The sequence below is a fragment of the Pristiophorus japonicus genome, chromosome 22, assembly GCF_044704955.1.
Source record: "Pristiophorus japonicus isolate sPriJap1 chromosome 22, sPriJap1.hap1, whole genome shotgun sequence".
In the NCBI taxonomy this organism is placed as follows: Eukaryota; Metazoa; Chordata; class Chondrichthyes; family Pristiophoridae; genus Pristiophorus; species Pristiophorus japonicus.
The window spans coordinates 29,856,734-29,928,822 of NC_091998.1; the positions used below are offsets into that span (position 1 = coordinate 29,856,734).

The window sequence follows — 72,089 nt, forward strand, 5'->3', positions numbered from 1 at the left end:
TTGTGGAGTTAAGGTGGAAGGTCAGCCATGATCTTAATGACTGGCAGAGCAGCTGCGAGGGGCCTTATGGCCTGCTCCAGCTTCTGTTTATTGTGGTGAATCTGGTACACGGCCATCTACAACTGAAGGTTGTCCCAAGAGTAGATAATTTGTCACCCAATCGTCCAAACACAGAATGGCCACATGAGCAGTGCTTGCACCCGAAGCTCAGATCGGTTGTAGTTGGTTTTCAGCTCAAGGCAGCTGGTCACAATTCAAATGCACTCTTATCATCTTCTCCCACAACATTAGAGCGTGATGTAAAATGTCCAGAAGGTTGCTACTTCTTTTTCATGTATTCTCAGTTAGAACTGATAAGACTTTATTCAAATGGAAGCAGTTCAACAGAAGGTAACATTTTTAAAACTGCAGGAAAATGGCTTTCTAATCTTCAAAATAAAGTCATGTACACACGGAAATCTTTTATACACAGAACACAATATATCTCATTAGAACATCGATTTTATTCCTCAGAGAACAAAGGAGGTGCAAAGCTCCAAGTCTTTGTCATGAGTTCTTTCAGCAGAGGGTTACACTTGGTTCCTTCCGATTAGCAGGTACAACCTAATGGTGATCACACGATTTATACACTATGGAAAGCAGATTCGCAGGTAGTACTCCACATTCAGGCAGTCTCTTTTCCCATCACTTCCTCCTGTTGGTGCCACTGTTCGACAGTATAGCTACGACTCGAATGAAGATGTTTAACGTATCCATGTAAATCCCCATGCATCTACAACAAAGCAGCACAAATGTTAACACTAACAGACCAAACAAAGTAACTTCATACTGGACTAAAGTACAAATCTCAGCATCTCTCAATTGGGGTCTCAGCAGAGATTCGATCATTGGCTCAGTAAATCAGTCAGGAAGGGTGCCCACGAATAACTCTTGACCAATGACACCACCTAGAAAATGCGAGACTGTGGATGTCAGATGAGGACTGGGTCAATTATGTTATATCCATAGTTGAATAACCCAACTGTCTGGGCTTACACATGAAGGATGGCCACTTTGATAGGCTACTGAGGGTGGGCTGTACTCGTGGCACTCCTCCCACACCTACAGGTTACTTCCAGTGTGCTCCATGGTTAGATCCCCTCGGTGATATTATGTAGCAGCACAGGATCAGTTTTTACATGTATGCTGACAACACCCAACTTTATCTCTCCGGCACTTGCCTCGACTCTACAACTGTTACATATGCTATCTGGCTGCCTAGCCAACACAGGCATGGATAGGACAGAACATCCTTCAGCTAAATATTAGCAAGAACAAAGCCACGTTATTCGGTTCCGACCAGAAACCCCTGTATTATTTGGATCTTGGAGGAGCTAGAGGCATTAGTTCTGGGAAGAGAACAGACTCGAATTAAAAGCTAGAGTAGTTTGATATGGAACATCCTAAAGGAATAGCTTATAGGAGTGCACCCAAGAGCATAGGAAACAGGGAGAATCTGTGTACCAAAAGAATAATAGCTTTGAGTGTAACAGCTGTGTTCCTCGGAGACTAGACAAATCTAGAAAAGATTGGTAAGTGGAGTAATTTCCCGTTGCAGTGAACACGGATAGCACAGAAAAAGATGGTGAGGAGAACAGAGATGACTGGTGGTTGAGAAAACTCAAATCGAAAGGGATACGGAGAAGTAACTTATCCAATGCACGATTCAGATTTGGAAGCCAAGTGGAGGAGGAACTCCCAAAATAAGATAGTGTTGAGCAAGTGGAATACCAAATATCAGCCCAAACAAACCATTAGATTGACCCAGTTGCTTTGACAGCGTGACCAAGCCTGCCTTGAATGTCCCGAGACTCAACAGGCTGAAACAATGGCTTTCAGCCAGACACACTGTGACAGGGACTTTGGCATGAATTCCATCACTCACTTCTGTCTAGCACAGGACCGTGGATGGCACATGCGCTCAGTTGGCCGTGTTCAGCATCAATAGCCTTGGCTTGGCTCAAAGATCACTCCCTCCTGAAAATGCAAGGGTGCCTCTCAAGAGAAATGTGGAAAACGGATGGTATGGCATTGATTGTCACCCAAGAACCCATGATTAATAAGTAACTGAAAGGCATATTGTCTCAGGTACACAACTGGCCAAGACATGTTTTGGATCATTTGCTAGAATCTATTTGCTCAGTAAAGATACTCCTTAAAAGAATCTAGATCGTGGGTTGTGGGATCTGTGTATGTTATTATGAAGACTCATGGTGTTGAATGCAAAAGGATATTATTTCTAACTGTCCGTTGCCCTAAACGAGCAAGTGGAATATGCTAGACCGGCGTTTAAACAAACCCCTCTGGCAGCAGTGACCTCGGCTGCTTTTCTGAGCTTCCCAACCATGCGGCATTGGTACGAGTTCAAGGTGGCACGGTAACTGACAAAGTAACTATGACTCATTACATCGTTCAACTTCAGGCATGTCGTAGCTATCTTGGCCAAATATCGGGCTCCATAAGGTAAATCTGTCAAACTGGAGTGGTTGGTTGTCCCTATGTGACTCATGATTAGGTGAAGGTGTATGAAAGGTCATCGACCTGAAACGTTAACTCTGTTTCTCTCTCCAGAGGCTGCCTGACCTGCTGAGTGTTTCCAGCATTTTCTGTTTACATTTCAGATTTCCAGCATCTGTAATATTTTTCTTTTGTGAAGGAGATATTCAAAAAGGTGACTAAAAGCTTGGTCAGAGGTAGATTTTAAGGAGCACCTTAATTATGAGATCGAGGTGGAAAGGCAGAGAGGTTTCGGGAGGAAGCGCTAGAGCTTAGGGCCTAGATGGTGGACAAAGGGAGATGGGGATGCACAAGAGGCCATGGTTGGAGGAAGGTAGAGTCATTGGAGGATTGTAGGAACTTACAGAGATAGGGAGGGGCGAGGCTATGGAGGGATTTGAACATGGGAATGAGAATTTTAAAATCATGGGATTGGTGGACTGGGAGTCAATGAGCACATGGCTGAGGGGTGAATGGAACTTGGTACGAGTTAGGATACGAGCAAAGTTTTGGACGAGCCCAACTTTATGGAGGGTGGAAGACGGGAGGTCGGCCAGGAGAGCATTGGAATAGTCGATTCTGGAGGTTAAAAAAAGCACGGATGAGGTTTTCAGCAGATGAGCTAAGGCAGGAGCAAAGAAAAGCGATATAATGTCGATGAAGTAGGCGGTCTTTGCAATGGAGAGGATATGGGGTCAGAAGCTCAGCTCAGGGTCAAATAAGATGCCAAGGGTATGAATAGTCTGGTTCAGCCTGAGACAATGGCTAGTGAGGGGGATGGAGTCAGTGACGATGGAATGGAATTCACGGCGGGAGTGAAGATGATGGCCTCGGTCTTCACAATGTTTGATTGGAAGAAATTGCGTCCGCCCAGGACTAGATGTCAGTCAGCACAAAGGCAGTGGTGGGCTCAGGAGAGATGGTGGTGAGATAGACCTGAGCGTTGTCAGCGTACATGTCAAACCTGATGTCATGTCTTCGGATGATGTCACCGAAGAGCAGCACGTATATGAGAAACAGGAGGTGCATGCACGGTGCTTTGGTTATGAAATTATTGGTGTATAAGTTTCAGGAAATTTCATTAATGTAATAATGAGATAATAATGCCTCCCCTCCTATGTGGGTGTAAAAGATCCCATGGCACTACTCAAAGTTTTCCTGGTGACCTGGCCAACAGTTATCCTTAATCCAACATCACCAATACAGATGATCTTGTCATTAAACTCATTGCAGTTAGTTTCCCTATATTACAAGAGTGACTACACTTCAGCAGTATTTCATTGGCTGCAAGTGGTTCCAGTGTTTCGAGGATGTGAAAGGTGCTATAGAAATGAAAGTTCCTTCAAAGAAAAAAGGTACAATACTTACGCATTAATGGGATCAAATTTCTTAACACCATATACTGGGTAGGTCTCTGCACGTCTAATCACCTTCTGGGTATCATACAGCAGGAACATGCCAAAAAGAACCAGGCCTCCATAGATAGCTACAGAATACAGACCAGCACCGAATGCAGAGGTAGGGGGCAGGAACATGGAGCCTGAAAGAGTACATGAATTTACCAATGAGAATTGGGCCAAAAATTGATTAAATGCTCAGTTACGTGCACTCTCACCCAAGCCACTTACCTATGGAGGAAGCAAAAACCAGCCCGAGCCCTACAGCCAAAGGTCCACCCATGTTCAGGAACTTTTCACTGGGGGCACACATGGCAACGGTGGAGAGACCACCCACAATACCTGCTGTGTACCAGGCGGCTCGGATCAGTAAGGGGCCACCGAGAAGTGTCATTGGAGCAACCACAGCTCCCATCACACCTGTATAAAAACAAAAACACGGCTTGGTAAATCCCAAATACCATTGAAACTCAGCTTATGCAGAAACATCCCGCTTCCCTTTACAATTAGCTTTGGGCGCCAAAACATCCAAATAACAAAAAAGGTCCTTGAAAGTACATTGTGCAAATACTAATATAATTATGCCACAAAATTCCTTTGTCCAAAATTCTAACAGATATTAACCAGTTTGCAACAAACCAAACAGTCCAACACATTTCTCACCAGCATGTAACATCCAGGCTAGGTGCTTAGCATTCAGCCCTGTTTCGTAGGGTAGAGATCTCACCAAAATACCTGCTCCGATCATTGCTGCAAATGTTGCTCCTATGGCCTGTTAACAATGAGGGAAAAAACAATCGTTTCTAACATCATGCATAAACCAATCTGCAGAATGCTACACACCAACTATCTCTGGGAATTAATCTTTTTCATTTGATCCTTAAAAACAAACTAGTATAATGTTGTCTGTGGGCAGTTCTTTCTCAGAACGACTGACCAAAACAAAAATTTTGAATTCTTTTTCAACAATTAATAAATTAATTCAACCACAAATAAAACATTTCTCAGTGAGCTCTTGTTAAAAACAGAGATGTGCATACACGTACCTTAAGCACAAGTGCCTGGGGGAAGTTACCAACAAAGGTAACCTTCACACTTCAACAACTGAACTGTTTTAAAGCCGTTATGCTTAGTTTTAATTACTGGATTTACACTGCTCCACAGTGACAAATAGGGCATTAAAAATCAAATACAGGTCTACCAGAGGTAAGACTCGAAACTGTGCCAGCAGAGGGAGATATCCAAATGGTGATCTGCAGTGGATTTAAATTATGTCAACTGCACCCCAACCTTGGAGTGGATGCAATGCCTCAGAATTCCCTACATAGGAGGAGGTAGAGTATTGTAGCTGATATTTACCAGGCCTTGGCTCAACAAATACCCAGTAGTTATACTGGCATGCCTAGTTCTCTACAGACTCTGGTTCCCTTTAACCTCAGACGCCACCAATTTGCATCTGGCTGCACATGATGGCGAACATGTATTACATGGAAAAGTTCTCAGATTTAAAGAGAAGTCTATCTATTTGGCCAGCGCTTGTCTGAATAGTTCGGATTTGTACCAGGAGATATCTTCAAGATCAGGAAGTGTTATATAAATATTAGAAACTTGAAAAACAAAGTATGGATATGAATTTGTCTTCCTTCTGTGGGAAGAATTCACTTGGTTTCTGGGATAATTTATACAGTCAAAGTAAAGTCTGCCAATATGGCAAGAAACATAGAAAGTTACAGCACTAAACAAAATTAGTGAAGCATTTACAAACTCATCAGAATTGGCTGGCTCAATAAAGCTGTAACTTGGGATAAGGAATAATTGACAAATAGTAAATATTTAGCAAAATAAAAGGTATGCGACAATCCTTTCTTAGACGGGAGAAAATCTTCAAGACGGCTTAACAAGCGTCCTTCAAAGGTATTCACTCATCAAACATCAGCATATTATTATGGAGGATTTGCCAAGTCACTTCACGATTAACAAGTAGGAAATAAATGCTTGCGATTGCTCTCAACAACTTACCAGAAAGGAACTCCTCGTCATCAGATTCATGATGGCTGGTGATCTGCTGATGGCCACAGCAGACAGTGCAGTCAGCCCGACACTTCCTGAAAAGTACATGTATGTGGCATGGATCCTCTCCTTCACATACTGTGGCCAGATGCTGCAGGACACATCATCGAGTTAGTGGCATTTCACAAGTCCAAATACTGGATGAAAAGATTTCTCCCCAACCCCCCTCCCTCCCTCCCTCCCCACAGCCACAGTGGGTAAGGACACCAGCTACTGTCATCATCATCATAGGCAGTCCCTCGGAATCGAGGAAGACTTGCTTCCACTCCCAAAGTGATTTCTTTGGTGGCTGAACAGTCCGATACGAGAGCCACAGACCCTGTTACAGGTGGGACAGACAGTCGTCGAGGGAAGGGGTTGATGGGGCTGGTTTGCCGCGCGCTCCTTCCGCGTGTGCTTGACCTCCTCACGCTCTTTGCGTTGAGACTCGAAGAGCTAAACGCCCTCCCGGATGCACTTTCTCCACCTCGGTGGTCTGCGACCAGGGTCGCCCAGGTGTCAGTGGTGATGTCACACCAGCTACTGTAACTCTAGATCAAACAGTCCAAGGAAGTCCCAGCTTCGCCGCCATGCTGAGCTAGCTGATCTCAGTCAGAATAGAATTTGGGTGCTACAGTTGGTCTCTGATTAGTGAAGGGATAACAACCAGCCAGGGACCCTGGAACTGAGAGCTACCAAGTCACCAACAACTTGCATTTATGTAGCACCATTAACCTAGGAAAACATCCCAAGGCGCTTCACAGGAACATTATTAAACAAAATCTGACATTGAGCCACATAAGGAGATATTACGGCAGATGACCAATAGCTTGATCAAAGAGGTAGGTTTTAAGGAGGGTCTTAAAGGAGGAGGCTTTAGTGAGGGAATTCCAGAGCTTGGGGTCTCGGCAGCTGAAGGCATGGCTGTCAATGGTGGACCGATTATAATCAGGGATGCTCAAGAGGCCAGAATTGGAGGAATGCAGAGATCTCGGGGGGAGGGAGGATTGCGGGCTGGAGGAAGTTACAGAAATAGGGAGCGGCGAGGCCATGGAAGGATTTGAAAACAAGGAGGAGAATTTTTAAAAACTGAGGTGTTGTTCAACCAGGAGCCAATGTAGGTTAGTGAGCACAGGTGTGATAGGTGAATGGAACTTGGTGCAAGTTAGGGCATGGGCAGCAGAATTTTGGATGAGCTTAAGTTTAGGGCGGGCAGAAGATGGGAGGCCAGCGAAGAGCTTCAGCCTTCCCAATAGATGGTTGCAGAAAATTTCTGCTCATCCAGTACTGGATGTCGGACAAACAGTCTGACAATTTAGAGAGAGAGAGAGAGAGATTAGTTCGGGAGAGGTGGTGGTGAGGTAGAGCTGGGTGTCGTCAGCATACATGTGGAAACTGACGCTGTGTTTTCAGGTAATGCCACCAAGGGGCAGCATGTAGATGAGAAATAGGAGGGGGCCAAGGATAGAACCCTGGGGACACCAGAGGTAATGGTGCGGGAGCAGGAAGAGAAGCCATTGCAAGTGATTCACTGGCTATGATTAGATAGATAAGAATGGAACAAAACAAATGCAGTCCCACCCAGCTGGATAATGGTGGCGAGGCGTTGGAAGATGATGGTGTGATCAACCGTGTCAAAAGGCACAGACAAGTCGAGTAGGACCATGCTAAAGAAGGATTGTATAACCGTATTATTTCAATCCTAGAAGTGTAATTTCAGTTTTAGTTTTATATTTGTCACGTTTGTGGATTTTGATCATATTTTAGTCGTTTACATAGGAAATATAGTGCTAATTTTAGTCCAGTCTTTTGTTCCTGAACTTTGATTTTGATCTTGGTCTTGGGGGGAAAAAGAAACTCCAGGTTTAATTTTGCATTCCATATTTTTACTCTACTTTTATCAAGAATTCTTTTTCTAAAAATGTCGGTTGTTTCAGAGGCCATGTGAAATAATCAGGAATTTAAAAATCACTAAAACATTATTCATCAGCTTCAGTTTCCAACATCTGTTCCAAAAGTTGTAAATTACTGAGCACTTCTGCTTTTGTCATTGAAATCATTTGTCTTAACCTCATCTCGTTATTTCAAAGGTCAATCTCAGCTTAGTGATAATTGTCAATAAGGTGTTTAATCCTAACCGTCAGCTTTAATGTAAAGACAAGAATTGTCACTGGCTAATTGCATTGACAAAAGCAAAACTGTGTATAGGTTGGGCCAGAACAGGATCAAGCTTGGTTGTGACGGCCTCCACGGCTCAATATCCCACCAACACTTACTGACTGGAGTCACAAATGAAGGATGGCCATGTGTCTGGGGCACTGGCAGGCTGTTGGCACTTGTGGAACTGCAGCCCAGCAAAGGTTAACATCTTGGGGCAGAGGAGAAAAGCACAGGATTTTTCTTCTTTATTTTCACTTACCTCACACAAGAACAGAATAGAAGGATTAGACCATTTGGCCCTTCGAGCCTGCTCCGCCATTCAATAAGATCATGGCTGATCTTCTACCTCAACTCCACTTTCCTGCACTATCCCCATGTCCCTCAATTCCCTTACTATCCAAAATACTATCGATCTCTGTCTTGAATATACTCAAGGACTGAGCATCCACAGTCCTCTGGGGTAGAGAATTCCAAAGATTCACAACCCTTTGAGTAAAGAAATGTCTCCTCATCTCAGTCCTAATGGTCGACTCCTTATTGTGAGACTGTGAGCCCTGGTTCTAGATTCCCCAGCCAGGGGAAACATCCTCCCTGCATCTACCCTGTAAAAATTGTGTATGTTTCAGTGAGATCACCACTTATTCTTCTAAACTCTAGGAAATATAGGCCGAGTCTACTCGATCTCTGCTCATAGGATACTCTCTTCATCGCAGGAATCAGTCTGGTGAAACTTCATTGCACTCCCTTCAAGGCAAGTATATCCTTCCTTAGATAAGGAGACCAAATACTCCAGGTGTGTTCTCACCAGGGCCTTATATAATTGCAGTAAGACTTATTTACTCTTGCACTCCAATTCCTTTGTAATAAAGGCTAACATAACCATTTACTTTCCTAATTGCTTGTTGTACCTGAATGCTAACACCTGAACCAGTCAACCAGATACCTCAGCAGACAAGTTCCCTGCAGGCTTGAGCCACTGAAAGAAATGTTCCAAGCAGGATAGAGCAGTGACAGGAAGCAAGTTTTCCCTGCGCTTGCTCGGCATGCCTTCTGGCAGCTGATTTCACAGCACCACTTGTCTGCCCTCTGAAACTATTTACCAGGCACGGAGCAAGGGAACACAACAATGCCTGAGGAGACAGCCAGAGATAAATGAAATGGGGCCATCTGAAATAACCTATTGTCTGTTATCTTGGAACACAAGTTCTCCTCACTTCTCTTTCCAGTCCACAATAATTATGGCAAAGGAGTTGAACCTTTCTTTGCTTCCTTTATGAAGGACAACTTCTTAAAATTTACAATCTCTACAAGTAATATTAATCTCAAAGCAGCAACCTTAGCAAAAGGATCTGATGTGCTGCCTCCCACTGTACAAAGCTCTTCACACACAGTTAGTCAACTTTGCCTGCAATAATTCATGATGGTTACACAGGAATGTACACGACTGGAAGAGACCATTTTCGTCCATCTGTCTGGTACCAGACTCCATGATACCTCACATAGGCATTTCCCACCAGGGTACTTATTCCAGACCTCTGTCCCCAGCTCTCTCTCGAAAATGCTGGCACAATTCTTTGGCAGTCCATTCCGAACACTCACCAACTTTTGCACAAAGTAATTGAATCTAAACTGTCTTTTTGCCCTCTCTTGGAGCTTTAGGCTTTGTTCTCCTTGTACAATTAGTGATATGCTAAATATTGATGTTTATTTTGTCTATACCCTCTAACTAATTCCAAAGAACCCAAAGTTTGCATTGTGAAGTTGTCAAAAACTTGCCACGCAGACTAAAAGTTAAAATGTTACCACAGAGGGAGGATATTACTTTTTTTTTAAAATTCATGAGTCTGTAAGCTAAATGCCCTGCGTGCTTCTCAGCCATACACTCGAGGGTCCCAGGTTTGATTCCCATGCTGGTCACAGATAGGGTGGTAGTGCACCTCCTACAATTAGCCTCAGTGCCTCTAGCTCGAGTGAGGCAGGGCAGGACTGCAGAAGCTCGGATTCCTATGCTGATCACCACCCAGTGACCCCTACTGCAAAGTCAACACTGGGCACTGTACGAGGCACAGGGCCGGGCTCAGTTGTGACTGTACGAGGCACAGGGCCGGGCTCAGTTGTGACTGTACGAGGCACAGGGCCGGGCTCAGTTGTGACTGTACGAGGCACAGGGCCGGGCTCAGTTGTGACTGTACGAGGCACAGGGCCGGGCTCAGTTGTGACTGTACGAGGCACAGGGCCGGGCTCAGTTGTGACTGTACGAGGCACAGGGCCGGGCTCAGTTGTGACTGTACGAGGCACAGGGCCGGGCTCAGTTGTGACTGTACGAGGCACAGGGCCGGGCTCAGTTGTGACTGTACGAGGCACGGGGCCGGGCTCAGTTGTGACTGTACGAGGCACGGGGCCGGGCTCAGTTGTGACTGTACGAGGCACGGGGCCGGGCTCAGTTGTGACTGTACGAGGCACGGGGCCGGGCTCAGTTGTGACTGTACGAGGCACAGGACCGGGCTCAGTTGTGACTGTACGAGGCACAGGACCGGGCTCAGTTGAGGGCAGGGCAAGAAATCGTTACCATATGGCGAAGACTGAAATCTGAACATCTACCCTGAACATTACATGTAGCTAAACAACCCAATCGTTTAAAATCAACAATATTCTGGAGAAGCTAAATGTCTGGCAAATTGTTCTGTTATTCCACAATATACTTACACAGCTTTCTCAATGGCTCCAATCTCGTTGGACATTCCCAATCCATAGTAACAAAGTGCTCCAAGACCAATAGCCGCTCCTCCAGCTACAAACAATCTTCCAGTGTTGTCAACTGAAACACAACAGTTCAGATTTGTCAGAACACACTGTGTTACAAGCTAACTGAATATCAGTAGAATCAAAAGGTCTAATGAGCACATCAGGCAACACAGTGTGTCAGTTCAGAGTCATTACATTAAATGTAGATTTGAGACAATCTAGCCTGCTTGGCTCTTATGGATACTAGTCCACAGTACACAATGGGCCATAATACAGATTTAGTGGACTCAAGGGTCACCAAGATAGTAAATACTGAAATCAGACAAGTTTAAAGCTTATTATAGGAATGGCATAGAGAAAACGTTACCTCGCATCTAACTTGGGAGTGCCCCATACAGTGGACAGAACTTGGATGTTATTTAACCCATGCTATACCTGACCTGGACGTTCTCAATATTAACACATCTCTTTAAAAAAAAAAACCTTGAGTAGCCTAGACAAAGAGCCAAGCGCCCGAGTTTCAAGACATCATGAAAGCTGTCAAGATTAGGTGGAAATCAGGAAGCAGTGATTAGTAATCAGTTAAGTTCTGGTTTTATAAGACTAGATTGTAAGAGGTGCTTTGAGCAAAGCAAGGATTCCATAATTTTGACATCTGGGAAAAGAATGAGTTAGGATTTGGAGCTGATGCGGTGAGCTTTGTTTTAAGTGAGGATACAGAGAAGAGGACGCGTGCGTAGGGCTGAATTTGTAACTTAGGAAGGAGAGAGGAAAACTGAAGAAGAGCGATGGTCTCAGCAGTGCAGAATAAACTCAGAGAAGCTTACAATGGAGAGAGGGATTGGAAAGGAGAGGGTCATTTAACCGCTGACAAGCTTTGATCCTATACCCTGTCCTGGAGTGTGTTGCTGGCACAGCCTGACATTATGGGAGTAGTTCGGCAAGATTCGGACTTCAGAGCTGCTGAGAGAAAATATGTTTTTTTGGCAAGAAGAAAACCACCAGTCTCCATGCAAGCAGGGCCATCATATTATAGAGGTGTTGTGAGGGCTCCATTTAAAATAAGTGGCAAGGCCAAGAATATCAAAATAAGGAGGAGGATTAAGGGTGGACCTAACTGTGAGAGGTAGGAGTTATTTGGTGAATTGCAGGAAGAGGGTTTTGATAGAAATCGGAGTTTTCATGCTCCATGGAGATCAAAGTGAAGTGATTCCACTATCTCCCTCAGAGGAATGATGGTTGTGCGCTCTGAAGAACGCTAATGAACATAGGATAGGATGATGGATTAGATCACAGATATAGAGAAGGAACAGTGCGAGAGAAATAACAGGGAGCTGGGAAAAGCTCAAACTGATGGGGTGTGGGTGGGGGAATCAGGGGATGAACCATCAAATACAACACAAATGGGTGCTGGATGGACAAAAAGTGCTTCATTTGCCAGTGCGGACATGCCTTATATTGAAGACTGGAGTTCCAAGGTGTCGCAAGTATATTTCCTCTACAATATACTAACTTCAGGTTACAAGTAACACTGCCTCACTTTTAAAACCATGAATATTTGCACAAGGACATTCTCTTGAATCTCGGACTTACATTTTGCTGCAGTCTCCAGCGAAGGGCTGAGCATTACTTCCTTCATCTTTTCACGCAGTGTTTTCGCCCGCCGCACACCAACACGGGACTTGGTGGCATAATTCTGGAACAGGAACAAAGAATGTTATTACTGGTTCAGTAGTGTGCATTGTGAAGTAAGAGAGAGACACACATAAAAATAGGGAGAGAAAGTGGAAAGTGAGAGCCCTCTCCAAACACAGCCCAACTCCATTTATACCACCAACCATTTAATTGCCTTTTCTGTTGGGCTTGCAATTATGAGCAGTTAACATAGAAAATAGGTGCAGGAGTAGGCCATTCGGCCCTTCAAGCCTGCACCACCATTCAATAAGATCACGGCTGATCATTCCCTCAGTACTCCTTTCCTGCTTTTTCTCCATACCCCTTGATCCCTTTAGCCGCAAGGGTCATATCTAACTCCCTCTTGAATACATCCAATGAACTGGCATCAACAACACTCTGTGGCAGGGAATTCCACAGGTTAACAACTCTCTAAATGAAGAAGTTTCTCCTCATCTCAGTCCTAAATGGCCTACCCCTTTATCCTAAGACTGTGTCCCTTGGTTCTGGACTTCCCCAACATCGGGAACATTCTAACCTGTCCCGTCCCGTCAGAATCTTATCAGTTTCTATGAGATCCCCTCTCATCCTTCTAAACTCCAATGTATAAAGGCCCAGTCTCTCCTCATACACTACAGTATTCACTAATGTTCACCAGTGTCTCATTGCCAGAGCTATTTGGGCTGGAGTTCTGTAGGACCACTCGATTGGTCCTCTCCCAGCGATGATTGAAACTACGGCTAGGATCAGCTTGTATCAACTGATAGTTAACGGACGGCATTGAGGAGCAGCACAATGTGTAAACTGGCATTAGTTATCCACTGCATTCATTGCTGAATGGCGGCAGATTAGGAAAAGGGGAGGTGCAACGAAACCTGGGTGTCATAGTTCATCAGCCATTGAAAGCTGGCATACAGGTACAAGGCGACAAATGGTATGCTGGCCTTCATAGCTAAGGGGATTTGAGTATAGGAGCAGGGGAGGTCTTACTGCAGTTATACAGGACCTTGGTGAGGCCTCACCTGGAATATTATGTTCAGTTTTGGTCTCCTAATCTGAGGAAGGACGTTCTTGCTATTGAAGGAGTGCAGTGAAAGTTCCCGATTGATACCCGTGATGGCAGGACTGACGTGTGGTATTTGGAATGCCAAGCGGGAGAAATGCAACCTTCTACAGTATCGGCTCATTGAAGAGCAGCAGCCATCTTTGCCCACTTGTATTCTGCATACTAGGTTGTCCTTCAATGATATTATCGATAGCGCGGGGTCAATTTTCATAGAATCATAGAAATTTACAGCATGGAAGGGGGCCATTTCGGCCCATCGTGTCTGCACCGGCTGACAAAGAGCTATCTAGCTTAATCGTACTTTCCAGCTCTTGGTCCGTAGCTTTGTATGTTACGGCACTTCAGGTGCACATCCAAGTACTTTAAAAAATGTGGTGAGGGTTTCTGCCTCTACCACACTTTCAGGAAGCGAGTTCCAGACCCCCACCACCCTTTGGGTAGAGAAATTTCCCCTCAAATCCCCTCTAACCTCCTACCAATTACTTTAAATCTATGCCCCCTGGTTGTTGACCCCTCTATTAAGGGAAAAAGGTCTGTCCTATCCACTCTATTTACGCCCCATATAATTTTATACACCTCAATATGGTCTCCCTTTGGCCTTCTCTTTTCCAAAGAAAATAAACCCAGCCTATCCAATCTTTCAATTTTGATAGGTCACTGACCATATCCAGCTTTCTCGCTCCACAACTGCCAATGAACTGTCCAATTGTATGTTCAACATCAATGGATGGGTCAGAACTATTTGCAGGTCAGCGCTGGCAAGACCAAAGCTATCCTGTTCAGCACCTGCCAGAAACTCCAAACTTTAGCCCCTGATCCAATACCTTGAGTCCCATTAGCCTGTCCAGCACTACCTCGCTAGTGATAGTGATTGTCTCAAGGTCCTCCCTTCCCACATTCCCGTGACCAGCAATTTTTGGCATGGTTTTTGTCCGAAGCAAAATAATTGTTTATGGTCTCAGCCTTTTCCACATTTCCCATTATTAAATCCCCCTTCTCATCTTCTAAGGGACCAACATTTACTTTAGTCACTCTCTTCCGTTTTATATATCGGTAAAAGCTTTTACTATCTGTTTTTATGTTTTGCGCAAGTTTACTTTCGTTATCTATCTTTCCTTTCTTTCTTTTCTTTGAGCCTGCTCCACCATTTAATAAGATCATGGTTGATCCGATCATGTACTCAGGTTCACTTCCCTGCCTGCTCCCCATATCCCCTTATCGGATAAGAAACTGTCTATCGCTGTCTTAAATTTATTCAATGACCCAGCTTCCACAGCTCTCTGAGGCAGCGAATTCCACAGATTTACAACCCTCAGAAGAAATTCCTCCTCATCTCAGTTTTAAATGGGCAGCCCATTATCCTAAGATTATGCCCCTTAGTTCTAGTCTCCCCTATCAGTGTAAACATCCTCTCTGCATCCACCTTGTCAAGCCCCCTCATAATCTTATACATTTTGATAAGATCACCTCTCATTCTTCTGAATTCCAATGAGTAGAGGCCCAACCTACTCAACCTTTCCCCATAAGTCAACCCCTCATCTCCAGAATCAACCTAGTGAACCTTCTCTAAACTGCCTCCAAAGCAAGTATATCCTTTCTTAAATATGGAAACCAAAACTGTATGCAGTATTCTAGGTGTGGCCTCACCAATAGCCTGTATAACTGTAGCAAGACTTTCCTGCTTTTATACTCCATCTCTTTTGCAATAAAGGCCTTTGGCCTTCCTGATCACTATGCTGTACCTGCATACTAACCTTTTGTGTTTCATGCACCAGGACCCCCAGGTCCCGCTGTACTGCAGCACTTTGAAAAATGCTCTCCATTTAAATAATAACTTGCTCTTCGATTTTTTTCTGCCAAAGTGCATAACCTCACACTTTCCAACATTATACTCCATCTGCCAAATTTTTGCCCACTCACTTAGCCTATCTATGTCCTTTTGCACATTTTTTGTGTCCTTCTCACACATTGCTTTTCCTCCCATTTTTGTATCGTCAGCAAACTTGGCTACATTACACTCGGTCCCTTCATCCAAGTCATTAATATAGATTGTAAATGGGGTCCCAGCACTGATCCCTGCGGCACCTGATTATCAACCCGAGAATGAACCATTTATCCCGACTCTCTGTTTTCTGTTAGCTAGCCAATCCTCTATCCATGCTAATATATTACCCCCAACCCCATGAACTTTTAACTTATGCAGTAACCTTTTACGTGACACCTTGTCAAATGCCTTCTGGAAGTCCAAATACACCACATCCACTTGTTCCCCTTTATCTACCTTGTTCGTTACATCCTCAAAGAACTCCAGCAAATTTGTCAAACATGACTTCCCCTTCATAAATCCATGCTGACTCTGCCTGACTGAATTATGCTTTTCCAAATGTCCTGCTGCTGCTTCTTTAATAATGGACTCCAACTTTTCCAACCACAGATATTAGGCTAACTGGTCTATAGTTTCCTGCTTTTTGTCTGTAGGTTACGGCACTCCAAGTGCATATCCAAGTACATTTTAAGAACATAAGATCATAAGAAATAGGAGCAGGAGTAGGCCATTTGGCCCCTCAAGCCTGCTCCACCATTCAATAAAATCTTGGCTGGTCTGGCTTAGGCTCAGCTCCACTTCCCTGCCCGCTCCCCACAACCCTTCACTTTCTTATCATTCAAAAATCTGTCTACCTCCACCTAAAATATGTTCAATGACCCAGCCTCCACAGCTCTCTGGAGCAGAGAATTCCACACATTTACAACTCTGAGGAAATTCCTCCTCATCTCAATTTTAAATGGGCGACCCCTTATTCTGAAACTATGGTCCCTAGTTCTAGATTCTCTGAGTCTACCCTTTCAAGCCCCCTCAGAATCTTACACATTTCTATAAGATCACCTCTCATTCTTCTAAACTCCATTGAGTATAGTCCCAACCTGCTCAACCTTTCATCATAAGTCAACCCCTTCATCTCAGGAATCAACCTAGTGAACCTTCTCTGAACTGCCTCCAATGCAAGTATCCCTCCTTAAATACGGAGAGCAAAACTGTACGCAGTACTCTAGATGTGGCCTCACCAATACCCTGTACAGTTGTAGCAAGACTTCTCTGTTTTTATACTCCATCCTCAATTTCGAGGGACTGCCTATGATGATGACGTTACATCTTCAAAGAACTCCCAGCAAATTTGTCAAACATGATTTCCCTTTCATAAAACATGTTAACTCTGCTTGACTATTATGCTTTTCCAAATTTCCTGCTACTGTTTCCTTAATAATGGACCCCAGCATTTTCCCAACAAATGTTAGGCTAACTGGTCTATAGTTTGCTGCTTTCTGTCTGCCTACTTTTTTAAAAATAGGAACGTTACATTTGCGGTTTTCCAATGCGCTGGGACCTCCCCAGAATCCAGGGAATTTTGGTAGATTACAACCAATGCATCCCCTATCTCTGCAGTCACTTCTATTAAGACCCTAGGATGCAAGCCATCAGGTCCAGGGGACTTGTCCACATTTAGTCCCATTATTTTACCAAGTACTACTTCTTTAGTCTTTAGTGATAGTGATTGTTTTAAGTTCCTCCCTCCCCTTAGCCCCTTAATTATCCATTATTGGGATATTTATAGTGTCTTCTACCGTGAATACCGATACAAAATATTTGTTCAAAGTCTCTGCCATTTTCCTGTTCCCCATTATTAATTCCCCAGTCTCATCCTCTAAGGGACCAACATTTACTTTAGCCAGACTCTTCCTTTTTATATACCTGTAGAAACTCTTGCTATCTGTTTTTATATTTTTAAATGTGGTGAGGGTTTCTGCTTCTACCACCCTTTCAGGCAGTGAGTTCCAGACCTCCACCACCCTCTGGGTGAAAAAAATTCCCCTCAAATGCCCTCTAAACTTCCGACTAATTAATTCAAATCTATGTCCCCTGGTTATTGACCCCCTCTGCTAAAGGAAATAGGTCCTTCCTATCCACTCTATCTAGGCCCCTCATAATCTTATGCACCTCAATAAGGTCTCCCCTCAGCCTCCCCTGTTCCAAAGAAAACAACCCCAGCCTATCTAATCTTTCCTCATAGCTAACATTCTTCAGTCCAGGCAACATCCTCATAAATCTCCTCTGCACCCTCTCTAGTGCAATCACATCCTCCCTGTAATGTGGTGACCAGAACTGCACGCAGTACTCTAGCTGTGGCCTAACTAGTGGTTTATACAAGTTCAAGCATAACCTCCCTGCTCTTATATTCTATGCCTCGGCTAATAAAGGCAAGCATTCCGTATGCCTTCTTAACCACCTTATTTACCTGACCTGCTACCTTCAGGGATCTGTGGACATGGACTCCAAGGTCCCTCTGTTCATCTACACTTCTCGGTGTCCTACCATTTATTGTGTATTCCTTTGCCTTGTTGGCCCTCCCCAAATGCATTATCTCACATTCAATTCTCTGGATTGAATTCCATTTGCCACTGTTCTGTCCACCTACCTAGTTCATTGACATCTTCCTGCAACCTACAACTTCCTTCCTCACTATCGACCACATGGCCAATCATCTACAAACATCTTAATCATACCCCCTGCATTGAAGTCTAAATCATTGACATATAACACAAATGGCAAGGGATCTAGTACTGTGCCCTGTGGAAATCCATTGGAAACAGTCTGCCATGTGGGACCATATCAAAAGCCTTGCTAAAATCCATATACATTACATCAAACACACTACCCTCATTGAATTTTTTGAGGAGGTAACAAGGAGGGTCAATCAAGTTAGTCAGACACGACCTTCCCTTAACAAATCCATTCTGACTGTCCTTGATTAATCCGTGTCTTTCTAAATGGAGATTTATCTTGTCCCTCAGAATTTTTTCCAATAATTTTCCCACCACCGAGGTTAGGCTGACTGGCCTGTAATTACTCGGTCTACCCCTTTCTTCCATTTTAAACAACGTTACAACATTAGCAGTCCTTCAGTCCTCTGGCATCACACCTGTAGGCAGAGAGGATCGGTGATGGCCAGAGCCTCTGCTATTTTTTCTCTTGTTTCTCTTAACAGCCTGGGATATATTTCATCCGGGCCTGGGGATTTATCCACTTTCAAAGCTACTAAACCCCTCAATACTTCCTCTCCGCTATGCTTATTTCATCTAATATTTCACACTCCTGCTCCCTGATTGCAATGTCTGCATCGCCCCTCTCTTTTGTGAAAACAGATGCAAAGCATTCATTAAGAACCATACCCACATCTTCCGCCTCCACACACAGGTTATGTTTATGGTCTCTAATAAGCCCTACTTTTGTTATCCTCTTGCTCTTAATGTATTAATAAAACATCTACATGTAGATGAGAAATACAAAGGGGGGACCAAGGATAGAACATTGGGATAATGTAATGTCTCGGGGGTGGGAGGTGAAGCCATTGCAGGAGATTCTCTGGCTATGACAGCACAGACAAGACTGGACAGAAGCAGCAATGTCATGGGAACTTCATCCTCTCCAATTTCCCTTTAAATCACACATTGTCCTGACCTGGACACCTATTCAACTGGGCACAGCATGTTCACCATTATGGAACCACTTTATTTCGAGTGACTGATAACTTGGACTCACCTGCTTGGGTTGAAGAAGCCACTGAGTAGCCTTCAAGTTGCGACTCTTCCATGCTGGACTCCCCTGCGTGAGAACAGGCCGCAGGTTCAGTGCCGGTAAACTCCTCAGACAAGTCAATCTTGCCACCAACATGATGTCACAGCATCTAAATCAGATCGGTAACTGCCAAGAAATGCTGTTAGGAGCCTGCAGAGATTGAAAACACCGTACAATATGGGTTTTCAGTGAGCAATATTGCTGAATAACCCCTAGAAAGCTCCATCTTTGATGAGTAGGGTGAGACTGTCTTGTGTTCCAGTACCTTTAATAATTAATGTTTTTAAAACTTTCATCTCATTGCTTCAATTCTAAAGAAATCTGCATTCCTCTAAATTTCAGTCAACTCAGTTAGAGCACAGAAGAACATCAGAAATAGGAGCAGGAGTAGTTTATCTGGCACCTTGAGCCCGCTCCACCATTCAATAACATGGCTAATCCGATCCTGGTTTCAACTCCACTTCTCTGCTCTCTCCCCATAACCCTCGACTTCCTTATCTTTCAAAAATCTATTTCAACTTAAATATATTCAATGACCCAGCCTTCACTGCTCTCTGGGGTAGAGAATTCCAAAAATTCACGACCCTCTGAAAGAAGAAATTTCTCCTCATTTCCGTTTTAAATGGGCGACCCCTTATTCGGAGACTATGCACCCTAGTTCTAGACTCCTCCATGAGCGGAAACATCCTCTCTGCATCTACCTGTCAAACCTCCTCAGAATCTTATATGTTTTAATAATTGCAAAGATTCACGACCATCTGAAAGAAGAAATTTCTCCTCATTTCTGTTTTAAATGGGCGATCCCTTATTCCAAGACTATGCTCCCTAGTTCTAGACTCCTTCTAAACTCCAATGAGTAAAGGCCCAACCTGCTCAACCTTTCTTCACATCTCAGGAATCAACCTCGTGAACCATCTCTGATCTGCCTCCAATGCAAGTATATCCCTCCTTAAATACGGAGACCAATACTGTATGCAGTACTCCAGGTGTGGTCGCACGAATATCCTGTACATTTGTAGCAGGACTTCCTTACTTTTATATTCCATCCCCTTTGCAATAAAGGCCAATATTCTATTTGCTCTCCTAATCACCTGCTGTACCTGCATGCTAACTTTGAGTTTCATGTACAAGCACCTTGTAATTGAAGATAGTGTTTGATACAGAGAAGGTGCATTGTCTCCCCCGATAGTACCAATAAATACATTCCTCATCACAGCTTGTTTAGTCATCTGGTTTGATTGTGGTCACCTCTGCTTACTTCTCCAGCAAAAATATGAACATTCAAAGTTAAACACACCCACAGTGAATTCTAAGGCAGTAAGCAACGTTCAGGTGGATGACGACATTGGTTGAACTTCACTCTTCCCATTTATTGATGTCATCTTAATCCCACGAGTTATTAATGCCTTGCATCACATCATAGTTTGTGGATCACCCTGTGTGTTAGAAAGGAGCATTGATCCTCTGTAACAAACAGTAAATATGTAATCTTTCAACATACAACGTATTATAGGAGTGTTCTATAGTTACTAACAGAGTGTATACAACACGTCATACCTCTGCAAGAGAGTGTAGTTCCAAATAGATAGGAGTTGAGAAAATAGAGGATACCAAATGAGGGGTATGGTCTATAGTGCAAGACACAACAGCCGAAGTCAGAAAGAATAGATGAGGTAAATCAGAAGGTAGTAATGTTAAACTTGGGTTTTAAAAGCCTGCAGTTGTTGCACAAAAGAAAAGACAGAGGGAAAGGAGCTGCCTGGTTTTGAGGTTCTGGGAAAGAATAAATTAAAGAAACAGAATAATTGAAATGTGTTGCAATGTATCAAGGAATGTTACACTCTGCAAATCTGCATTGCAAGATGTGCAGTATTTCCAGTAAAACTATCAGCTTAGCTCAGTTGCAACACTCTTGCCTCAGAGCTAGAGAAGGGTGTGGGTTCATAAATAAGAAATACTGTACAAGTAGTATTTATATAGCACCTTTAACGTAGTGAAACATCCCAACGCGCTTCATGGAGCATTACGAGATCAAAAAAATATGAATTTGACAACGAGCCGCATAAGTAAAAATTAGTGCAGGTGACCAAAAGCTTGGTCAAAGAGGTAGGTTTTAAGGAGCATCTTGAAGAAGGAAAGTTAGGTAGAGAGGCGGAGAGGTTTAGGCAGGGAGCTTGGGGCCTAGGCAACAGAAGGCACGGCCACCAATGGTGGAGCGATTATAATCAGGGATGCTCAGGAGGGCAGAATTAGAGGAGCGCAGACATCTCAGGGGCTGTGGGGCTGGAGGAGATTACAGAGATTGGGAGGGGCGAGGCCATGGAGGGGTTTAAAAACAAGGATGAGAATTTTGAAATCAAGGCATTGCTTAACCAGACGCCAATGTAGGTCAGTGAGCACAATAGGAGCAGGGGTAGGCCATTTGGCTCTTCGAGCCTGCTCTGCCATTCAATAAAATCATGGCTGATCTTCTACCTCAACTCCTTTCCCGTCCGATCCCCATATCCCTTGGTTCCATTAGTATCTAAAAATCTATCGATCTCTGTCGTGAATATGCTCAACGACTGAGTTCAAGTGCACTCCAGATTTGAGAACTCCAGGGCAGTATTGAGTATCACACTGTCAGAGGTGTTATCCTGTGCATGGGGCAGTGAACCGTGGCCTTTGCTACCAGTTTCAGTGGTTCAGATGGGCGATCTAAGATCCCAGGATGCTATAGAAACAACATGAATTTCTACTAGTGTCTTGGCCAACATCCTCCCAAAGCAGATTAACTGGTTATGCAATGAATCGCTGATGAATGGTTTTGAATGGAATGGCTGCAATGTCTATCGGCTTTACAAGTAAATAATAAGGTTGACAAAAGGTCACCAACCTCAAACATTAACTCTGTTTCTCTCTCCACAGATGCTACCTGACCTGTTGAGTATTTCCAGCATTTTCTGTTTTTAATTATGGTAAAGTACCAGCTGTTTGACGATACAATGATTTATTGTTGCAAAAGAAAAAAGACAGACTTGCATTTATATAGCGCCTTTCACGGCCACCGGATATCGCAAAGCACTTTACAGCCAATGAAGTACTTTGAGTATAGTCGCTGTTGTAATGTGGGAAACGTGGCAGCCAATTTGCGCACAGCAAGCTCCCACAAACAGCAATGTGATAATGACCAGATAATTTGTTTTTGTTGTGTTGATTGAGGGATAAATATTGGCCGGGACACCAGGGAGAACTCCCCAGCTCTTCGAAATAGCACCATGGGATCTTTTACATCCACCCGAGAGAAGATGGGGCCTCGGTTTAACGTCTCATCCAAAAGACAGCATATCCGACGGTGCAGCGCTCCCTCAGCACTGCACGAGAGTGTCAGCCTGGATTTTTGTGCTCAAGACTCAGAGGCAAGTGAGCTACCCACTGAGCCATGGCTGGCACTAATTCTTTTCCCAAATAAATCAATCTTACAAAACACTCCCTTCTATAAAAAGTTCAACGGCAACAATAACGGTGAGAAACTGAAGGTCATTTCAGTCAAGTGATCTCAATCTCAACGACATGTGACTCATCAGTTTTGATTATGCATCACTGCAGTAACATTGGGTACTGGAGCAGTGAACACAGGAGGACATTCATGATGCAACGCTGTGTCACCCGGCAAATCCAATCCTGTCCTCCCATTCAGCACAGAATGAGGGGCAAATATTAACACAATCACAGCATTGTAATAGCATTATATTTGCAAAAAAAAAACACACACAATGTAAAGGGGAATTCTACAGTACGTTCATCGGAGTAAAAGGAAACACACTGACAAGCGACAGGACTGAGCTACACTGATTTCAGACTGGGGAACAGACACGTTACTGGGCACTGGAGAAGGCTGAAACATCCCAGCCAAGGTGGCCTGGCCTGGCACGGCACAGCAACCTCAGCACTGCTTCCAACTCAACACCCGCGGTACTGAGGGCTCAGGCAGCTGGGGATAGCCGGGGTGAGCCGTGCCCCGCTCCCGCCCCCACCACACACACTGAGCCTGTCCCCGGGCCCCCCACACTCTCTCACACACGAAGCCCGGGCCCCTCACCTCTCGCTGCGCCACTCGCGGTCTCGCTTTTCCGGAATGTTCTCCCGCCCACTCTGCGCATGCGTCCCAACAACCCGCCTCGCGTACCCCACTTCCCACAATGCCCCAGGGCGCTCAGCCTTTGCTCTGATTGGTGCGCGTGAGGCGGCCGCCTGTGATTGGGCCTCGGCGGTAAACAAAACCTGATTCACCCGGCAACAGGCTCAGCCCCGCCCCCTCACACCGACCTCCCTTTCCTCCCCTCTCTCACTCCCCCTCCTCTCTCCTCCCTCCTCCCCCTCTTTCCTCTCCTCTTCCCCCCTCTCTCTTCCTCCTCTCTCCCCCCTCTCTCTCCTCCACCTCTCTCATAGAAACATAGAAAATAGAAGCAGTAGTAGGCCATTCGGCCCTTCGAGTTTGCACCGCTATTTAATATGATCATGGCTGATCCTCTATCTCAACACCATATTCCTGCTTTTTCCCCATACCCCTCGATGCCTTTTGTTTCTAGAAATCTATCTATCTCCCTCTTAAATATATTCAGTGACTTGGCATCCACAGCCTTCTGTGGTAGAGAATTCCACAGGTTCACCACCCTCTGAGTGAAAACATTTCTCCTCATCTTTCTCCTAAATTTCCTACCCCGTATCCTGAGACTGTGACCCCTTGTTCTAGACTTCCCAGCCAGGGGAAACATCCTCCTTGCATCCAGTCTATCCAAACCAGTCAGAATTTTATACGTTTCAATGAGATCCCCTCTCATTCTTCTAAACTCAAGTGAATACAGGCCTAGTCGACCCAATCTCTTCTCTTATGACAGTCCTGCCATCCCAGGAATCAGTCTGGTGAACCTTCGCTGCACTCCCTCTGTGGCAAGTATATCCTTTCTTAGGTAAGGAGACAAAGCTTCCCCTCTCCTCCCTCTCTCTCCTCCCCCTCTCTCCTCCCTCCTGTCTCCTCCCCCTCCCTCCTCTTCTCCCCTCCTTTCCGCTCTCATCTCTCCTCCCCTCCCCCCCCCTCGCCCCTCTTCTCCTCTCCCCATCTCTCTCTTCTCTCCCTCTCCTACACCTCCTCTCACTTCTGCTCCTCTTCTCCTCACGTCGCCTCTCCCCATTCTTTCTCCTACTCTCCCCCTCTCTTTTTCTCTCTCCCTCCCATCTCGCTTTCCTCATGGCCACCTCTCCCTCTTTCTCATCTTCAACTCTCCCTCTCGCACTCCCTCCTCTCAATTCTTCCAGCCTTCCGCATCCTCATGTCATTCCATATCCCTGTCCCTTCCCTCTACAAACCTCCCCATCCACCAACCCAGCTCAACCCTTCCACGTTTCGCCAACCACCCAGCCCACCTTTCAACCCTTCCTTATCAGCTGATCCATCGCTCCCCTTCTCATCCCCTCCTGTGCTGGCCCAGGAGTATAATTAACAAGTAGCTCGGCTGAAGTGGCAGGTAACAAGCCTCTAAGATGTGGAGCTGTTGCTGCTGGAGATCAGTCGCCAAAGGTCCTCGATTGCCTGAAAACATCCTGGGACAGGGAAGGGTTAAACACTGAAATAGAAATACCTGTCTGTCTTTGGCCGGACCCTGTGGCTTCCATGGACCTTCTGAATGGGATAGAGGCAGATTAAGTGAATGGGTAAGAACATGGCAAATGGAATATAATGTAAAGAAATGTCAAGTTATCCACTTTGGTAGAAAAAATAGAAAAGCAGAATATTTTTTAAACGGTGTGAGATTGGGAAATGTTGGTATTCAGAGGGACCTGGGTGTTCTTGTACACAAATCACTGAAAGTTAATATGCAGGTACAGCAAGCAATTAGGAAAGCAAATGGTATGTTGGTCTTTATTACAAAGGAATTGGAGTACAAGAGTAAAGAAGTCTTACTACAATTATATAAGGCCTTGGTGAGACCACACCTGGAGTACTATGTACAATTTTTGTCTCCTTACCGAAAGAGAGAGTGCAACAAAGGTTCGCTAGATTGATTCTGGGGTTGAGGGGATTGTCATTAATGGGGAGATTGAGTAGATGAGGCCTACATTTCCTAGAGTTTAGAAGAATGAGAGGTGATCTCATTGAACCCTGTAAAATTCTTATGGAGCTTGACAGGGTAGATGGTGGGAGGATGTTTCCCCTGGCTGTGGAGTCTAGATAGGGGATTGGCCATTTAGGACTGAGATGAAGAGAAATTTCTTCACTCAAAGGGTTGTGAATCTTTGGAATTCTCTACCCCAGAGAGCCGTGGATGCTCAGTCGTTGAGTATATTCAATGCAGAAATCGATAGATTTTTGGATATTAAGGGAATCAAGGTATATGGGGACAGTTTGGGAAGGTGAAGTTGTGGTAGAAGATCAGCCATGATCTTATTGAATGGCGGAGCAGGCTCGAAGGGCCGAATGGCCTACTCCTGCTCCTATTTCTTATGTTCTTCTGGTTGGTAATTCTCTGGAAGTAGGCCCTAGCACCTGATTTGATTGTGAGTTGCTGCATCAGTGAGTGGCCATGAGTGTTCTTCCTTGAAAATGAGCCATGGTGCTGGGATTGCCAAACTTATTGGTGCATCTGCGAATAGTCTGTGTCTAATGTAGATACATGCCCAGCTCTGGCTCTTAGGGGAGCTCCAGAAATCCTGGGGTGACAGAAAAGGGGCTGGTTCAACCCTTGTGCAGGACCTTTGCGCTCAGGGAAATGGGTGTTCTGAGGGCTGAGGTCAGAGAAATCTATCTTTGGGTTTATCATCAGGACAGCAATGAAACTTCCCATCATTCCCTGAAGTATCCCATAAATCTATTGTCGCTCTGCATATGCACACCCAAGTTCGATAGTCCCTGTACCAGATTGAGCAAAGAAGAAAGGAATTGCAAATGCTGGAAATCTGAAATAATGACCGGAAACTCTAGTAATGTACAGCAGGTCAGTTACCACCTGTAAAAAGAAAACAGATTCATATTTTGGGTGCAGACCCTTCATCAGAACTAAAGATAAGCAGGCATTTTAGTAAAATTTCCATATTCTTTTATTCTTTTTATATCTTTCCATCACCTCACTGAGGTGAGGCTTTATAGTATGTTGGCCCATCGAAGCGATGGCGACCTCAAAGAAGCTGCCCACAAAGATCTCGCGATCTCTGTGGCGAAAACTTGAACTTTCTCGACGTTAAATTGATTGTAGCGCTGTCCACAGGAAATCTGCAGGGTACAGCTGCAGTGATGTCATAAAGCTTGGCTAAGCAGCCAATCACATTGAAGAATTCTCAGACAGCAAACCAGGAAATAAAAAGCACTGATTGTCATTCACTTTTTAACATTTTTTACAGAGAGCGAAATAAAGATTGGGACATGCACATTTAGTTAAGGTAGAAGCTGAAATATCATTTAAAAGCTTTTTAAAAAAGATTTAAACATATTTTTTTATTATTTTAAAGATTTTGTAATATTTATCATATTGGAGAAATTTGGGATTCCAAAAATATAAAATTAGTTTTTCAGGGCCAGAATGGTTGTTCAGCAGTCAATACGTCATTAGAGCCCCAGTTACACCTATTCCAACAAAGCTTAACTTTTTATGGGGTGTTTAACAGCAATATTAGAGCGGAAAAGGGAAAGTATTTCATCATTTAAAGATTACTGGCTATGGAGAGTTCTATAGTGCAGCTTGTGGCGGAGCAGGCAATGACTGAATGCAACTTCAGGATTTCTGCGTTTAGATATGTATGTGCTAAATCCTGAAGCTACAGTCAGTTTCAGAGGGGTAATTAAGACAAACGCTGACAGTTTTGCCGTCATTATCACTGCAATATCTGGCTCAATATTGAACAGTTTTTTATTAAGCAAACTCAAGTCATTCAAACCTATTAATTCTCTTTTCTTGATTCGTGTATCTGTTGATTTTCTCCCCCTCCTTTTTCATTCTATTTTTTTCCAACATTACTGACACGCTTATTGTTGTTCTTCAGTCTGATGAAGCATACACACACAAATACCTGTCTGTTCTTTTTCTCAATGCTGACTGACCTGCTGCATATTTGCAGCATTTTCTGTTTTTCCCCCAATATCAGCAACATCACATTCACCACTTAACAGCGGAAGCAAAATAATGGTGTGTGTCTCTCTTATCTCGCTCCTTTTCTCTCTCGCTCCTGTCTCTTCCAGCTCTCTCTCTCTGTGTCTTATTCACTTTCTCTCTGTCTCTCTTGCTCTCTCTCTCTCAAAACGCAGACCATTTTGGACCCCCATTTTTGGGTGAGATAGGGGTGGTGTAGCGCATGGAAAACCAGAGTGGAGAACTTAACTGCCAAAATTAGATCTGTTGCCATCTTGGTAGAGTCTTTAAAATGGGCCGCCCAGGCGCTCACTGAGAACAGGTGGGTGCCTCAATAGCCCATGAAAACCAGGGACCTATGATGAAAATAGGACTCCAATGCAATTTTCACAATCTAACCATTGGTATCTGCTTTGAAAGGGTAGGTTTAAGGTTTAAAATTAATTGCTGTGGGGCAGGAGGAGTACAGTAACTCCCAGGACTCATTAGGGGTTAAATTGGATAAGACACAAAAATGGGTGCAGGGATCGTGATGCGTGATTAACCCACGCCTGTTGTAGGGTGTTTTTCACTCTGCTCTGATTCCTAGACCTCAGAACTTATAGTGGGAAAGGACAACAAGTGGCACAAAATTTAGGCTTAACCCAGTGTCCGTTTTATTATGCACAAAAATCGACTAAAACTACAGGGCTAGACTTCTAAGAGAAATAGACTGAAAACATACAATCGCCCTTCCTGGCTGTAGCTATTGTTCATGGTCATTGGTTCCATGACCGGTTGGTCCTTCTTCTGGCCATTCCCTGCAGTGCTGTACGTTCCTTACTACATACAACATATCCTTCCGTCCGTTCGTCTGTTCATTCTTTCGACCTGTGTCCATCTGTACACATGTCCTTTTATTTCTTCTGTGTGCTTCTTCTTCCGTCTGCTCCTATCCTTCTGCTGAGCTGCCTCTAGTTCGCATATTTATATCCAGGTTTTGACTGATCTCCTGCCACTGCGGTTTCTGATAAAGTGTTTGCATCGATACATTGTTTTGTGGTCCCCTTGGTTGATTGACTGCTAAAATGGACTCGTCTGTTTTCCCATTGGCACACTGAGTCTGCAAGGCTCAAGTTGATTTCTCATCTTAACACCCCATCCCAAAAAATGTGCACCAGGTGTGGTTCATTTGTTGTCCGGTCTTTTTACAGACTTGGTGTCTCCAGTGGCTGTTTTCCCTATCCTGGTCAATCAAGTTCAGGGCCTCACGTAACAACTCCATTGTTGTTATGCATGAAGTCAGTTTTGGTTCCTGACCACAGAATGTCCTTAATTGTCCAGCTTAATTCCAAAAGCTTGTTTTCATCAATTTATAGTTCATGGTCTCCTCCTATGCTTTTCTGAAGATTAGTAATCTTACACCGTTGACTGTGATGCAGGTAACACGTCAAATTCGTGCAGCCTGCTCTTTTAAATGATTGACGCGTGCAGCCAGTGAAACATGCTGTTCATTGGCTGCATGCATCAGCCGAGGGCCCAATATCGTGAATGCCTAGCTCTATTTAAAGCCAGCCTGCACCTCTTAAAGGGAAGGTGCATTGTGGCTGCTGGAGGTGCTGAGAGTATTTTCAAAAGTGTGCTGTGGAAGATTCAACAATGGCTGGCTGGGAGAGCACGTGCACCAAGGTTTTCAGACACTGCACTGGAGGTCTTGGTAGAAGAGGTGGAACGGAGGAGAGATCCCCTGTATTCTCAAAGGGGCAGGAGGCCCTTCAGATACATGCTCAGGAGGCAGTGGGAAGAGATAGCGACAGAGGTCAATGCCAGGAGTATAGCTGCGAGAATCTGATACAGTGCAGGAAGAAGTTTAATGATCTCATAGAAGTTGTCAAGAACATAACATAAGAACATAAGAACATAAGAACATAGGAACATAGGAACATAGGAACATAGGAATTAGGAGCAGGAGTAGGCCATCCGTCCCTTCGAGCCTGCTCCGCCATTCGATAAGATCATGGCTGATCTTTGACCTCAACTTCACTTTCCCACCCGATCGCCATATCCCTTGATTCCCCGAGTGTCCAAACATCTCTTGCTCTCGGCCTTGAGTATACTCAATGACTGCTCATCCACAGTCTTTTGGGGTGGACAATTCCAAAGATTCACAACCCTCTGAATGAAGATAACGCCCTGAGTGAAGAAGGTCAGTGAGTTTATCCTACCAACTGCATCACTAGCGTCATCCACTATTCAATTCATTACACCCCCCATCACCCAACCATCCCTATCAATCAGGACTCAACCCTGCCATTCAAATGCTTTACCTCACCTTCACGCACTTACCACTATTGCAAGCCGCACACCCATATCTCACACTGGCAGCTATTCAACCATGACAGCCACGTCACCCAATCAAATTGCCCAACACTTTCTGACACACTTCCCTCTTTCTTGCAGGAGAAGGTGGCATATAACCACAGGCAGCAGAAATTAACTGGAGGGGGAGAGGTGCACCTGCATGTTTTAACCCCCATGGAAAAGACAATACAAACCATTATGGGAAGGGACATCCTGAGGCCATGGCCACCGGTGGGGCTGAAGTTATTGATGATGAAGGTATCTGCATACCTAATCGCCCTTCTCTCATCCCGCTTCTCCCTCATCCCTCAATCTCTTCTGACGAAGAAGCTGCAGAGGGTATAAGCACACACTTCTTACTTTCTCCTCTCTTCTCACCACAACCCAACCCTTGTCCCTGATTCATCTCAGATATCCAAGAACTGGAACCTGCCCAGTCGGTGGAGGAAGGGGAAGAATAAAAGTGAAGATGAACTGACACCGTCACTCGATCGTACAGTCATAGCCATAGCTCAAATACTGACGCTGTGCGTAATTTAGAGAATAGGATAGAGGACAGATCTGCACATGGCACCAGTGCACAGGAGCCAGGGTGGGTGGGGCGGGGGGGCAGCTCGCCGGAGGTGGAGGTCGCACACCAGCTCTGCGGCAGACGCCTCAGATGAGGACTTCAATAGGTCAAGCTATAGGAGAAGGCTAATGGGTGTACACACAAATGTTTGGTGCATCAGAAAGCCTGCGCACAATGTCAAGGAGCATGGAGCCCAGCACCAACTTGGCACAGAGCTTGGAGGCCACCCTTTCCAACATGGAACGGGTGATCACTTCCAGCAGCACACCAGTGGAACCAACCATGATGCAGCATCTGATGGCCGATGTCTCAGCTTCCATTGCAGCACAAGCAGCTTCCACCAAAAGTCATGAGTGCTGCATTGGAAGTTCAGACTGAAGTTATACAGGCTCAGCTTGCTGCCAAGAGACTCTCTAAGCAAGCGTTCTACTTGGAACTCCTACACAGCAAGTGAGCCCCAGCTGGGTAGAGGACACGTTTCAAGGACACCCTCAAAGCCTCCTTGATAAAGTGCAACATTCCCACCCGCACCTGGGAATCCCTGGCCCAAGACCGCCCGCAGTGGAGGACGAGCATCCGGGAGGGTGCTGAGCACCTCAAGTCTCGTCGCCGAGAGCATGCAGAAAACAGGCGCAGACAGCGGCTGGAGTGTGCGTCAAACCAGGCTCCCCACTCACCCTTTCCTTCAACCACTGTTTGCCCCACCTGTGACCGAGACTGTAATTCCCGTATTGGACTATACAGTCCCTGAGAATTCACTTTTAGAGTGGAAGCAAGATTTCGAGGGACTGCCTATGATGATGATGGTGATGGTCACCAGTGTTTAAAAGGGCCTTGCAGGGTGTCATAGCAGTGCCCTCCAACAGATTACTAGGATTGCTGAGATGCCGTCTCAGGGGAGTGGCAGTGGCTCCACGGATCACGAACCTGCTGTCCTCTCTCAGGGTGACAGCGTTCATGCTCCCACGCCTGCCACTCGGCCTTGCTGTTGTCAGCCAGCCAACCCAGTTTGCTGCAGTCCAGGCCGAGATGTGGCAGACTGAAGCCGGGCCTTCAAGCCCAGAGCTGTTTGAGGTTGCCATCAGCAATCTCCTCAACTGAAGGTCACCAGCCTTCCACCAGCCACTTTGGATGTACCTTGTAGAAGCACTAGGCGAGGCAAAGACACAAAGGGAATGCACAAGGGTGATTTGATTCTTGGATGCATTATAGCATGATTTAATTTAGACATTTGGATTGGAATGTGTATTTTGTGTTGGCTTTTATTTTTGCATTCTGGGAAAGAGGGCGATGTGATGGTCAGTAACACAGGGAAGGTAATGAGTGTGGGTCTGTTGGTGAATGGGGAATTGGGCTTGAGATTACCGGTATTGCTCTACTTTCCCAGACCTGGCACCTCTTGATCTGGATATCCAGCTTCTCTGCTGGGATTGCCACCTCTGGAGTACATTTCGGGAGTATGGCGCAAGTTGATCAGTCTAATTGATGGAAATTGTGGTCACTCCCTTACATGGTGTTAGTCACTCCCATACAAAAACAACAACAACAACAACTTGTATGTATATAGCGCCCTTAACATAGTAAAATGTCCCAAGGCATTTCACAGGAGTATTATAAGTCAAAAATTTGACACCGAGCCAAATACAAAATTAGAGCAGATAACCAAAAGCTTGGTCAAAGAGGTAGGTTTTAAGAAGTATCTTGAAGGAGGAAAGAGAGGTAGAGAGGTGGAGAGGTTTAGGGAGGGAGCTTGGGGCGCAGGCAACAGAAGGCACGTCCACCAATGGTTGAGCAATTATAATCAGGGATACTCAAGAGGGCAGAATTTGAGGAGCGCAGACATCTCAGGAGGTTTGTGAGTCTGAAGGAGATTACGGAGATAAAGAGGGGCGAGGCTATGGAGGGATTTGAAAACAAGGATGAGAATTTTGAAATCGAGGCGTTGCTTAAATGGGAGCCAATGTAGGTCAGCGAGCACTGTGATGATGGGTGAGCGGGACTTTGCCCAGCCAAGTTTTGGGTGACCAAATTTACATAGGGTAGAATGTGGGAGGCCTTCAGGAGTGCGTTGGAGTAGTCAAGTCTAGAGGTAACAAAGGCATGGATGAGAGCTTCAGCAGCGAATGAGCTGAGGCAAGGGGCAGAGACAAGCGATGTTATGGAGGTGTAAGTAGACCGTCTTAGTTATGCTACGGATATGTAGGGTCAGATATGACATCAAGGTTGCGAACAGTCTGGTTCAGCCTCCGACAGAAGTTGGGGAGAGGGATGGAGTCGGTGGCTAGGGAACCACGGTCTTCCCAATATTTAATAGAGGAAATATCTGCTCATCCAATACTAGAAGTCGGGCAAGCAGTCTGACAATTTAGAGACCATGGTCGAGAGAAGTGGTGGTGAAGTAGAGCTGAATGTCGGCAGCGTACATGTGAAAACTGATGCTGTATTTTCGGATGATGTCGCCAAGGGGCAGCATGTAGATGAGAAATATGAGGGGGCCAAGGATAGATCCTTGGGGGATCCCAGAGATAACGATGCGGGGGGAAGAGAAGCCAATGCAGGCGATTTTCTGGCTACGATTCGATAGATAAGAATGGAACCAGACGAGTGCAGACCCACCCAGCTGGACGACGGTGGAGAGGCGTTGGAGGATGGAGTGGTCAACCATGTCAACGGCTGCAGACAGGTCGAGAAGGACGAGGAGGGATAGTTTACTTGGTGGTGGTAGTCACTCCCAAAGTGGTGCCCACACCTTACTGCTACTACAACAACAACAATGTGCATTTATATCGTGCCTTTAATGTAATAGAATGTTCCAAGGTGCTTCACAGGAGCATTATCGGACAAAAATTGACACCGAGCCAAAGGAGATATTATGACAGGTGCCCAAAAGCTTGGTGAAAGAGATTCAGGAGGCTCATAAAGGAGGAGAGAGAAGTGGAGTGCCTGAAAAGTTTAGGGAGGGAATTTGAGAGCTTGGGGCTAGGCAGCTGAAGGCACGGCCACCAATGGTGGGACAGAGGGAGTAGCAGAGGTGGAAGAGGCCAGAGCTGGAGGATTGCAGAAATCTTGAATGGTTATAGAGCATGGAGGTTTCAGAGAAAGGGAGGGGCGAGGCCATGGAGGGATTGGGAGGGATGAGAATTTTAAAATCGACAAATTGGTGGATCGGGAGTACTGGAGTGACAGGGAAGTGGGACTCGATTTACATTTATATAGCATGGTTAATGTCTGTCAGCTGTGGCTCAGAGGGTAGCACTCTTGCCTCTTGAGTCAGAAGGTTGTCGGTTCAAGTCCCACTCCAGGGACTGCAGCACATAATCCAAGGTGACACTGCACTGTCGGAAATGCTGTATCTCAGATGAGAAGTTAAACCGAGGCCCCATCTGCCCCCTCAGGTAGGCATAAAAGGTCCCATGGCACTATTCGAAGAAGAGCAGGGGAGTTCTCCACAGTGTCCTGGCTAATATTTATATCTCAAGCAACAATTATTGCTCATTTATCTCATTGCTGTTTGTGGGATCCTGCTGTGTGAAAATTGGCTGTCGCGTTACTTACATTACAACAGTGACTACATTTCAAAAGTACTTTATGGGCTGGGAAGCGGTTTGGGATGTCCTGAGGTTATGAAATGCGCTATATAATTCCAAGTCTTAATGTAGCAGAGCATCTCAAGGTGCTTCACAGAGGCGTTAAGATGTGTGCCTGTACATCCCAATATCAGATTTTACAATTGCATAACTTGGGGTTAGTGGAGCAGTACTGCGCCCTTGCGATCCGAACTGGAGTGTCTTTCACACATGCCATCATGTGCACTTCTTCAATCGTCCAGTAGGCGGACTGAAAACTCGCCAGTGAGACAAGACCCGATACGAATCATTAAGCTGCAGAGTTAGAATTAAAGCTCACTCCGCTTAACCTCAAACCCCCTTAACTTTTCCTAGTCAGCCTTCCGGTTCTGACCAGCCCTGAGCTTCGGATGAGTGAGTTTTCCCTCACTAGGCCATGCTCCCTTCCCACATCGAACGGGACCTACAAACTGTAATTCTCCCTTTGTCCTATTTTATCGCTGTGTTCCGAGGAAGTGGGAGCGCTGCCCCCTGATGTCTTCCCCATTCAGGCATTCTCCATTAGGCCCCCATCTACCAAACTAGCTATCTCCATTCTGAGGGTCTATTCTCATCAGATGTCCCACAATAATCCCGTTCTCCAGTTTATGGCCTATACTGGCAGTCTGAAGCGAGATAAGAAATTGCTTCAGTTCAAGTTCGAGTTCAACCATTTCAGACCATAACCTCTGCCCATATTTTATTCCTTTTCCTCCTTATTTTTAACAACCGCCCCCTCCCCCTTTTTATTTTTATGTTTTTTTTTCTCTGTTTCCCAGGGCGGCTGGTGACGATTCCGCCATTCGCTCTCTATCTAGACTCATCTTTAGTTTCCTAACTTGTCCCATTACCATCTCATTTTGGCCCATCATCCCTGTTGTCTCTCAAATCTCTCCTGCCTTCCACCCTATGACAGACCTTCCCTTTTGTTCTTTCCTCCCCTCCCACTTTCACTGCCCCTGCACTGCCTTAACAACCGGTTACATCTCGAACTTTTCCAGTTCTGACGAAGGGTCACAGACCCGAGACGTTAACTCTGTTTCTCTCCACAGATGCTGCCTGACCCGCTGAGATTTCCAGCATTTTCTATTTTTATAATATTACTTATTGCTTCTAGTTCTTATTGAAACAGTAAAGATAATTAACTCATTAACATGTCAACCCCTCATTATCTCAATGCTTGTAAGGAGGATTTTAAACTTGTGAGAACTCACTTCATTTTCAAATACAACATTCAAAGATACCTTATTCCCGAACCTTTCTATGCAAAACATTTCAAAAATAATCCCCAACCATAACATCTGGTTTTATTTAAATGTGTATGTGCCAAACAGGATTTCATTCAGAATCCACAATGGGGCTTAGAAGGTTGAATTATGAGGACAGATTGCATAAATGTGGCTTGTATTCTTTTGAGTATAGGAGATTGAGGGGTGAGGTGTTTAACATGTTAAAAGGATTTGATAGAGTAGATAGAGAGAATCTATTTATGGGGAAATCAAGAACAATGGGACATTAGATCTCGGCTGTTGAGAAGCACGACCTGCAAGCAGCTTTTCACATGGAGGGTAGTAAAATAGGGAAGTCCTTCTCGAAAGGATGTGGATGCTGGTAGAATTGGATCTTTCAAGACAAATTGATAGATATCTGTTAGGTGAGGACATCAAGGGTTACGAACCAAAGGTGGGAAAATAGAATTGAGATACAGATCAGCCATGATCCCATTGAATGGCGGAGCAGGCTCGAAGGGCTGAATGGCCTCCTCCTGTTCCTAACTTCCTATCATCTTTGGGTTGATCGGAGGCTCCCAACGAGGAATGGCACTCGTATGGAGCACTGGTTGGGAAATCGTGAGCCACACTCAGCTTGTCCTAAACATTTTTCCTCTTTCACTAAATCTGGCCTCAAGGATAGAGAGAATCCTCTCTCTCATTCTTTAAAAAAAAGAAAGGACGATTTGGGTTGTATCCTCTGCAGACCCATTCATTGCTGTCATGACAGTAACATTTTTCATGTCATTTTTGTGGCTTTCCTGAGCAGTTTCATTGCTAATTAATGTACCCTGACCAGATAGCATCGATCCCTGCGTGGCCCTCTTTGATCATTTCGGTTGACTTCTCAGCTTGATGCATGATGCGAGTCTTGCAGTGATTCTGCATTGGTGCTCTCATTAGTTGCTGGAAGACATTCATCTGAGTCAAGTGGTCTTTTTGGAGAGTGGAGTTGAAATTAATGAGGTTCGGGGAGGTCCTTAACCAATGGTTTTCATGCTTTACTCCCATCCTCATTATATACTAGTTGCCATTGGGATCATGGGATCATTATGTTTGATGGAGGCCATTCAGCTCAGATCTTTCATTCATTCAGAAAGACCATGCAGTCCTCCATTATAGTGTCCAACTGGTCCCTCAATGATTGCCGAATCTTCACTTCTAGTACTCTATCCAGCAGCCCATTCCATGGGGAAGAAATTCGGTCGCGCATCATCTGGGGCGGTAACCCAGGCACAGCGGTAATTTTAACTCCTTGAAAAAGTTTGCGCCCTCCACCAGAAATTCATCAGAATCAGTCGAAGAGCTGATGGGGCGCTAAATCAGCCGTTGCACACCAGAGCTGGGGGGGCGCTAACGAAAATGTCGGCGCTAAATTTAACTCCAATTCAGATCCTGGGAAAAGCCAAGTCTTGAAGACGCAGCTGAGTAATGCACTCATTAATGTTTTCAAAATCACTTTTTCTCAGGCTGAACTTTTATTTCTGTCTGCCGCTGCAAACTCGGAGGTTCACGCACCGTGCTATGTGTAAACATTGCACTGACTGTGACCTCGGAGGCTCACGCACCGTGCTGTGTGTAAACATTGCACTGATTGTGACCTCGGAGGCTCACGCACCGTGCTGTGTGTAAACATTGCACTGATTGTGACCTCCGAGGGAAGCGCTTCCTCATCCCTTTAACGACTCTGTAAGCCTGGACCGACTGTTTTTCCAGACATTGTTCTTGGTGAGCGCTCAGTGAGGCGGCCGCACCGAATTCTCCGCCCGGGACGCAAGCCTGGGCGTCGCACCTGGACTATGTCAGGATTGGATTGATCGTCAGCAGCCAGGCGCTAATGGTTTGCGCCCCTGGTGAGCCTCTAATGAATGTTCGGTCGGGGCGCTAAACGCTGCGCTCCCGGCAGGTAACCTCTTACGCTCCCACTAACGTCCCCTCTGGCCGCTAACTGAGGCGTTAGACAACCGAAAATCAAGCCCCACGTGTTTCTCACCCTTTCTGTGAAGACGAACTTCCTGATATTAGTTCTAAATTGATCTATTACTAGTTCCAACCTGTGTCCCCGTCTTCTACTCATGCAATTTACTTAAAAATAATTTTTCAGTTGTCCTCTTTCCATAACCATAATTATTTTACACTCAACATTTCCTTTCAAGGCTGAAATGGTCAAGGTCGCCATACGTCAGAGCTCCGCCACTAGAGGTCAGTCTTGTGGCTCATCACTGCACAGCTTCCAGCTATTGAATGTTTTACTGGTGTCTCAATGATCTGAACTGGACTCAGAACTCAAAGTGTGGTCTGATCAGACCTCTGGAAGATCTGATTATGATGTCTTCTGACTTGTACTCTACTGTTTTGACAAAATTACAACAGTGACTGCACTTCAAAAGTACTTCATTGGCTGTAAAGCACTTTGAGATGTCCTGAGGTTATGAAAGGTGCTATAGAAATGTAAATTCTTATATTAGCTCAACATTCTGTTGACTTTGTTGATTTCTGCTCTGCTTTGGTTGAACTTGCTGAGTGTTGAGTTTACTAAGACTCCTAGATCTCTTATAACTTCACCGGTAGCTATTTCAACTCCATTCATGGAGTATGTGTGTGGCCTACTTTTCCTTCCTAGGCGCATCACCTTACATTTGTCTGCAATGTTTCTTCCTGCTTACAATTTTTCCCAAATCATTCTCCTCCGAGTCCATTACCTGCTTTGAATTGAGTTTCTGAATCCAAGTTACTGATGTAAATAAGTGACAGTAGTGGCCCCAACACCTGTCCCAATCTGACACAGCTCCCCTAACAAGTACCGTAAAAAGTACTCTAAAAGACATGCTAAGTGAGTGAGCAAAAATTTGGCAAATGGCTTATAATGTTGGAAAGTGTGAGGTCATGCACTTTGGCAGAAAAAAAAATCAAAGAGCAAGTTATTATTTAAATGGAGAAAAATTGCCGGTCCTGGGGGTACTTGTGCATGAAACACAAAAGGATAGTATGCAGGTGCAGCAAGTGATCAGGGAGGCCAATGGAACCTTGGCCTTTATTGCAAAGGTGTGGAGTATAAAAGCAGGGAAGTCTTGCTACAGCTATACAGGGTCTTGATGAGGCCACACCTGGAATACTGCGTACATTTTTGGTTTCCATATTTACGAAAGGATATACTTGCTTTGGAGGCAGTTCAGAGAAGGTTCACTAGGTTGATTCCAGAGATGAGGGGGTTGACTTATGAGGAAAGGTTGAGGAGGTTGGGCCTCTACTCATTGGAATTCAGAAGAATGAGAGGTGATCTTATTGAAACGTATAAGATTATGAGCGGGCTTGCCAAGGTGGATGCAGAGAGGATGCTTGCACTGATAGGGGAGACTAGAACTAGGGGGCACGATCTTAGAATAAGGGGCCGCCCATTTAAAACCGAGATGAGGAGAAAGTTCTTCTCTGAGGGTTGGAATTCTGTGGAATTCACTGCCTCAGAGAGCTGTGGAAGCAGGACATTGAGTACATTTAAGACAGAGATAGACAGTTTCTTAAACGATAAGGGGATAAAGGGTTATGGGGAGCGGGCAGGGCAGTGGACCTGAGTCCATGATCGGATCAGCCAGGATCATATTAAATGGCGGAGCAGGCTCGAGGGGCCGTATGGCCTACACCTGCTCCTATTTTTTATGATCTTATGTACCCATGGTTTTCAACCAGACAGCCAATTTCTTGCCCATTCCCAATATGTTCCCTGAATTCTGTTGGCTTTGAGCTTAACTTTAACCAAAAATATTTGGGCGAGTTAAAATATTATGAGGGATTACTCCAGCAGTCAAGGCCAATAAATGATCTATTCTGCATAAATGTAACCCACAGATGTCCCTACCATGTATCTAGAAATGCTTGAGATATTTTTATCTTCTGTTTGGGTACAAAATTAATTGTGTCAATTTCTCCTTTGTTTAAAGAAAGACTTGCATTTATATAGCGCCTTTTACAACCTCAGGACGTCCCAAAGCGCTTTAATGCCAATGAAATACTTTTGAAGTGTAGTCACTGTAATGTCGGAAACACAGCAGTCAATTTGTGAACAGCAAGATCTCACAAATGGCAATATGATGATGAGCAGATAATCTGTTTTAGTTGAGGGATAAATATTGTCCAGGACACTGGGGAGAACTCTCCATCCCTTCTTCAAAATAGCGCTTTAGGATATTTTACTTCCACCTAAAGGAACCTCAGTTTAATGTTTAATTCGAAGGATGGCACCTCCAACAGTGCAGCGCTCCCTCAGCACTGCACTGAAGTGTTAGCCTAGAGTTTGTGCTCAGGGCTCTGGTGTGAGACTTGAACCCATGACCTTCATGACTCAGAGGCAAGAGTGCTACTGAGCTAAGGTTGACAACTGTTGTCCCTGATCATTCATTACCCAGTTACTTGTCATTCCTCAGGTAGTACTGGGCACAACTCGATCATGGATTTGTTACATCATGGCTGGGGAAATCGATCTACATTTCCTGTTCCCAACCATGATAATATTCGCTTCCTCTAAAACATAAAAAAGGAGCAACAAGTAATGACCGAGAGATGCGCACAACTATCGAGCTTTATTGGCTCGGCATTTGCGGTGGGTAATAACGGCGACCTACCTGCGTTTGCTGTCATTACCCTTCTGAAACTGACTGCAACTTCAGGAAGTAGCACATGCGTATCTAAACGTGCAAATCCTGAAGTTGCAATCAGTCATTCAATACTCCGACACTGGCTATGCTGTGTCCACCCCTTCCCCACTATAGCCGGCAGTCAGGGTTAACTGATAAAAAATTGGGCTGTTCCATGATAACATCACTGTTAAACAACCCAATAAATGTTAAATCTTGTTGGATTCGGTGTAACGGGGGTTTAACAGTCTGTTGACTGCTAAACAACTATTCTGACCCTGAAAAACTAATTTTTTATTTTTAAAAAAAATTGAACATTCATGATATTTCATCTTCTACCTTATCCCCATATGAAAGTCCCAATCTTTATTTCGCTCTCTGTAACATTTTTTAAAAGTCCGGATAAAAGCAGCTTCTCGTTTCCTGTCTATGAGAACTCTGCAATGCGATTGGTAGCTTAGGCAGCTTGTTGACATCACTGCAGCTATTCGCTGGGAATCCCCAATCCACAGCGCTGAAATCAATTGAACGTCGAAAAAGGCAAATTTCTCGCTACAGAGATCGCAAGATTTCTGTGGGCTGCTTTCTTCGGAGCCAGTGGCGAGCGCCTTTGCTTTGTCACTGACCGCAAATTACGGGCCAATAAGTTTCAGATTATTGGACAATTCAACAGAATTTGCTTCCCTTTTAACACTTTGTTTTGTAAAGGGAGCTTCACCACGCATCCAACCCATGCGACACATGAGCAGTGAATGATGTAATTACGTGCAAAATTTGGGAATATGTTCTGGTCCCTAGCTCTGACATCCCTAGCATTGATGAGCACAAGAATTCACAAAAATGCTGTTAAAATGTAGAAGGGAAATACAAAAAATATGGTGAACCATTCCACAAACTCCGTTCCCTAGCCACTGACTCCATCCCGCTCCCCAACTTCTGTCTGAGGCTGAACCAGACTGTTCGCAAACTTGGTGTCATATTTGACCCTGAAATGAGCTTTCGACCACATATCCGTAGCATAACTAAGACCGCCTATTTTCACCTTCGTAACATCGCCCATCTCCGCCCCTGTCTCAGCTCATCTGCTGCTGAAGCCCTCATCTACGCCTTTGTTATCTCTATACTTGACTATTCCAATGCACTCCTGGCTGGCCTCCCACATTCCTATCCTAATTGAACTAGAGGTGATCCAAAACTTGGCTGCCCGTGTCCTAGCTCACACTAAGTCCCGCTCACCCATCACCTCTGTGCTCGCTGACCTACATTGTCACCCAGTTAAATAGTGCTTCGATTTCATAATTCTCATCTTTATTTACAAATCCCTCCATGGCCTCGTCCCTCCCTACCTCAGTAATCTCTTCCAGCCCCACAACCCCCTGTAATTCTGCCCTCTTGAGCATCCCTGATTATAATCACTCAACCATTGGTGGCCGTGCCTTCTGTTGCCTAGGCCCCAAGCTCTGGAACTCCCTGCCTAAACCTCTCTGCCTCTCCATCTCTCTTTCTGTCAAGTTTGTAACTACAATGTAACACCACTGTATTACTGTATACACTCAACTTAGATGCACACCTTGACCACAGGGGGTGAACTTGTGGGAGACACTCCTTACCTGATCACACAGGTATATAAAGGGAGGTCCCACGCAGGGTCATCACTTCTGGAGTCCTGTAATAAAGAGCTACGGTCACAGAGTGGCCTTGTCCCTGGAATGTGCCTCGTGTGGTTTCATGCTGTAGAGTAAGGACTTTACATTGGCGACGAGAAACGGGAATTCACGACCGGACGAGTATGGCCACCGGTAGCACAGAGGAACGGTACTGTGTTGGGGAAGACTGGGACGATTTTGTTGAGAGGCTTCAGCAAAGCTTCGTTACTAAAGACTGGCTGGGGGATGCAGCGGCCGACAAGCGACGGGCTCATCTCCTGACCAGCTGCGGGCCAAAGACTCATGTGCTCATGAAGGATTTACTGGCACCCGAAAAGCCGTCGGACAAAACCTTTGAAGAGCTCAGCAAATTAATCGGGGAGCACCTCAAACCGGTGTGCAGCATACACATGGCTCGACACAGATTCCACACCCACCGACTGTGGGTGTGGAATCTGTGAAGGACAGAGCATACCGGACTTTGTAGCGGACCTCCGGCGTTTGGCCAGCCTCTGTAAGTTCACAGAACCCTGCAAGGGGGAGATGCTAAGGGACTTTTTCATCGAGGGTATCGGTCCTGCGGGAATTTTTCGCAAGTTAATTGAGACCAAGGATTTGACCTTGGAAGCGGCAGCGTTGTTAGCTCAAACTTTCATGGCGGGGGAGGAAGAGACGAAAATGATTTACGAGCGCAATTCTGCCTCTGATGCGGCGATGGATCAGGGAGTCAACATCATAAATGCTACTCAGAGCCCCGCAGGCAGGCAGGGGCAGTCCGACATTTACCAGGCAGCAATAGATCCCAGAGCAGGATCTCAACAGAGATAATGGCAGGCTGAACGGACGTTTACGCCATCACAGTGGACAATGCGGCCCAGAATGGGGCCATTGACACCCACTAATAGGGTACTTAAGAGCAGTCAAAGGGACAGTCAGAGCGGAATTCCTGGCCATAGTCCCTTTGTCCCCAACAATGGAAACTTTAACTCATGCTGGAGGTGTAGGGGAAAACACTCAGCCAGATCTTGCAGATTTCAACATTTTGTCTGCAGAAACTGCAATCTCAGTGGCCATTTAGCTCGAATGTGTGGAAAACCTGCAATCAAACTGATATATGAGACAGAGGGACCAGAAGAGGGTTCTGTGAGGCAGGATGACTGTTGGGGCAAATCGATGGACGTCGAGGTTCAGCGGGTCCATGTGGCGAATATTCAGAGTTCATACACCTAAACGCCACCAATGATGATGAGGGATTTGTTGAACGGCATCCCAGTATGCATGGAGCTGGACACTGGGGCCAGCCAGTCACTCATGGGCATTCAGCAATTTGAGAAGCTATGGCCACTCAAAGCCAGTAGACCCAAATTAGAACGTATTGAGACACAATTACGGACTTATGTGAAGGAAATCATTCCGGTGCTAGGCAGTGCAATGATGGCTGTCACACACAATGGGCTAGTGAACCGGCTGCCACTCTGGGTTGTCCCGGGCAATGGTCCCGCACTGTTGGGGAGGAGCTGGTTAGCCAAGATGAACTGGAAATGGGGGGATGTTCACACAATGTCCTCGGTGGAGCGAAGTTCATGCTCACAAGTCCTACAACAATTCGAGTCACTATTTCAACTGGGCATCGGGACTTTCAAAGGCACTAAAGTAGTGATACACATCACCCCGGAAGCCAGGCCAGTGCACCACAAAGCCAGAGCGGTGCCGTATGTGATGCAGGAAAAAATCGAGAGCGAATTGGACCGGCTGTTGCGAGAGGGCATCATCTCGCCTGTTGAATTCAGCGACTGGGCAAGCTCCATCGTTCCCGTTCTAAAAGCGGATGGCTCTGTCAGGATCTGTGGCGACTACAAGGCCACCATCAATCGCGTGTCCCTACAATACCAATACCCGTTCCCAAGAGTGGAGGACCTCTTCACCACGCTGGTAGGCGGCAAGCTGTTCACCAAGTTGGACCTCACTTCAGTCTATATGACCCAGGAACTGGCCAACGAATCCAAGCTACGAACCACCATCACCACGCACAAGGGACTGTTTGCGTATAACAGGTGCCCGTTTGGCATTCGATTAGCGGCCGCGATTTTTCAACGTAACGTGGAAAGCCTGCTAAAATCCATTCCTGGAACGATCGTATTCCAGGACGACATCCTCATCACGAGTCGAGATACCGAGGAACACCTCCACAACCTGGAGGAGGTGCTACACCGACCCGACTCAAGAATTCTAAATGCGTGTTTTTAGCTCCTGAGGTTGCGTTTCTGGGCAGGAGGGTTGCTGCAGATGGGATTCGGCTCACCGAATCAAAAAACGAGGCAATTCGACGAGCACCCAGGCCCTGCAACACATCGGCGCTGCGTTCATTCCTGGGACTGTTGAACGATTTCGGGAACTTTCTGCTGAACTTGAGCACATTGTTGGAGCCGCTACACGTACTCCTGTGTAAGGGTTGCGATTGGTTTTGGGGGGACTGTTAGGAACGGGCTTTTGATCGGGTGTGAAACCTACTTTGTTCAAACAAATTGTTGACCTTGTACGACCCCTGTAAATGTTTAGTTCTGACTTGTGATGCAACGTCCTATGGGGCTGGGTGCGTGTTGCAGCAGGGTAATGCTGAGGGTCAGCTAAAACCTGTGGCTTATGCCTCCAGGTCACGCTCGCAAGCAGAACAGGGATATGGCATGGTCGAGAAGGAAGCGCTTGCATGTGTCTATGGTGTAAAAAAAAATGCATCACTACCTCTTCGGTAGGAAGTTTGAATTAGAGACGGACCACAAGCCACTCACATCTCTGTTTCAGACAGCAAGGCTGTCAATGCCAACGCATCAGCTCGCATACAGCGGTGGGCCCTCACGCTAGCTGCTTTTGACTACTCCATCCAGCACCGGCCCGGCACGGAAAACTGCGCTGACGCACTCAGCAGGCTCCCACTGGCCACCACCGAGGGGACAGCTGAGCAAAGCGTTGAGATGGTCATGGCTGTCGATGCCTTTGACAGTGCAGGCTCCCCCATCACAGCCCGCCAGATCAAAATCTGGACAAACAGAGATCCCCTCCTATCCTTGATTAAGAAATGTGTACTGACTGGGGATTGGCGCCCGCACATGGAGCATGCCTTGAGGAGGTCAGACCGTTCCACAGGCGGATGGATGAGCTCTCCATCCAAGCCGACTGCCTATTATGGGGCAGCCGGGTAGTCATGCCCGAGAAGGGCAGAGACGCATTCATCAGGGAACTCCACAGCGAGCATCCAGGCATTGTGATGATGAAGGCCATTGCCCGGTCACATGTTTGGTGGCCTGGAATTGATTCAGACCTGGAACACTGTGTTCGCAAGTGCACAACCTGTGCCGAGCTGGGTAATGCGCCCAGGGAGGCCCCGCTCAGCCCGTGGCCCTGGCCCACCAAGCCATGGTCACGCATTCATGTTGACTACGCGGGCCTGTTCATGGGGAAGATATTCCTCATTGTAGTAGATGCGTACTCGAAATGGATCGAGTGCATCATCCTGAATTCATGCACGTCATCCACCACCGTGGAAAGCCTACGTGTGATCTTTGCAACCCATGGCTTGCCGGACATCCTGGTTAGTGACAATGGTCTGTATTTCATGAGCTATGAATTCCGGGTGTTTATGTCGGCCAATGGCATCAACCACGTCAGGACTGCGCCGTTCAAGCCGGCCTCCAATGGCCAGGCGGAATGGGCAGTCCAAATCATTAAGCAAGGTATGCTCAGGATTCATGGACCCTCCCTACAGTACCCCCTATCGCGCCTCCTGCTGGCCTATAGATCCTGGCCGCAGTCGCTCACGGGGGTCCCGCCCGCAGAGCTACTCATGAAACGTGCACTCAAAACTTGGTTGTCCCTCATCCACCCTGTCCTGACCGACATAGTTTAGGGCAAGCGCAAGTCACAAAACGAATACCATGACCATAATTCAAGGGGGAGATGTATAGAAATATCCTGTATTCATCCTCAATCACGCCATGGGGCCCAAATGGCTTGAGGGTACTGTAATTTGCAAAGAGGGGAATAAGATCATCGTGGTAAAACTCAACAATGGCCAGATATACCGTAAGCATCTGGACCAAGTAAAAAAAAGGTTCAGCATGGACACGGAGGAACCTGAAGAAGACCATGAGATGGAGCTCACACTACCGCCAGCGAACATGCAACAAGAGCAATCGGAAGAATGCACAGTCCCTGAGGTCAGCCCGGACAGGCCGGAATCACCACAGGTGACCGACACTCACATCAGCGTCAAACAACCAGAGCCCCAACTGCGGCGCTCCACGAGGGAGCGTAGAGCACCTGAAAGACTGAACCTATGATCCCAGTAAGACTTTGGGGCGGAGGGGGGGCGGAAGGTGATGTCATGTTTGTAACTACAATGTAACACCACTGTATTACTGTATACACTCAACTCAGATGCACACCTTGACCACAGGGGGTGAACTTGTGGGAGACACTCCTTACCTAATCATACAGGTATATAAAGGGAGGTCCCATGCAGGGTCATCACTTCTGGAGTCCTGTACTAAAGAGCTAAGGTCACAGAGTGGCCTTGTCCCTCGAATGTGCCTGGTGTGGTTTCATGCTGTAGAGTAAGGACTTTACACTTTCCTCTTTCAAATGCTCCTTAATTAAACTTTTGGTCTTCTGCCCTAATTTCTGCTTATGTGGCTCGGTGTCAATTTTTTGGCGTCTCAATACTCTTGCGAAGTGCCTTGGGACATTTCACTACATTAAAGGTATTATATAAATACAAGTTGTTATTGAATATGGAGAGATGATGAGAGACCAGAACATTGAAATGCAGTTAACAACAGAAAACACAAGAGCGATATCAAGTAATGGATTTGAGGTATGGGGGAGCGGACTGCACATACAGGAGCGCAAATAAAATAGCGAGTGAAAGAAACTTAGAAATCATTCAGAGAAAAGTCTGAATGAACTCAGTCTAAGATGGGGAACAGCACTGTAACTGAGAAACCAGGAAGGAAAGGATGGGAAATGGAGACCGAAAGAAACTGGGACATAAACAAAAGGAGTAAAGACAATTCTGATGGCGAATGGATGATGTTGAGTAGATAAAAAGGGAGCATTTGGATGCGAGCTGTAAGATAAGAATGGAAGGCAGCTGCGGTGTAATATAGAACAAGAAAACAAAACCAGCTCAGGAAATTCTGACTGAAAAAGTGGACACGAAAGTGAAAGAGGACAAAACTCAACAGAACTTGTAAAGTTAGAGCAGGCCAACAGGGAGATCAGTACAGAGATATCTCTGTAATGAGCCTGCCTGACCCAATAAATAACCACAGATACTCCTTAGCTACTGGAATCAGGCCCCAGTACCAAGCTCTACCCACACAAAAGCCACCACACCCACTCTGTGGTTGCAAATAGGATTTCAAGACAAAAGTTCGCCCACTGATTCTCCCCGAAGGCACAGCCACACCCTCTGAAGCAGCCAACAATAACGACAACAACTGCATTTGTATAGGGCCTTTGCCATAATAAACTGTCCCAAGCAGCTTCACAGGAGCGTTACCAAACAAAATTTGGCACCGAGCCTCATGAGATATTAAGGCAGATGAAGAGGTAGGTTTAAAGAGTGTCTTAAATGAGGAAAGAGAGATTGAGAGGACTTGGGAGGGAATTCCAGTGTTTAGGCCCTCAGTAGCTGAAGGCACGGCCGCCAATGGTGGAGCGATTAAAATCAGGGAAGCACAAGAGGCCAGAATTGGAGGAGTGCAGATATCTCGGAGGGCTGTGGGGCTGGAGGAGGTTACAGATACAGGGGGGGGTGAGGATAGGGAGGGATTTGATAACAAGGATGATCCTGGCCTCCACAGATTGTAGCTGGGTTTCCACCATGCTCAGAATAAAGTGAGTTTGAGGTCTTTCCCAGTTTGCCTGCTGCCCAATCTGCGTTTGTTGGCTTGTGTTTTGTGAACTTTCAGCCCAGCTCCTTGTCATCACTTGTCAGAAGGCCGGCGCTCAGGCCTGACTTTGAATCGGCAGCATCTTTGAAGCTGTTTGGCCAGATTTTGCTTGTTTTCTAGGTTGGCATGTACACATGGGTGAAATTAAAGATGGTGAAGATGAAAGCACTAAGGAAACCCCAAGTTCTCCATGTCCAAAGATTTAGAGAGTGTTACGGTCTAACACCTCAATGAAAAGCTGTTGAAAACTAGAAATGAGGTAAGAGAGGTCAGAAGGATCCCTGTGTGACTATCTAACTCACTCTCCTGCATCCACCCACCACATGTAATGTCAAAACAATACTGCAACAGGAAACTCTACATCGTCTGGCCTACCATTTTGGAAACATTTCCAAGGAACTAAACTGGAAACTGTATACCTGCAGAGCAGACCTCTTTGGGCCTGGTAAATGTACAGGCCACAAAAACCAGAAGACCTGGTATAAAACGAGACAGAGGAGATAAAACTGGTGCAAAAGCAAAATACAGTACTGCGGATGCTGGAATCTGAAATAAAAATAGAAAATACTGGAAATCTCAGCGGGCCAAGCAGCATCTGTGAAGAGAAACAGAAATAATGTTTCAGGTCTCTGACCCTTTGTCACATCTAGCAAAAGTTCAAAATCCAACAGATTCTTAAGTGCAAGGGACCCTGAACGAGGGGGGGAGGGGGGAAGGTCTGTGATAGGGTGGAAGGCAGAAGAGATTTGAGAGACAAAAGGGATGATGGACCACATTGAGATGGTAATGGCACAAGTTAGGAAACAAAAGATGAGTCTATATAGGATGTGAATGGCGGAATCATCACCAGCTGCCATGGGAAACAGAAAAAAGACCTGGTAGATCTATTCTGTATTTTAATAGATGACGGTAAGCTGCATTTCTCTAACGACCACAAACAATTTGCCTCCAATATCTACCCAAACCACTCAGATTTTTGAAGAAGGCAACCATCTAAAGTCAATCTCTATGAAGATAAACTCAAATAAACCTCCAGCATACCAAGCCAACATTAGACCTGCACAACAACCCATGACAGCTTGCTCAGATCTATCTCAGTCACAGATTGAGCCTCTGGCTCAGCAGTAGCATCCTTGCCTCTGAGTCCAGCAGTCTCAGATGAACAGCGACTAGAGCTCTGGCTTTGAATGGTGGGTCGATATCCAGCAGCATACGTGCATCTGATGTGGGTGTGGCCTCACCTCATTATATGGATTAAGGCAGCCCATAATACCCTCCGGCCTAGCTATTTTAGTGGCTGATATAATGATGGTTACAATCATGGAAAGAGCATTCATGGCATGTCCTGTCAGACTGTTAATCAGCCTGCAAATTCTTCCTGTAATTTGAATCATAGACTTCAGCTTAGTGGCAGCATTCCTGCCTCTGAGTCAGTTCAGCCACGACTGGGGTATTGTGTCCAGTTTTGGGAAACACATTTTAGGAAGGATATGCAAAAGAAAGGAAGACTTGGATTTATATATAGCGCCTTTCATGACCACCGGACGTCTCAAAGTGCTTTACAGCCAATGAAGTACTTTTGGAGTGTAGACTGTTGTAATGTGGGAAATGCGCAGCCAATTGCACACAGCAAGATCCCAGAAACAGCAATGTGATAATGACCAGATAAACTGCTTTTGTTACGTTGATTGAGGGATAAATATTGGCCAGGCCACCGGGGATAACTCCTCTGCTCTTCTTCGAAATAGTGCCATGGGATCTTTTACGTCCACTTGAGAGAGCAGACAAGGCCTTGGTTTAACGTTTCATCCGAAAGACGGAACCACGAACAATGCAGTGTTGCTTCAGTGTTGCTCGCATGCTTCAGCCAAGCATGGGGCCGTGGAGTCGTACAACTGAGGAAGGACCAGCGAGCAAGGAATGGCGGATTGGATGCAACCTGATCCGCTGAAATTTCAGATTCCGGCATAGCCAGTATTTTGCTTTTGTCTTGTATTGATATAGCGCCTTTAATGTAGTAAAACATCCCAAGGTGCTTCACAGGGTGGCCCGGGAGCAGCATGGAGGCCCCGACCTGCGTGAGAACCCCCGCTTCAGGTCGGGGCCATAAAAGGAGCGGAGGTGCGGCGGCCCGGGAGCAGCGTGGAGGCGTACCACTTCAGGGAGTAGCGCGAGCTGGTGCAGGAGGGCGACGGCAACGAAGAGGGATGTCATCAATGTCCAGGTCAGTGATTGGAGCGTGGGCAGATACAGCAGGAGCGGCGCGAGATTGTAGAGGGACGTGATCGGGGCCTAGGAGAGGCATGAGTTCGGGGCCAGGAGCAGCACGGGCCAGCCCACACTGCGATATGTGTGCGCACTGGGTCCATGCACCAGAGCAGGTCTCCAGTCGTCTTGGATAACCCTTGCCACTGGACCAAGACTCTGTTAAGCCCATGTGGTGGCTGGTGTGCAACGGCCACCACACGTTAAAAAAATCCACACACAGGCATCTTCCATCCTTCAGGATATGGAATGTTAGGCCCTTCATTGAAACACCTGTGAACTCATCCTTTTTTGGTGTGGAAGTAGGTCATCCTTGTTTCGCGAGACTGCCTATGATGATGTGGTTCCTTTAGCACTGCACTGGAGTGTCAGCCTAAATTTTTGTGTGCTCAAGTCCCTGGAGTGGGACTTGAACCCACAACTTTCTGACTCAAGAGGCGAGAGTGTTACCCACTGAGCCACGGCTGACCCCTTGCGAGAGGGTGCCGGCTCTCTGCAAGAGAAATTCAGTTAATCCGTTTCCCCGCAGCCCTGCAATTTTTGTCCTTCCCTTTTGAAAGCCACGATTGAATCTGCCTCCACCATCCTTTCAGTCAGTGCATTCCAGATCCTAACCACTCGCTGTGTAAAAAAGAAGGACTTGTGTGTGTGTGTGTATAGCGCCTTTCACGACTATCGGACGTTTCAAAGCGCCTTATAATGAAGTACTTTTTGAAGTGTAGTCACTGTTGTAATGTGGAAAAAGTTTTTCCTCATGTCACCTTTGGATTTTCTGCCAATCTGTGTCCTCTGGTTCGTGAACCTTCTGCCAATGGGAACAGTTTCTCTCTAGCTACTCTGTCCAGACCCCTCATGATTTTGAATATCTCTATCAAACCTCCTCTCAACTTTCTCCGCTCCAAGGAGAACAATCCCAGCTTCTCCAGTCTATCCATGTAACTGAAGTCCCTCATCCCTGGAATAATTGTTGTAAATCTTTTCTGCACTCTCTCTAAAACCTTCACATCCTTCCTAAAGTGCGGTGCCCAGAATTGGACACAATACTCCAGTTGTGGCCAAACAAGTGTTTTATAAAGGTTCACCATAACTTCCTTGCTTTTGTACGCTATGGGGCGAAATTAGGTAGCACCACGTTTGGGGCGCTAAGTTTTACCTGTTTGAACATTTAGCACCCGGCGAGATGGGCTGCAAAATTGTGGTAAATTGGGCACTTTTGCCTCAGAAATGAAGAGGTGGTATCTGAGGCGCGAATGGCCTCAGTGGGGTGCTTGTACCAGAGCTGCAGCCAATTTCAGTTGACTTTCATTCAGCGCTAGCCTGCTGCTTATTCCAGTTCTTAAAGGAGATGTCATTTCAGGCAGCACCTCGTAATTTTCATCATTGCTGGAGTTAACAGAGAGCTGCAAGGAAGGTCTGCGATGGTTGCTCCAATACCTCTTAGAAGGGCCACTTGTTTCAATGACCTGGCATTGGAGACATTGGTGGGGGCAGTGGAGAAAAAGAGGGATGCACATCTGGGAGAGGGCCAAAGTCGCAGGTTTTTAGGGCCATGTGGGCAGAGGTGGCCGGGGAGGTGTCAGCCAGCACCCCGCTCGACAGAGACCCAACAAAGTGCCGCAAGAAATTCAACGATCTCAGTCAGGTGGTCAAGGGGAGTACATGCTTGCACAAATCTTACATAGAAACATAGAAAATAGGTGCAGGAGTAGGCCATTCGGCCCTTCTAGCCTGCACCGCCATTCAATGAGTTCATGGCTGAACATTCAACTTCAGTACCCCCTTCCTGCTTTCTCGCCATACCCCTTGATCCCCCTAGTAGTAAGGACCTCATCTAACTCCTTTTTGAATATATTTAGTGAATTGGCCTCAACAACTTTCTGTGGTAGAGAATTCCACAGGTTCACCACTCTCTGGGTGAAGAAGTTCCTCCGCATCTCGGTCCTAAATGGCTTACCCCTTATCCTTAGACTGTGACCTCTGGTTCTGGACTTCCCCAACATTGGGAACATTCTTCCTGCATCTAACCTGTCTAACCCCGTCAGAATTTTAAATGTTTCTATGAGGTCCCCTCTCATTCTTCTGAACTCCAGTGAATACAAGCCCAGTTGATCCAGTCTTTCTTGATAGGTCAGTCCCGCCATCCCGGGAATCAGTCTGGTGAACCTTCGCTGCACTCCCTCAATAGCAAGAATGTCCTTCCTCAGGTTAGGAGACCAAAACTGTACACAATACTCCAGGTGTGGCCTCACCAATGCCCTGTACAACTGTAGCAACACCTCCCTGCCCCTGTACTCAAATTCCCTTGCTATGAAGGCCAACATGCCATTTGCTTTCTTAACCGCCTGCTGCACCTGCATGCCAACCTTCAATGACTGATGTACCATGACACCCAGGTCTCTTTGCACCTCCCCTTTTCCTAATCTGTCACCATTCAGATAATAGTCTGTCTCTCTGTTTTTACCACCAAAGTGGATAACCTCACATTTATCCACATTATACTTCATCTGCCATGCATTTGCCCACTCTCCTAACCTATCCAAGTCGCTCTGCAGCCTCACAGCATCCTCCTCGCAGCTCACACTGCCACCCAACTTACTGTCATCCGCAAATTTGGAGATACTACATTTAATCCCCTCATCTAAATCATTAATGTACAGTGTAAACAGCTGGGGCCCCAGCACAGAACCTTGCGGTACCCCACTAGTCACTGCCTGCCATTCTGAAAAGTACCCATTTACTCCTACTCTTTGCTTCCTGTCTGACAACCAGTTCTCAATCCATGTCAGTACACTACCCCCAATCCCATGTGCTCTAACTTTGCACATCAATCTCTTGTGTGGGACCTTGTCGAACGCCTTCTGAAAGTCCAAATATACCACATCAACTGGTTCTCCCTTATCCACTCTACTGGAAACATCCTCAAAAAATTCCAGAAGATTTGTCAAGCATGATTTCCCTTTCACAAATCCATGCTGACTTGGACCTATCATGTCACCTCTTTCCAAATGCACTGCTATGACATCCTTAATAATTGATTCCATCATTTTACCCACTACCGATGTCAGGCTGACCGGTCTATAATTCCCTGTTTTCTCTCTCCCTCCTTTTTTAAAAAGTGGGGTTACATTGGCTACCCTCCACTCCATAGGAACTGATCCAGAGTCAATGGAATGTTGGAAAATGACTGTCAACGCATCCACTATTTCCAAGGCCACCTCCTTAAGTACTCTGGGATGCAGTCCATCAGGCCCTGGGGATTTATCGGCCTTCAGGCCCTGGGGATTTATCGGCCTTCAATCCCATCAATTTCCCCAACACAATTTCCCGGCTAATAAGGATTTCCCTCAGTTCCTCCTCCTTACTAGACCCCCCGACCCCTTTTATAACCGGAAGGTTGTTCGTGTCCTCCTTCGTGAATACCGAACTAAAGTACTTGTTCAATTGGTCCGCCATTTCTTTGTTCCCCGTTATGACTTCCCCTGATTCTGACTGCAGGGGACCTACGTTTGTCTTTACTAACCTTTTTCTCTTTACATATCTATAGAAACTTTTGCAATCCGTCTTAATGTTCCCTGCAAGCTTCTTCTCATACTCCATTTTCCCTGCCCTAATCAAACCCTTTGTCCTCCTCTGCTGAGTTCTAAATTTCTCCCAGTCCCCAGGTTCGCTGCTATTTCTGGCCAATTTGTATGCCACTTCCTTGGCTTTAATACTATCCCTGATTTCCCTTGATAGCCACGGTTGAGCCACCTTCCCTTTTTTATTTTTATGCCAGGCAGGAATGTACAATTGTTGTAGTTCATCCATGCGGTCTCTAAATGTCTGCCATTGCCCATTCACAGTCAACCCCTTAAGTATCATTCGCCAATCCATCCCAGCCAATTCACGCCTCATACCTTCAAAGTTAGCCTTCTTTAAGTTCTGGACCATGGTCTCTGAATTAACTGTTTCATTCTCCATCCCAATGCAGAATTCCACCATATTATGGTCACTCTTCCCCAAGGGGCCTCGCACAACGAGATTGCTAATTAATCCTCTCTCATTACATAACACCCAGTCTAAGATGGCCTCCCCCCTAGTTGGTTCCTCGACATATTGGTCTAAAAAACCATCCCTTATGCACTCCAGAAAATCCTCCTCCACTGTATTTCTTCCAGTTTGGTTAGCCCAATCTATGTGCATATTAAAGTCACCCATTATAACTGCTGCACCTTTATTGCACGCACCCCTAATTTCATGTTTGATGCCCTCCCCAACATCACTACTACTGTTTGGAGGTCTGTACACAACTCCCACTAACGTTTTTTGCCCTTTGGTGTTCTGCAGCTCTACCCATATAGATTCCACATCATCCAAGCTAATGTCCTTCCTAACTATTGCCTTAATCTCCTCCTTAACCAGCAATGCTACCCCACCTCCTTTTCCTTTTATTCTATCCTTCCTGAATGTTGAATACCCCTGGATGTTGAGTTCCCAGCCCTGATCATCCTGGAGCCACGTCTCCGTAATCCCAATCACATCATATTTGTTAACATCTATTTGCACAGTTAATTCATCCACCTTATTGCGGATACTCCTTGCATTAAGACACAAAGCCTTTAGGCTTGTTTTTTTAACACCCTCTGTCCTTTTAGAATTTTGCTGTACAATGGCCCTTTTTGTTCTTTGTTCTTTGCCTCTGAGCCTCTGCCTGTGCACACTCTGCAAACCAGCACTTAACCCAGCAGGCAGCCACCAACCGTCTGTGCCTACTAAGTCACAGCCTTATTTCACGCCTTGCCTACATTCACATCATATCTTCCACATACATAACTGGTCTCTTACTCACACAGGTTCCGTTCTTTTGCAGGCCAAGTTGGCACACAGCAGAATGGAGCAGCAGCGGACTGGAGGGGGGAAAGCTGAACTGTGCCAGCTGACCTGGAGCAGAGAGTACAGCGGCTCATTGGCCCACAGGTGGTGGGCGCCGTAGCCGGTGAAGATGTCGAGCCCGCTGGAGGCAACAATGGTATCTTTATCCCCTCTTGTTCCACTTCCCCATTAAACCAGAAGGCCTTATCACTTTGCAGCTCCTCATTTTGTCTGCCTGCCTTGCTCCATTCCTGCCCTCCTGCCTTCACCTTAACACGACTCTTGTGCCATTTATGCTTTCAGATAACCATGTTAGCAGATGAGCAGCCTGTGCCTGAACCCCTGCCCCCCAACCCACCCCCCACCAACCAAGTCACGAAGGAGAAGAAGAGGGGGACATGGATGTGGATGGGGAGGAGGAGGAGGGTCCAAATACACCACATCAACCGCATTGCCCGCATCAACCCTCTCTATTACTTCATCAAAAAATTAAATCAAGCTAGTTAAACATGATTTGCCTTTAACAAATTTGTGCTGGCTTACCTTAATTAATTCACACTTGTCCAAGTGACTGTTAATGTTGTCCCGGATTATTGTTTCTAGTAGCTTCCCCACCACTGAGCTAAAGCTGACTGGCCTGTGGTTGCTGGGTTTATCCTTACATCCTTTTTTGAACAATTCTCCAGTCCTCTAGCATCACTGCTGTATCCAAGGAGGATTGGAAGATTATGACCAGTGCCTTCACAATTTCTATCTTTACTTCTCTCAGCATCCTAGGATGCATCTCATCCGGTCCTGATGACTTAGCTACTTTAAGTACAGCCAGTCTTTCCAGTACCTCGTCTTTATCAATTTTTAGCCCATGCAGTATCTCAACTACCTCCTAATTAGCCCCACTCCTCTTCTTACTACCTGTTTACTATGTTCACAGCTCAGCTTATATAATAAATAAGCCTGGCGGCCCCGACCTGCGTGAAACCACCAGCGGCAGGTTGGGGCCATAAAAGGAGCGGTGAGCGGCAGCCATGGGCAGCATGGCGGCATACCACTTCAGGGAGCAGCGCGAGCTGGTGCAGGAGGGTGACGGCAGCGAAGAGTGACATCATCAAGGTCTAGGCCGGTGATTGGAGCGTGGGCCGATACAGCAGGAACGGCGAGAGACTGTGGAGAATTGTGATCGGGGCCCAGGATAGGCAGCACAGGCCAGCCCACATGTGTGCGCACTAGGTCTGTGCAGCAGAGCTGGTCTCCAGTCGTTTTGGTTCACCCTTGCCACTGGACCAAGACCTAGCTCTGTCAAGCCCGTGTGGTGGCTGGTGTGCAACGGCCACCACATGTTAAAAAGATCCACGCACAGGCATCTTCCACCCTTCAGGATGTAGTTTGAGACCTGGAATATTAGGTCCTTCATTGAAACATCTGTGAACTCAACTTTTTTTTGGCATGGAAGCAAGTCATCCTCGCTTCGTGGGACTGCCTATGATGATGATGATGATGATATTTACATGCCCATATGCCCATTGTATTCCCTTTAATGTTAGCTGCCATTCAATTTTCATAATCTCCCTTTGCCCCTCTTTTTTCCTTTTTCACTACCCCTCTGAACTTTCTATATTCAGCCTGGTTCTCACTTGTATTCTCAACCTGACATCTGTCATATGCCCCATTTCTCTGCTTCATCTTACTCTTACTCTGTAGCTCTTTCGTCATCCAGGGAGCTCTGGCTTTGATTGTCCAACTTTCCCCCTCGTGGGGATGTACCTCGAATGTACCCGAACCATCTCCTCTTTAAAAGCAGCCCATTGTTTGGTTACAGTTTTGCCTGCCAACCTTTGATTCCAATTTACCCGGACCATCCTCCAATTAAGTAGTTTTACTCTAGATTCCAAAGGAAGATATAAAAACAGCAACTTTTGACTCTTCTCAGCCTCCATTTCTCCAATAAAATCCAATTCTTTTGTGTGAGTCTCTTTTCATAAGTTTTGAGCCTTTGATTCTGGAACCGTTAGGCCAATGGGTACATGTCGTTGGCAGTTGAGGGGAGCCCAAAATAATTCATAGGATTGCGAATATCAATTATTGGAAGGGGCAGATCAGGGAAGGAAGGGGGAAACCACTGCTATAACAGAAGGAAAGTTGAAAAAATGAGGCATTGGGCAGTCCAGAAAAAAGAAAATGCCGTAAGACAGAACAAAACAGAAATTAAGAAAAGAATCGCAGGTGCAAGAGGGCATTGAAGTTTAAGGAATCTGGTGGAGCTGTTCAAGAGAGCAAATAGAGAATGATTATTTTCACTGGATGGTGAATTGGTAACAATGGAGCCAAAACTTGAGATTGGTACAAAGCATAAAGGCGAAGGTTTTGCATGCAAAGGTTATTAGATTGTGGAATATATTACGGCTATTGACTGTTGAAGCCAAGTCATTTACAGCATTTCAGAAGGAATTAGATCAAAACTTGAAGAAGAAAGACATTAAAGGATACAGGAAATAGAATAGAGAAATGGGTTCGAGTACATTGCTCCAATAAAGGGGCAGAGGAGCTCCCAATAGCGCTGGTATAATGGGCCGAGCGACCCCTTTCCTTACCAACATTTTCATGGGTCTTTGAAAGAGAGAACTAATTCAACAGCCTTCGAAACAGTAAATGAATAAAGTCTGAATTAAATGCACCAAATGATAAGAGCAAGACTGTAACTGAGAAACTAGGAAGGAAGACATGGAAAATAGATACGGAGAGAAAGTAGGACAAGGAACAAAAGGAATAAAGGCAACTCTGGGCTTTGTAAAATACACAGCCTTTAGCAGGAAAAAAAGGGGAACATTTTGAACAGAAGCTGTAACATAATAATGGAGAAAAGCTACTATTTAAAAGGAACAATAGTAACAGTAACTTAGAGAAGATTTGGCCCAGAGAGGAGAAGACAAATAGGGAGAAAAACAACATGACTGAGTGGGGCCTGAAATCTGAGAGCACATCTACAAGAGCTAAGAGCTCAGGAAAGAAAGAACTTCAACTACATTGAATCCAAGAGAAAGAAAAAAGATCAAAAGAGTCATCAAATTACTTTATAATGTATGTTTTTATTGCTATTGCCCTTCAGGGACAATTTTATTATGCAGTTGCTTGTTAATAACCCTAACATATTTTAGAATGAACAAGACGTGTCCTTTATGAACTTGTATTGATTGGACGCTGTCACAACAGAAACAGTCATGCAATTGAAGCAAATAGGATTAAAGTTTGTCCTTGAATGCTATAGTGTTATATATCAAATGTGTGTAGTCTCACATGGCACATGATGCTATATTTTGGATATTGAGGTCAATTCTCTGAGATAGTTGTAAGTCAGATACGTAAGTGAGATAAACGCAAGCCACAGGGCAACTGTTTCCCTTCAACTGAATCATACAAAGTTCTGCATAGGTTTTCCTAGTGCACATAGCAGGCTGCTGTGAATGGGAATCAGGACTTCGCTGCTATGATTATTCAAAGGACGCCTATTCATTTATTTATGGGATACTTTAAAAAGCAGGATGCTGGGAAGGGGACGTCAGATGGATCTGATCATGTCGTTTGCAATTCTGGGAGAGATCTAAGTTTTCTTGTTAAATCGAACCACACAAGGAGGTTAACATTTCTCCAAGTGTTTAGGAAATAAGCTTCATCTTCACAGACGGATATTGATGGAGCCAAATCATTCAGACATTGAGGGAATTGGCACAGGTATCAGACTAAATTCCTCACCCTTCGACTAGAGATTCACAGATACAGACCGCCAACAGAGAATAATTGAAGTTTTGTTCAGAAAGCTTTCTTGAATCAATAATAGCAGGTCCTTGACAATAAGATCCATATCACCCTCAGCCGAATATTCAACCAGTCATCCTGTCTCACAGTGTTGCCTGTTTCTAGCTCTGGCACTAATGACATATTGCCATTATTGACTTGACTGCCTATCTGTTTGGGTGTCAATTTTGGCTCACTGGTAGCACTCTTGACTCGGAGTCAGAAGGTTGTAGGTTCAAGCCCCACTCCAGAGACTTGAGCACAAAATCTAGGCTGAGACTCGAGTGCAGTATGATGAGAGTGCTGCACTGTCAGAGATGCTGGGATAGAAATTCAGGCCCGCCAGAAACCTGGCGCACCTACTGTTTTTGAAGTGTTTTTTCCCGCTGCGTTGGATGAGGTGGCCTCTTTCACAAAATGAAGCTCTTTGTCATTTTTTTTTGGAAGCGGGCCGGAAGTCGGTCATAATGGAGGTGGAAGTGGGGTGGTAAGCAGAAGATCGACAACAAGAGGGCAGAAGTGGAGGCGGGACAGAGTCACCACCGCTGTCAATCATCAGCGGAGTGTGTGCGTCACCGCGTTGCTCCCCTTCACTTAAAGGAGAGAGTCGCTGCAAGCTCTGCGAAGGTTTTAGTTAGGTCCACCGGGCCACCAGGGAGGGTTTTGGCTGGATATTAATGGAGCCACAGACATTCAGAGAATTGACACAGGTATTAGACTATAAATTCCTCACCCAAGAGGGGGCATATTTGGCTGGCCGATCTGGAAGTCATGGTCCACTCACAGAAAACAAGGTGCACCGACAGAAAAAGCTGGCGGGGGCACCATGCAGCAGATCAAAGATTTTTCACGTTAAATTTGGATGGAGGTGTGGGAGATTGGCGGTGCACAGTTTGATTACACACTTAGGACCGGTCAGCAGCAGCGGAGCAGAAGTAGGAACCGCTGGAAAATCCACTAAGGCTGTCATGTATGTATGCTTGGGGTTACTAGCCACCTGGTGGCACCACTGTCGGAGGTCATTAGGCTGTACGCACGTGTGTGCGGCCCAGGTATAAAAGGCAAGCCATCATGTAATGAATTGGCTAGAATAGACTGGCGAGTGATAGTTAAAAGGGTTGACGGTGGATAGGCAATGACAAACATTTAAAGATCACATGGATGAACTTCAACAATTGTACATCCCTGTCTGGAGTAAAAATAAAACGGGGAAGGTGGCTCAACTGTGGCTAACAAGGGAAATTAAGGATAGTGTTAAATCCAAGGAAGAGGCATATATAGCAAACCTGAGGACTGGGAGAATGTTGTAATACAGCAGAGGAGGACAAAGGGTTTAATTAGGAGGGGGAAAATAGAGTATGAGAGGAAGCCTGCTGGGAACATAAAAACTGACTGCAAAAGCTTCTATAAATATGTGAAGAGAAAAAGATTAGTGAAAACAAATGTAGGTGCCTTCCAGTCAGATTCAGGTGAATTTATAATGGGGAACAAAGAAATGGCGGACCAGTTAAACAAATACTTTGGTTCTGTTTTCACGAAGGAAGACACAAATAACCTTCCGGAAATACTAGGGGACCAAGGTTCTAGTGAGAAGGAGGAATTGAAGGATATCCTTATAAAATGGGAAATTGTGTTAGGGAAACTAATGGGATTGAAGGCTGATAAATCTCCAGGGCCTGATAGTCTGCATTCCAGGACTTAAGGAAGTGGCCCTAGAAATAGTGGATGCATTGGTGATCATTTTCCAACAGTCTATCGACTCTGGATCAGTTCCTATGGATTGGAGGGTAGCTAATGTAACACCACTATTTAAAAAAGGGAGAGAGAAAATGGGTAATTATAGACCGGTTAGTCTGACATCAGTAGTGGGGAAAATGTTGGAATCAATTATTAAAGATGAAATAGCAGTGCATTTGGAAAGCAGTGACAGAATCGGTCCAAGTCAGCATGGATTTATGAAAAAGAAATCATGCTTGAACAATCTTCTGGAATTTTTTGAGGATGTAACTAGGAGAGTGGATAAGGGAGAACCAGTGGATGTGGTGTATTTGGACTTTCAAAAGGCTTTTGACAAGGTCCCACACAAGGGATTGGTGTGCAAAATCAAAGCACATGGTATTGGTGGTAATGTACTGACGTGGATAGAGAACTGGTTGGCAGACAGGAAACAGAGAGTCGCGATTAATGGTACCTTTTTAGAATGGCAGGTAGTGACTAGTGGAGTGCTGCAGGGCTCAGTACTGGGACCGCAGCTCTTTACAATATACATCAATGATTTAGATGCAGGAATTGAGTGTAATATCTCCAAGTTTGCAAATTACACTAAACTGGGTGGCGGTGTGAGCTGTGAGGAGGACGCTAAAAGGCTGCAGGGTGACATGAACAGGTTAGGTGAGTGGGCAAATGCATGGCAGATGCAGTATAATGTGGATAAATGTGAGGTTATCCACTTTGGGGGCAAAAACACAAAGGCAGAATATTATCTAAATGGCGGCAGATTAGGAAAGGGGGAGGTGCAGATGAGACGTGGGTGTCATGGTTCATCAGTCGTTGAAAGTTGGCATGCAGGTACAGCAGGCGGTGAAGAAGGCAAATGATATGTTGACCTTCATAGTTAGGGATTTGAGGATAGGAGCAGGGAGGCCTCACCTGGAATATTGTGTTCAGTTTTGGTCTCCTAATCTGAGGAAGGACATTCTTTCTATTGAGGGAGTGCAACAAAGGTTCACCAGACTGATTCCCGGGATGGCGGGACTGACATATGAGGAGAGACTGAATCAACTGGGCCTTTATTCACTGGAGCTTAGAAGGATGAGAGGGGATCTCATAGAAACTTATAAGATTCTGACGAGACTGGACAGGTTAGATGCGGGAAGAATGTTCCTGATGATGGGGCAGTCCAGAACCAGGGGACACAGTCTTAGGATAAGGGGTAGGCCATTTAGGACTGAGATGAGGAGAAACTTCTTCACTCAGAGAGCTGTTAACCTGTGGAATTCCCTGCCGCAAAGAGTTGTTGAGGCCAGTTCATTGGATATATTCAAGAGGGAGTTAGATATGGCCCTTACGGCTAAAGGGATCAAGGGGTATGGAGAGAAAGCAGGAAAGGGGTACTGAGGGAATGATCAGCCATGATCTTATTGAATGGTGGTGCAGATCCGAAGGGCCGAATGGCTTACTCCTGCACCTATTTTCTATGTAATCACTTTGGGCCCTAATAAAGCAGAGCCAGGTTTGTATCCGTGTTAGTTTACAGTATTCATTCTATCGAGTAATTGCATACACAACATTTGGCGATGAGGTAAATTAAGAAGCTTCGACTGAAAAATGAGCACAATTGGAATTCTGGAGAGATTCGTGGAAGGAAAGGACTGGGCAGATTTTGTAGCTCGCCTGGACCAGTACTTCGTGGCCAACAAAATGGAGGAACCCACTGACGCAGTTATGAGCAGGGGTGTCTTCCTCACGGTTTGCGGTCCGAAAATCTATGGACTCATAAAGAATCTTCTCTCGCCTGCAAGTCCAATAGACAAGGACTATGAGGAATTGTGTGCTTTGGTGCGTGACCATCTCAAACCAGAAGAAGGCATCATCATCTCACGATATCGATTCTAGACGTATGTTCGTTCAGAGGGACAGGATGTGTCGGAATTCATTGCCGACCTAAGACGTCTAGCTGGACTGTGTAAGTTCGAAAACGCATTGGGAAACATGCTGCGGGAATTCTTTGTGATTGGCATCAACCACGAGATGATCCTGTGTAAGCTACTGGCGGCGGAGACACTAGATTTGAGCACGGCCATCACGATTGCCCAGGCATGCATGACGACGGACAAAAACTTAAAGCAGATATCATCGAAAAATCGGAACTCAGCAAGTACCGTAAACAAGATTGTATCGTTGTTTGGCAGAGCTGCATATGGCAGGGCCTACTCAACTGTGTATGCGAAACCTGTGGCTGCCCAAAGTCTGCAATGGGAATGAATCTAATTTCACCATGTGGGCATTGTGGGGCAATCATCGGCCTCATCAGTGTAGGTTTAAATAGTATATTTGTAAAGACTGTTCGAGACTGGGGCATCTCCAGCGCAGGTGTCCGCAACTGAGCAAGCGTGCTGCGACACACCATGTGGAGGATGATGACCAGTATAGCGCAGATCCAGATATGCAACTGGAGGTACCAGAGGAGGAAGTGTATGGACTGTATTAATTCCTAACAAAGAGCCAGTCGACAGTGATTAATGTGAAACTTAACGGTGTGCCGGTACTGATTGAATTGGACACGGGTGCGAGTCAATCAATAATGAGCCAGAGGACATTCAACAAGCTGTGGGATACTAAGGCTGTGAGGCCTAAGCTGAGTCCAGTCAATGCCAAGTTGCATACGTACATTAAAAACTCATAACGGTGATTAGCAGTGCAGTAGTCAAGGTATCGTATCATGGTGTGGTTCATGATTTACCGTTATGGATTATTCCAGGCAATGGTCCAAAGCTGATCGACAGGAATTGGCTAGAAAAAATCAAATGGAATTGGAACGATGTCAAAGTGTTGTCGTCGGAGGATGATACTCCATGTTCTCAAGTGCTGAGCAAGTTCCCCTCGCTGTTTGAGCCAGGCATCGTCAATTTCACGGGAGCCAAGATGCAGATCCACGTGGATTCAGATGCAAGACCCGTCCATCATAAAGCTCGGGCGGTTGCGTAGATGATGAGGGAGAAGGTCAAAATCGAACTGGGCAGACTCCAACATGAAGGGGTCATATCACCGGTCGAATTTAACAAATGATCCAGCCCCAATGTTCCTGTGTTGAAGAGTGATGGCACTGTCAGGATTTGTGGAGACTACAAGGTTACGATCAACTGAGTTTCGAAACAGGATCAATATCTGTTACTGAAGGCTGATGACCTGTTTGCAGCGCTAGCCGGGGGGAAGTCATTCACTAAACTGGATCTGACATGACACAGGAGCTGGTCAAGATATCGAAAAAACTTACGTGCATCAACACTCATAAAGGACTGTTTATCTACAACAGTTGTCCTTTCTGAATTCGCTCCACTGCAGCCATATTTCAGAGGAACATGGAGAGTCTACTGACGTCCGTCCCTAGAACCGTTGTGTTCCAAGATGACATCCTGGTCACAGGTTGTGACACCGTCGAACATCTGAACAACCTGGAAGAGGTCCTACATCGTCTGGACAAAGTGGAACTCAGACTGAAACATTCAAAGTGCGTCTTCATGGCACCGGAAGTCGAATTCCTGGGGAGGAAAATTGCTGCTGACAGCATCAGGCCTACGGACTTGAAAACTAATGCCATCAAAAATGCACCCAAGCCTCAGAATGTGACGAAGCTGCGTTTGTTCCTGGGTCTACTCAACTACTTCGGTAATTTCCTACCGAGATTGAGCACTTCATTAGAGCCACTACACATGCTGCTAAGAAAAGACAACAGTTGGGTTTGGGGTGCATCTCAAGATAGAGCTTTTGAGAAAGCTACTAATCTGCTTTGCTCTAACAAGTGGCTGGTACATTATGATCCGTGTAAGCGTCTAGTATTGGCCTGTGATGCTTCGTCATATGGAGTTGATTGCGTGCTCCAACAAGCTAATGAGTCGAGTAAACCAGAACCTGTTGCGTATGCTTCTAAAAGTTTGTCAAAGGCGGAAAGAGCCTACAGCTTGGTAGAAAAAGAAACATTAGCCTGTATGTATGAGGTTAAAAAGATGCATTAGTACCTGTTTGGTCTTTGGTTTGAACTGGAAACAGATCACAAGACACTCATTTCATTGTTTTTGGAAAACAAAGGCATCAATACCAATGCATCATGCCTCATCCAGAGGTGGGCGCTGACATTATCTGCCACGATTATGGCATTCACCATAGACCTGGCACCGAGAATTGTGCCGATGCACTGAGCCATCTGCCATTGCCCACACCAGAGGTGGAGACGCCACAACCTGCACACCTACTGTTAGTTATGGATGCTTTTGAAAGTGAAGGAACCTCTGTCACGGCTCAACAAGTTAAGACCTGAACCAGCCAGGACCCAATATTATCGGTTGTGAAACATTGTGTCCTTAGTGGTGATTGGTCTGTCATATCCAAGCAAATGGTTGATGAGACCAAACCTTACAACCGTCGCAAAGATGAATGATCCATTCAGTCAGATTGTTTACTGTGGGATAATCATGTTGTTATGCCGAGGAAAGGCAGAGAGAAATTTGTATATGATCTACATAGCACCCATCCCGGTACTGTCATGATGAAAGCCATTGCCAGGTGTCATGTATGGTGGCCTGGAATTGACTCTGATCTGGAATCATGTGTGTATCAATGCAACACTTGCATGCAGCTAAGTAAAGAACCAACGGCATAACAACACGATTATCCCACAGTAAACAATCTGACTGAATGGATAGTTCGTCTTTGCGACGGTTGTAAGATTTGGTCTCATCAACCATTTGCTTGGGTATGGCAGACCAATCACCACTAAGGACACAATGTTTCACAACCGATAATATTGGGTCCTGGCTGGTTCAGGTCTTAACTTGCTGAGTCTGTGATCGTGGCCATCTAAACCATTGTCCAGGATCCACATCGACTTTGCAGGTCCCTTCCAGGTAAAGATGTTTTTAGTTGTGATGGGTGCATATTCCAAGTGGATAGAGTGTATAATCATGTCATCCAGTACATCCACAGCTACCATTGAGAGCCTTCGTGTCATGTTTGCCACTCATGGTCTGCCCGACATCGTTGTAAGCAACAACGGATCTTGCTTCACTAATCTGGATTTTCAAGAGTTCAAGAAACTCAATGATATCAAACATGTGAGGTCAGCACCATTCAAATCCATATCTAATGGTCAAGCAGAGTGTGCTGTCCAAACTGTCAAGCAGAGTATGAAATGTGTAACTCAAGGTTCACTGCAGACTTGCTTGTCATGCATATTGTTTAGTTACAGGACAAGAACCACACACTTACCGGGTCTCCCCTGCTGAACTATTGATGAAGAGAGGTCTCAAGACCAAGCTCTCTCTTGTCCACCCTGACTTGAACGATCATAAGGACATAAGAATTAGGAACAGGAGTAGGCCATCTAGCCCCTCGAGCCTGCTCCGCCATTCAACAAGATCATGGCTGATCTGGCCGTGGCCTCAGCTCTACTTACCTGCCCGCTCCCCATAACCATTAATTCCCTTATTGGTTAAAAATCTATCTATCTGTGATTTGAATACATTCAATGAGCTAGCCTCAACTGCTTCCTTGGGCAGAGAATTCCACAGATTCACAACCCTCTGGGAGAAGAAATTCCTTCTCAACTCGGTTTTAAATTGGCTCCCCCGTATTTTGAGGCTGTGCCCCCTAGTTCTAGTCTCCCCAACCAGTGGAAACTACCTCTCTGCCTCTATCTTGTCTATCTCTTTTATTATTTTAAATGTTTCTATAAGATCACCCCTCATCCTTCTGAACTCCAACGAGTAAAGACCCAGTCTACTCAATCTATCATCATAAGGTAATCCCCTCATCTCCGGAATCAGCCTAGTGAATCGTCTCTGTACCCCCTCCAAAGCTAGTATATCCTTCCTTAAGTAAGGTGACCAAAACTGCATGCAGTACTCCAGGTGCGGCCTCACCAATACCCTGTACAATTGTAGCAGGACCTCCCTGCTTTTGTACTTCATCCCTCTCGCAATGAAGGCCAACATTCCATTCACCTTTCTGATTACCTGCTGCACCTGCAAACTATCCTTCTGTCATTCATGCACAAGGAAAAAATTTGATTTTAGCGCCCCCCCCAAAAAAAACAAAAAAAACAAAAAAAAAACAAAAAAAAAGGAAAAAAAAAAAAGGGGCCTTGAAAATGTCTGCTGTGTCACCCAGGCGGGTGGCACGGTTTAATGTTTATGTTTATTTTCAGGTAAACTCAAAAGAGTTTCATGCACAAGGACCAATTGTGGAGCAGTGGAGGCGTGTCCTGCACAGTAGGAACTGTGAGCAGTGAGGAGAGCAGCTATCAACTTTTGCTCCTGCCTGGAGAGCCCTGAGACCAGCCCAGGAAGAGAAGGAAGGAAGGGGCTTCACCACCAAATTTCACCCAGAGGGAGAGGAGGAGAAAAGAAAACTTTTTTACATCTTTACCATTTCTGCAAAGAGTTGGAGAGAGGGGGAAAAGACCAACAACAACAACATCCAGTGTGGAAGGAGGCAGACTCTACCATTCTACAGGTGGGTGTTGGTGCAGTCCCAAAAAGACTTTGTTGAATCGGTGGGGGGAGGAAAGAAGACCACTGAGGGCCGGAACATCGCGGGGGGTGTGTGTGTGTGGAAAGTGTGTGTGGGGGCCTTGCTTACAACTAGGCCCCCCCCCACAATTGAACCCCCCCCCCCCCCCAATTGCCTAGCCTGGGATAGCTGGAGCTACCAGGCTGAAGATTTCTTTTCCTTAAATACCCTATTAAACATCATTAGGAGTGTGTGCCTGGTGGCTCGAGCTGCCCCAGGTGAAGACATCTTCTCCCCTCACCTGAAGACCACCCCAAAGACTTTGTGTTTTGCCATCTGGGGATTGCACCCACCCATAGCTGCGAGGGGAGACCTGCCCTCGCAGTTCCCCCCCACTTCCCACCCCCCTCTCTCTTTCTCTGTTACTCTGTTTCTCCCCTCTCTCTCTGAGGCCCCTTTCTCCTAATTTTTTTTAAAAAACAATTAAGACACTGAGCAGAGGGAACAAGGCCCCTCCCCAATCATTAACTAGGGGAGAGGTGTGCCTCTTTCAGAGCTCCCTCTGTTCAAACACCAACGAGGCTAATAAAGACCATTAAGGCCTGTGACTTTGGGGTGGGTGTGGCCCTTAAAGGGACCCCGTGATGGCGACCCCATCCACGCCGGTGGCAGGGCCAGCGAAGACATATCCACGGCACCTCCTTCGCCACCCGCTGCCCTGCCAGCATTCAGACTAATTACAAAAAAACACGGGGTCAAGAGCTACACTCACCCCACAATGAGCATTGAGGAGTGCGTGCGGGCGATGGCTGGGGTAGTCGGCCCCTCGGCCATTGTCGCAGCCTCCAAGATGTCTGGGAAGGCCGTGTTCTTCCTGGGGTCGGAACGGGCGGTGTCCCTGGCCCTCGAAAAGGGGCTCACGGTGGGCGGGACGTTCCTGCCGGTGGATCCTCTCGAGGCCACCGCGCAGAGGGTCATCGTATCGAACGTCCCGCCCTTTGTTCCCGCTGAGCTCCTCCTCCCTCACCTACACCAACTGGGGGAGGTAAGGTCGGGGATCAACCCCATACCGCTTGGCCTCCGGGAGAACAGCCTGCGCCACGTGTTCTCCTTCAGCCGCCAGCTCTTGTCCGGCTGGCGCGGGAGGAGACGACCGGGGGGAACTTTAATGTGGTGCATGAGGGGACTGCCTACCGCGTCTTCTGGACGTCGGACGGCGTGCGGTGCCATGCCTGTAGGGAGGTGGGGCACGTTCGCAAGAACTGCCCCGCCTCCAAGGCCGCCAAACGACCGAAGGCGGCCAAGGCTGGCGCCGCCGCCACCCCTCCCCCTAGTTGCGTCCGCGTGCCGGGAGCAATGGGTGCGCGGGCATCGTCGTGGGCCTTTGTTTTCACGGCCTCTGGCGGGGGGGAGGGAGAGCGTCTGACCGGTAAGAAGGCGCGGAAGAAGGCAAAACACCCAGAGGCGGATTCCCTCAGTGCGCCAGAAAATTTGACCACCGCGCTCAGCCCAACCCCGTCACCGGCGAGCGCGGGGTGCCCTGAGCCCGTGCCTGAGCCCTTGACCAATACCGCAGAGAGGCCCGGGCGCAGGCAAGAAAAGGAAAAGGGGGGGGAGGAGCGGGAGGCTTCAGCAGACATGGAGGTCTCCCTGCCTTCGCGCGCCCCCAGGAACAAAAAGAGGCACCGCCCCAATGAGGCGGAGGGGGAACAACATCCCTCCGCGGAGGAGGCGGTGCCCGCCGCGTGTCCCGCGTCCCCCACCAGCGCTCCAAAATTGCGCTGCAGGCGCGAGGAGTCTGTCCCCGGGGAGGGTGAGGCAGTCGAGGCTGCCCAGCCGCTGCCTCCTGGGGATGGAGTGGAAGATCTGCCTGTCGTGGGGGGCGTGGGGCCAGCGGAAGAATGCATTGCCGCCGGGCCGGGCGTCCCGGGGACTGAGGCGGGCGGGGCCGAAAAGGCCGAACCTGAGCCCGCCCAGCTATTAATCAACTGCCCCCGGGAGTCGCTCGACCCGGCAGAAACACAAATTAATGTTTATTATGACACTGTAGATGCTGGGCCGGGGGGTGGCAGCGGGGAGGGGGAGGAACACCCACCCTCGCCTCTTGCTGTGGAGCTGGAGCACTTGGAGAGCCTGGGGATTTCCTATGGCCGGGTCTCTCCTTGTTCCCCGGATCCTGGGGCGGAGGGGAAACCCCTTCCGCTGTCATTTCCCGACCCAGCACCATTTTTAAAAGAGCCCAGTGGGGACTCCTCTGCCGACGATCCTGGGGGTGGGATCGGGGCAGAGCCAGGGCCGGTTGGAGCGGCCGGTTCATTTGCCGTACCTTGTGCGGTCGATGGGCCGGCTGCTGGCGGCCACCTCCCGGAGGAGGACGGGGACTCGGTGGGGGACGCGGGTGAAGACCTAGAGACCACCACAGCGAGGCGGTGGATCTGCTCGCGGCCGCCGCTGAGACCCTCCTCATTCCTGCAAAGGAATTCCGGGACTTTTTGGCCCAGAGCCGGGGTCGCTGCAACCAAGCCCGACTGGCCCTGGAAAAATGGTCCGAGCCAGAGCTGATCAAGGGGTCCGTCCGCGCCGCCGTCAAAACCTTGGCCGCGGGCGGGCCCTTGACAAAGGCGCAACACCTTGAGCTGCGCGAGCTCGAGGGACTCCTCGCTGGGCTGCGGAGGGAGCGGAGTTCAACAAAAGACTCCGCTCCCTCCCCCACAATAGGTTAAGGTAGAGGTTGCACTATGCTTTTGCCATGAAGATAACCATAGCCAGCCTCAACATCAACGGCGGCAGAGGGGCACGCCGTAGATTTGACAATTTTTCGCTCCTGCGGGAGGGGAAATATGTGGTGTGCTTCCTGCAAGAAACCCACACCGTTCCGGGAGACGAAGCCATGTGGCTCCTGGAATGGCAAGGAGAGGTCCGCATGAGCCACCTCACCGCCATTTCTAGTGCGGTGGCCATCTTGCTGGGCCCGCATTTTCAGCCGGAGATCTTGGGGGACGAGGAGCCCGTGCCAGGCCGCTTGCTGCACGTAACGGTTCGCCTGGGGGACGTGCTGCTCCATCTCGTGAACGTGTACGCTCCTCAGCCCGGCCCGCAGCAAACGCGCTTCTTTGAAGAGGTGTCCGCTCTTCTTGGCTCCGTCAACGTCGGCGACTGCATTGTCCTCGGGGGGGATTTTAACTGCACCCTCGAGGCGAGGGACCGCTCCGGTGCCCCGCAGTGCATGACGGCGATGGAGAAGTTGAGGGACCTGGTCGGGTCCTTCGACTTGGTGGACGTCCGGCGAAATCTCCACCCCGACTCCAGCGCCTTTACTTGGGTGAGGCCTGGAGTTGGATGGTCTAGAGTCGACCGCCTTTACGTGTCTCGGGCGTACGTTTCCTGCGTCCCGGCGGCCTCCATGCGGCCGTTGCCGTGTTCGGACCACCACCTGGTGTGGGCGGAGCTCGCTTCGCTCCGCGCGAGGACGGGGTCCGCGTACTGGCACTTTAACAACCGGCTGCTGGAGGACGTGCGGTTCCAGGACTCGTTCCGTCGATTCTGGTCCGACTGGAGAAGGAAGCAGGGGGGCTTCCCCTCCTTGAGGCTATGGTGGGACGTGGGCAAGGCTCACGTCCGCGTCTTCTGTCAAGAGTACGCGAGGGGGTCGACCAAGAGGCGGGCGGCCAGAGTCGGGCGCCTAGAAAAAGAGGTGCTCGACCTGGAAGCCCGTCTCGGTCAAGTCGTCCAGGACCCGGCCCTGCGGACAGTGTACGAAGCGAAGAAGGCCGCGCTGAAGGACCTGCAGCTCGTCGGGTCCCGAGGCGCGTTCGTGAGGTCGCGGATCCGGTTCCTGCGGGATCTGGACCGCGGCTCCCCCTTCTTCTACTCGCTGGAAAAAAGGCAGAGTGTCCGTAAGCAGCTCTTGACGCTGCTGGCCGACGACGGCTCTCTCGTCTCGGATCCGGAGGGCGTCAACAACAGGGCCCGTGAATATTACGGGGCTCTGTTCTCTCCGGATCCGTCCAGCGAGGAAGCGCGTAGAGTTTTGTGGGAGGACCTACCGAAGGTCAGCCTGGAGGGCGCCGAAAATCTGGAAGCTCCGCTAAGCTTGGCGGAGCTGACCGGTGCCCTCGCCCGGCTCTTGAGGGGAAAATCCCCGGGGCTGGACGGGCTGACCGTGGAGTTCCACAGGACGTCCTGGGGGGCGACTACGCGCGGGTCCTGGGGGAAAGTCTGGCGACCGGGGAGATGCCCCTCTCGTGGCGCAGGGCAGTCATCGTCCTGCTGCCTAAGAAGGGCGATCTCCGCCTCCTTAAGAACTGGCGCCCGGTCTCCCTCCTCAGCACGGACTACAAAATCTTCGCCATGGCGATGTCTGCTCGCCATGGTGCCGTGCTGAACCACATGGTCCACCCCGACCAGTCCTACACGGTCCCGGGCCGGTCAATCCACGATAACATCCATCTGGTCCGGGACCTCATCCATTGTTACCAGGATGCTGGTCTGTCGGTCGCCTTCCTATCCCTCGACCAAGAGAAGGCGTTCGACAGGGTGGATCACGACTATCTGCTCGGAACTCTGCGCGCTTTCGGGTTCGGGACGCATTTCGTCGCCTGGATCCGACTTTTGTACGCCGCCGCGGAGTGTCTGATTAAGGTTAACGGGTCCTTGACGGCGCCCTTTCGCTTTAGGAGAGGGGTGCACCAGGGATGCCCCATGTCCGGCCAGTTATACGCCGTTTGCGTGGAGCCTTTCCTGCGCCTCTTGCGGACGAGGTTGACGGGACTGGCTCTGCAAGGGCCGGGCGTGGAGGTCGTCCTCTCGGCTTACGTAGAGGATCCCGCTGACCTGCGGAGGATGCGTGAGTGCCAGGAGATTTACTTGGCCGCGTCCTCCGCCAGGATCAACTGGGAGAAATGTTCCGGACTCCTGGTGGGTCAGTGGCGGGTGGACTCCCTGCCGGAGGAGCTCAGGCCTTTTGCCTGGAGCACGACCCATCTCCTCTATCTGGGAGTCTACCTTAGCCCCGACGAGGGAGCCTGGCCGGCGAACTGGCAGGAGCTGGAGGCCAAGGTCGCCGCTCGCCTAGGGCGCTGGACAGGACTGCTCCGAGTGCTGTCCTACAGGGGTCGAGCGCTAGTCATAAACCAGCTGGTGGCCGCAATGCTGTGGTACCGGCTGGTCACTTTGACCCCTCCCCCTGCGTTTGTCGCCAAGATACAGAAGAAGCTGGTGGACTTCTTCTGGAACAACAGGAAGCACTGGGTCTCTGCTGCGGTCTTGAGTCTCCCGCTTGAGGAGGGCGGTCAGTCGTTGGTGTGCGTCAGCGCCCAGCTCGCGACTTTCCGTCTTCAGACCCTGCAGAGATACCTTTACGTTGAGCCCCCTCCTAGGTAGTGTGCTGTGGCGAGGTATTTCTTCCGCCAGCAGCGTGACCTCAATTATGACACGCAGCTCCTGTTTGTGAACTTGGTGGGTGCCAGGACCGCCCTCCGGGAGCTGCCTGTCTTTTACAGGGAACTCATCAGGGTCTGGAACAAAGTCTCCACCAAGCGCAGCTCTCCGCCGGCTGGAGTGGCGGCCGTCCTGCAGGAACCG

The 72,089-nt window shown here is 46.9% G+C and overlaps 1 protein-coding gene and 1 long non-coding RNA gene across 5 annotated transcripts; one reads left to right on the plus strand and one right to left on the minus strand.

The window, feature by feature from the left end:
- Positions 1–485: 485 nt before the first annotated feature.
- ghitm (growth hormone inducible transmembrane protein) lies at positions 486–23,429 on the minus strand. Of its 3 annotated transcripts, none has more exons than XM_070865853.1 (10): positions 23,340–23,420; positions 20,560–20,694; positions 19,223–19,408; positions 12,480–12,582; positions 10,848–10,959; positions 5,952–6,093; positions 4,596–4,704; positions 4,164–4,352; positions 3,904–4,075; positions 486–772 (listed from the first exon to the last, which is right to left on the minus strand). In XM_070865853.1, exons 3-10 carry the CDS (start codon positions 19,352–19,354, stop codon positions 685–687), a joined length of 1,047 nt encoding a protein of 348 aa, XP_070721954.1. In that variant the 5' UTR covers positions 19,355–19,408; positions 20,560–20,694; positions 23,340–23,420; the 3' UTR covers positions 486–684. The 3 variants fall into 3 exon arrangements, with proteins under 3 accessions (XP_070721954.1, XP_070721952.1, XP_070721953.1); XM_070865851.1 differs by having other exon boundaries at positions 20,556–20,694; XM_070865852.1 differs by lacking the exon at positions 20,560–20,694 and having other exon boundaries at positions 23,340–23,429.
- Positions 23,430–23,613: 184 nt separating this feature from the next.
- Positions 23,614–57,649, plus strand: LOC139234738 (uncharacterized). 2 transcript variants are annotated; one of them, XR_011588336.1, is made up of 4 exons: positions 23,614–24,952; positions 49,408–49,599; positions 54,490–54,648; positions 54,795–57,649. It is a non-coding gene; the product is annotated as an uncharacterized lncRNA (long non-coding RNA). The 2 variants fall into 2 exon arrangements; XR_011588335.1 differs by lacking the exon at positions 49,408–49,599.
- The last annotated feature ends 14,440 nt before the right edge of the window (positions 57,650–72,089 follow it).

Coding starts and splice junctions, on each gene's coding strand:
- ghitm (XM_070865852.1), bottom strand. CDS start 19,354: ATGTTGGTGGCAAGATTGACTTGTCTGAGGAGTTTACCGGCACTGAAC. Junction 12,583..19,222: donor GGCTTCTTCAACCCAAGCAG/GTGAGTCCAAGT, acceptor TTCCTGTTCCAG/AATTATGCCACCAAGTCCCG. Junction 773..3,903: donor AAATTTGATCCCATTAATGC/GTAAGTATTGTA, acceptor GCTTTGTTGTAG/ATGCATGGGGATTTACATGG.